The sequence below is a fragment of the Astyanax mexicanus genome, chromosome 19 (genome assembly GCF_023375975.1).
Source record: "Astyanax mexicanus isolate ESR-SI-001 chromosome 19, AstMex3_surface, whole genome shotgun sequence".
Lineage (NCBI taxonomy): Eukaryota > Metazoa > Chordata > Actinopteri > Characiformes > Acestrorhamphidae > Astyanax > Astyanax mexicanus.
This window is the reverse complement of record NC_064426.1, coordinates 9,035,279-9,107,367: the sequence shown is the minus strand read 5'-3', so window position 1 is coordinate 9,107,367 and position 72,089 is coordinate 9,035,279. Positions and strand designations below refer to the sequence as shown.

Genomic DNA, 72,089 nt, shown 5'->3' with positions numbered 1-72,089 from the left:
GACGTTCCTTATTAATTGGCATCAATAATTTTGTAGATAGAAAGTTTACCAATTATGAAATTAATTTATAATTACTGAGTCCCAGGTAATGAAATTGAGCAATGACATAATCGCAGTGCAGTAAGAACAACTTAAATGAGGATCGTGATCACAGCTTCGCGGTCACAACGTATTTTATTAATGATTTCAGAGAAAATAAAAAGTAATGAAACGCACGCGATCACCCCGATCATTTCGTACAGAACTGAGAGGCAGATCCAGGGGCGAGGGTCAAAATTAATAGCCAACAAACTATCGCCCTTGGAAATAAATACCCAAAACCGACAAACAGAGCGGCGCTCGCACCGAGCGCAGCCGAAGAAACGGCGCCGAGGAGAACAATGAGAAATACCGGACCACAACCAAGAAAGCGAGACTAGAAAAGCCACGAACGACACAGCAAACAGAGAAGACACAAAAGCACCCGAGCGAAATCGCGAACCCAGAGACAGATAATGATACAGATACATAGATATTAAATAGCCCTAAGGAAATGTAGACATCCAGCAGCAACAGCACGATTCATAAGAAATAAAGAACAGTAAGAATAAAGAAACACACTATATACGGATCAAAACACAGAAGAACAGAAAAGATATAAGAAGATTAAATAGAAAAGAAAAGGTAATAAGAAGATAAGCCGGGAAGCAGGTCAGCAGCAAACAGTTTTAAAACGCAGAGTAAGACATTTTCCTTTAAACTAAGCTTTAACAACTAAAGCATTTCACAGGTACAATAATAATAATAATTCGTAAGAGTATCAGCAGGACCATTATTATTATTATTATCATCATTATGTATGTGTTATATAAATAAATATACTTATAAATAATATACTACAGTTGGACAATTTATTGTACATCAGTTCGTATTCTAGCATTATTTCTAATTAGTACTAGCCCCACTAGCAATATTATTAACCATCACAAATTTATTTTTCGTGCTTATTCAATGTACAGCACACGATGAGCTGCATTGTAATGTATGAAGGTGCTACAAAATAAAGAGTAACATCGGCATCATTATCATCATTATCACTATTATTAGTACAAATATTACTACCATTATCACTATTAGTACTATTAAGATTATTCCATTATGATTACCGTAAACTAGGCAGAGCAGTAGATGTTGCCAACTGCCATCGAACAATTTACGGAGCAAAGTGCAAGAAGCAATGACATGGAACGCAAGAGACTGAAAGCACTGAGAAACACAAACATGCATATGATACAAAATATGTCGAAGAAGCGAATACGTGAAAACCCAATCATGAGTAACTGTACGTGACAGCAAGGGAGGCGAGGTCGGGGAAGAGACGGCGGAAAAATGAAGCAGTGAGCGGTAGAATGTTAGAATGTAGTCAAAAGTCCGGAAAATCAACAGAACAGCGAACAGAAGACAGAACAGAAAAAAGAAAAGAGGTAGAAGAGCGGCCAGCCATAAGGTCAAAAGACCGCGAAGCGGACCATCCACGCGCCGGGGGCAAACGGGCTTCGGAAGGAAGGCAAAAGAAGAACCTTACCTTGTAGGATGACAGCACGCAAGCGCGGGGAAAACCATAGCAGCATCAGCAGAAACAAACGGCCTACCAAAAGCCGGGCCAGGCACGGCAGTAGCTAAACAGGAGGAGGAAGAGGCCATGCAGCAGAGGACCCACGTGGCAGCGCAGCAGCAGATCCAGCAGAAGCGCCAGGTAGGGCAGCAGCAGCAGCAGCAGAGCTGGCAGAAGCGCCAGGTAGGCAGTAGCAGCAGCAGCAGCAGCAGATCCGGCAGAAACGCCAGGTAGGGCAGTAGCAGCAGCAGCAGCAGCAGCAGATCCGGCAGAAGCGCCAGGTAGGGCAGTAGCAGCAGCAGCAGCGGCAGATCCGACAGAAGCGCCAGGCAGGGCAGCAGCAGCAGCAGCAGCAGCAGAACCGGCAGAAGGGCACCAGCAGCGCAGGAGCAGCAGCAGCAGCAGATCCGATAGAAGCGCACCAGCAGCGCAGTAGCAGCAGCAGCAGATCCGACAGAAGCGCACCAGCAGCGCAGTAGCGGCGAACGAACCAGGAGCGCGCTAGGCAGCACAGCAACATTAGAAGATCCAGGCAGGAGCGCTCCAGTCAGCTCAGCAAAAGTCAAAGTTCCAGGGAGAGCGCGCCAGAAGGAGAAAGATACGGGCATGTCCGCGCCAGCCACAGCAGCAGCAGAGGCCAGGGGAGGCGGAGCGAAGGCAGAGGGGCCGGGTGAACCGGTGCTCAGTTACAACTTGCCACCCTTCCGAACCGTGCTACTCTAGTACACAAATAAAGTAAAAACGCTAGAAAAAGCCCCACATTCAAACATGCTTCAGCAGGAATACAATAAAGCCGAAACAAAATATCGGAGGACAGTTAAGAGTAAGGAGGGGAGACCACAACGTAACAGAAAACCACGAAATAAGAAAACAAACAAAGGCCCCGCGCATGGGCACTGGCGTTGAGAAGCACATCACGACGGGTTGCACAATACGACAGAACCCTGCGGTACAGGGAGAGGCAACCCGGAAGCAGATCCACAGCGCCCTTCGACAGCGACCAAACCAGAGTCCGAACTCCACGCCGAGACAGCGACCGCCTGAAGGACCGGGACAGCTGGGGCTTATCGCCGACAGTGGGCTGGGGCGGCGGCGGGACAGAGCAGGAGGGGGTAGAATAGCGGGCCGCCAGCCAACGGCGCTGCGCGTGGCAAGCAGATTGCGTCGTCCGTGCACAGCCGACCGGACGTGGGGAGCAGCAGCCGTCAGTAGGAGCGGGAGGCGTCCGACGACAAAGCGGCCAGCAGTAGGAGGTTAGCAACAGGAGGCCAACACGAGACGCCGGTCGGACACACCAGAAGCGAGAACGGGACATAAGCGAGAGAACTGCGGACAACGTCAGTAAGAACGACCATCAGCGTCTGAAAGGCAGCAAAGGTACTGAATGAGTGATCTTATTTAAAGGCAGAGGGAACAGCTGATTGGATAGGTAATTAGGTGACGTAGCATTGGAGTCTTTAGTAGAACTTTCGCTGCGCTTTCATTTACCTGCAACCATGACGAACGTTTGAACAGTAGAGTGATGTTATATTTATGACTGCATTTCAGACATAAAACTGGTAAAGAATCCTAAACTAATAAACTGTCAATCTTCTGAGACTTCTAATAAAAATACATGGAATTCAGAAAGGTTTCAGTCCCAGAGATCTGAGATCTTGTGTTTTAATATTAAAAAAATACCCTATAATGTAAAAAAGTGATAAGGTGGAAACAGACTGTTACATGTTTTTGCATTTTGTTTTTAAAAATGATTGAATTCTAACATTTTGCATGTACACTATAAAAAGTGTAGCCCTGCTCAAATTTAAAAAATTGATGTCCGTTTGTTGCATCTAAACTATTTGACTTCACTCAATCTAAATAAAGTAAATTGTTACAACCTGATTATTTTATTTTGACATAAACCATATTACTTCACTCGACCCAATATTAATTATTCACCTTGATCCAAGTTAAATTCTTTACATTTCAGTTTCGGAACCAAACTAATACATTTAAATTGAACCGAACTTAAAAAAAACCATGGCAGCATATTCAGAAGTTCCAGAAGTTACTGTGGCGTGGAAGAGGACGGATTACCAGCGAGATTCGTTTCAGTGCTCTCTTGCTTTTTTTATTTTGCTCTGAGAAGGACACTAATAGCTGGATTTACATGTGATTCCACTTTTGAAATTGAAACTAACTACAGCGCAGCTAACCCCACTCCCACACACAGAAAACACACAAAGGGTGAGGCACTTACACAAAACAACCACATAACTGATAACTACATGAATAATACTAGAACAGTGATAATAAAACATGACATGAAACTCTGGGATAAACAGTAACATAAACACGCAGAAAAACACCCACTTCCCCCAACAGGGTGAGCTCCCATAATTCCTTCCGCCCCCTCTCCAGTCCCGACGCCACAATACCATAAGCATGCGTTGCTATCTCGCGAGCGCGTTCAGGCACTTTCTCCCTCTCTCATTCTCTCTCTCGCGAGCGCGTTCAGGCACTTTCTCCCTCTCTCCCTCAGTGCTCTGAAGCACTTCTCTACAACTTCTCCCGTGCTCCACAGTGCGCATGCGCAATTCATGTTTGATTCAAATTAAAAATATTACATCCTTATCTCTTTTCTTCGAGTATGATTTCAGTGGAACCAAAACATTTGGTTTATTTCCTTCAGAATTGTAATTAATTTAGTCTGAATTAAAATTGACACATCAAAATTCAAAAAGGTTGAGTTTCACAATAAAGTCAATAATTGTACTATGTGTTCAATCATATTTATTAGCTTGAATGAACAGCTCCATGCTTCACTTTTTACAGTGTACATAAGAATTCAGACTCTTTGCTATGAGACATGAAACATAGCTCTGAGAGGAATTTAGCTTAAACAACTCACCTATTATGTTAATTTTCTGGGACTTGGGAGGCAGTGTTGGGCACGTTACTTTGAAAAAGTAATTAGTTACAGTTACTCGTTACTTCTCCAAAAAAGTAACTGAGTTACTAACGGAGTTACTCCACTATAAAAGTAACTAATTACCAGAAAAAAGTAACTATGGCGTTACTTTTATTATTCTCCCGTCAAAAAAAAAAGGAAATCAATTATGTATTTACTATTATTATTAGAAAAATAACAAACGAAAATAAACCCAAAATGTTGACAAAAATATAATCTAACGAATTTAAAAAATAAAAAAAAACGAAATTCTCCACACGACCCAAAAAAATTATTAAAACTTGTAATACTGAAAAAAACGGAAAAACCCGTCTGGGGATGAAATTAAACAAACCAAGCCACACTCAAAGGAAATATGTATATATAAACAAAACAAAATAATGGACAAAAACAACAATCTAATGACCGTTAAAATGGTATTTATATAACAGCTTCACCAAAAGAGCAGCACCACAATACCCGGAGCAGCTAAAAAAAGAGCTTAACGTCCTTAATTCGGAACTTTGCCTGTCCACGGAAATTACTGGATTTATTAGAGCACGCAAATCGTCACAATTGTGCCTCACTTCACCACGCCAAACCACTTAAACCTACAGGCACAGCGGTCAGAAGCTCAAGTTCACCAGAAAGAGGAGGGGTTAACAAGGGCAAAGCAAAGTTAAAACAAAAAAAAGCGGCTAAAGTAACGTGCAGTAACGGGGTGTCGGAAATGGCAACGGCGTTATAGTTACAGTCAGAGTAATTAGTTAGATTACTTGTTACTGAAAAAAGTAACGCCGTTACTCCCAACACTGTTGGGAGGACGCTGGAGCTCCTGAAGGACGCACTTAGTATTTTTGGATCTCAGTCAGAGTGAGAGATCTCCAGATCTAAATTCCCATGTTAAAGTAAAGTGTCTGAATATTTATGTTCATGCAAAATTCTATTTCTTTCTTTTTAATAATGTACAAAATATCAACTTAAATGTTCAATATCTCATTATGGGATATTAATCCAGTATTTGTTCTGTAAAAAAAGAAAATCCCTAATAATATTGTACTTACTGTTCTTGTCCTTTAATGTTTCAGCAGTTTACATTTCTCTTTACTGTGTTTTTATGGAGGGGGTTTGGATCTACATATTAAATGCTATGTATATATACCAACAAACCTGCCATTCCATCCATTTATCTACCCATTAATCTTCTTTTCAGTGAATATTATTGGTAGGAATAAACCCAACAATGGCACAATATTCCAATCTATACGTATAATAGATTAATTAATGCTTATTTTTTTCTGAAGGCTATATACCTTTATTTTTAGGAGCGCATAATGAGATCTGATATTACTCAAATACAATCAGAATTATTAGTTTTGTAAATTATATTTTTCAGATACCACAATGTCTCCAGGTATAATCTCTGTTATATGCAAATAAGAAGGTGGAGCATGCAAACTTGGCTTTTCTTTTAAAAATACTGACTGATCTAACTGCACTGTTCTCACTGTGGTTTTACTTCAGAAGCAGCAGCCATGAATCCCAGAGTGCTGTGCTGTTTAATTTTCACATTAATGACTGTAATCAGTGAGTAGATTTATCTGTGAATCTATCTTTGATATCATTTATAGATTAATGTGAGATTGTTATGTGTGGGTGTGTATCTGAAATGACTGAGTGAGTGTTATTATATTATTTAACAGGTTGTAGATGTCAGACACTGACTGAGTCAGAGCCAGCGCTCATTAAACCTGGAGGATCTCACACTCTCACCTGTACCTACTCTGGGATTGATGATAGCAATGCAGATTTATCCTGGATTAGACAGGCTGCTGGAAAAGGACTTGAATGGATCTCACACATTTCAGCACCAAGTGGCAGAGATAAATATTACTCTCAGTCAGTTCAGGGAAGATTCACCATCTCCAGAGATAACAGTAAGAAGCAGGTGTATCTGCAGATGAGCAGCCTGAAGACTGAAGACACTGCTGTTTATTATTGTGCTCGAGAAGCACACTGATACAAGACCCTGCAGCGCTGTACAAAAACCCCACCTTCACTGCAGTGTTCAGATCTACTGGAAATGTCTGATTTCAGTTTAATCCAAGCTTCATCTAGAATGAACAGATCTTATATAATAAATCAAGATACCTTTTATTTTATTCACTCCTGTCCTTCAAACAGTTTAAACAGTCTGTCACTGATCATGAGATGATCCTGCTTTTGCTTTTTTTATTATTCAGCAATAATACTGTTAATGAAGTCAGGATGTTAGATGATCTTCACCCACCTCATCCTCAACTCTCAACTCATCCTAAAAGTATTGGATGTAGCTCCATCATACCAGAGATCACAGTTCCTCTGCTCCACAGCTCAAAGCTGGGGCTTTATTACACCCCTCTAGCTCATACTGCCATCAGTTTTCTGCTCCAGAGAATCCTGTTCTATCAGCAATACTTTTCTACAGCTGCACTAGATAAACTGTATGTATGTATTTTTATAGCTGTATCACAGCAATGGGTGTAACTCTAAGTAGCTGAAAGAGTTAATTTAATCTGGTGTTCATAAACATATAAAAATATGGATATTGTATGTGTTCACAGTAAAAGCAGGAGACAACATGATAAACAGACTGATTCTGATTACAGTCTGATGAATTTAACCCATTAATGCTGTGCTATTTAGCAAGTGTTTAAAGAGGAATTACACTAAAGTTGGTGTTTATTTCAGCCTCTAGGAGGCAGTCTATGCTGCAAATGATGTGAAGGAGGTCTGTAAGATTACTGCAAACTGAACAGACCTAAGAGTTTTGGTTCAATAAACAGGAGAATAAGAATCTCTTTAGATGCTGAGAAAACTCCCGTCCTGAAGTAAAACACACTCAAATAATAAGATAAATATTATCAAATAAATATAGAATTTGTGGTGTCTGATAACAATTGCATATCACAGAGAAAATAGAGAAATTTCTGATGTTATTGTAGATTCTTAAGATTCACTTTCAAACCTTTAGTTTATTTAATACATTTTGTTTTAAATCAAACACCAAATCACAGAGAGAACTGAATGTTTATCTTTTAGCACTGAAAATCACTGTGTAAATAACTTTAAAACATTTTATAATAACTTAAAATCAGACAGTGTTTAGTTTATCATGATTAATATCCAGATCTGGTTCTCATCCTCCACATCTTATCATATCTTATCTGAAGAAAAGGCCAGAGCACAATATGGTAATAAATAAAATAAATTAACATTGAAAATGTGATCATGAATTTATACTAATAAAACATTATTCACTGCATGATGAACCTGGGTGACATTTATTATCCCAAACCAGCTGTGCCCCATCAAGTCATGACCTCCATCAGAACTCTGAAGTTTCCTGTGATATCTAGCACCAAGACATAAGTGCAGTGAGTTGTGAGTTAAAGCCTGCATAGAACTAATTAATGATGGTTCTTTTATTCAGCTCAACCTACAATAAAAATCATCTTCATTTCTTCACATCCACCCACTCTTCCTTCATATGCAAATCAGCATTATCTCCCATGATATCAGCAGCATCTCCCTCTCTCTCCATCAGCTCTCCTCTCTCTAAACGCTCCACAATCATGTTGACTTCAGCTTCACTGCTGCTGCTGCTGCTGCTGCTGGCTGCTTCCTCGTGTGAGTGTTTGAACTGAAGCTGGATTTGACTTCATCTGGTTTATTAGTGAAAATATACAAAGCTTTTCTTCTCTCTTTTCACAGATGTGTTCTGTGCTACTGAGCTCATCCAGCCAGACTCAGTGCTCATCAGACCAGCAGAGACTCTGATCATCACCTGTAGAGTATCCGGAGCTTCTATCACTGACGGCAGCAGCCACTTTGGAACAGCTTGGATCCGACAACCTGCAGGAAAAGCTCTGGAATGGATCAATCTTATTTATTATGATGGAGAAACACGTGCTAAAGATTCACTGAAAAACAAGTTCAGTGTCTCTCGAGAAACATCCAGCAACACAATAACCCTACGAGGAGAGAATCTGCAGACTGAAGACACAGCTGTGTATTACTGCGCTCGATATGAAGCACAGTGCTGTAAGATATCAGCTGAGACGTACAAAAACTTTCATGAAGGCTAAAGTTTAGCATAGAAACAAACAAACGTGATGGAATGACTGAAGAAAAGAAATAGGTTGAGAGAAAAAAAATCTTACTAATTGCCCTTCACTTTCCTCTTCTTTAAAATGTCTTAGAGTTTTTCTCAATTGGTTTGGCTCATTTCTTGAAACTGAGATGACATTCCTATAACTATAAGGTAAATTGGCCAAACAGACTTACAGTTCTTCACAACACTTCAGATAACCAGCAAAATGTCATATGTCTCCCAAAACGTTCATTCTTGCTTCTAAATGAAGTCCCTCTCCCATATAAATAGTCAGCACCATAAAAATGGTATAGATCCTTCTCAATTGCTTTGGCACATTTTCATTCATTTCGTCCTCCTGTCAAAATAAACTGGACGGTGCAGCACAACTACATGGATCCTCATCACTGCTCATATCACTCAAAAAACAGTTTACCCATGTGTCAAAACTAATTTCCTTTCTCACACAAATCATCAGTGCCCCCAAAATGCATTGTCTCTTTGGCATTGTGTAAGTACTGCAAGTCAAAATGCTTAGATGTTTTGTCTTTATGGCAGAGGTCTAGCTAAAGGAATACAATTTTCACACCACACACACTGCACTCATTCTGCTGAGGTAACTATTATTATTTACAAGTACATCTTTACACATTACTGTAGGTAGAAAAGAAAAAATACTAAGGAAAATGTATCAAATATACTATGTGTAAAAAATACAAAATCCTGCAAAAACAAAACAAACTCCCGCCTTTCTCCTGGTCATCTTCCTGGCCATCCATCCGCTGCAGTCTGTTTGGCCATAAATTCTCATGAACATCGCATCTGATGTGTTCTTTAGCAATGTACCGTGGGAAGAATGCCTGAGCCATCCTCTACACTGATCAAAGCATCAAAGAACTAGCAACAGGCCAAGATGTGGATAGAAAAAGTATACACACCCCTGTTCAAATGGCAGGTTTTTGTGATGTAAAAAAAATTACAGTAAGACAAATAATTTCACATTTTTTCTACCTAATTTTTTCTACCTAATGTGACCTATAACCTGTACAATGCAATTGAAAAACAAACATAAATCTTTCAGGGAGGTAAAGTAAAAATAAACAACTGAGATATTGAGGCTGCATAGGTGTGCACACCCTTTTATAACTAGGGGTGTTGCTGTGTTCACATTTAACCAATTACCTTCAAACTCACTTTAAATTGGAGTCAGCACACACCTGTCAACAATTAAAGTGCCTCTGATCAACTCCAAATAAAGTTTAACTGTTCTAGTAGGCTTGTCCTGATATTTTTGTAGCCACATCTTTCAGCACAAGCCATGATCCACAAAGAGATACCAGAGCATCAGAGGTATCTCATTATTTATAGATATCAGTCAGGTGAAGGCTACAAAAGTCATTAAATATACCATGGAACACTTCAACTGTCATCATCAAGTGGAGAAAACATGGCATAACAGTGACATTACCAAGAACAAGACATTTGACAAAAATTGATGATAAGACAAGAAGAAAATTGGTCAAGGAGGCTTCCATGAGGCCGACAGCAGCACTGAAGGAGCTGCAAGAATTTCTGGCAAGTACTGGCTGTGCAGTACATGTGACAGCAATCTGCCGACTTCTTCATATGTCTGTGCAAAACAAACATCCAGAAAACATCTAAGCTATACTTAATTTTTTTTCAAAAATTCATCTGATATCTACCAAATGCATGTGGGAAAATGTGTTATGGTTTAATGAAACCAAGGTTAAACGTTTTGGACATAATTCCAAAAGGTATATTAGAAGCAAAAACAACACTGCTCGTCACCAAAAGAACAGCATACCTACAGTGAAGCATGGTGGTGGCAGCATCATACTTTGGGGCTGTTTTTCTTCAGCTGGAACTGGGGCTTTATTCAGGGTGGACGGAATTTTGAACAGTTCCAAATACCAGTCAGTATTGGCAAAAACCTTCGGCCTTCTGGTAGAAAACTGAAGATGAAGAGGAACTTCATCTTTCAGCACAACAATGACACAAAGGACACATCTAAATCAACAAAAGAATGGCTTCAGCGGTATAAGATTAAGGCTTTGGAATGGCCCAGCCTGAATCCAGACCTGAATCCCATTGAACATCTGTGGAGTAATCTGAAGAGGGCTGGGCACAGGAGATGCCCTCACATTTTGTCAGATTTTGAGCAGTTATGCAAAGAAGAGTGGGCAAATTTTGCCACATCAAGATGTGTCACGCTGATAGGTTCCTACCCAAAAAGACTGAGTGCTGTAATAAATGCAAAAGATGTTGTAACAAAGTATTAGTTATATGTATTTAACCAGGTGATTTTAAGTTTTTTGTTTTATATTTTTTCGCTGTAAAGATTTATGTTTGTTTTTCAATTGCATTGTACAGGTTATAGGTCACATTAAATGTGAAAAAAGTTATGAAATTATTTGTATCTTGCTTTAATTTTTTTACAACACAAAAACCTGGCATTTGAACAGGGGTGTGTAGACTTTTTATATCCACTGTATATAGAGCAACGCCAGCATTCAAAATAATAGACAACAAACTGATGGATTGGTCACCAGTAATGTGGGACACTCATTTTCGTCAAAACCTGCTTTCACCTGTTACCTACTCACCTGATTGTAATGAATTTATGAAATGTTCCAAAATATGTGTTCTGTATTGTATTACAATTTCTTAATTCATTTTGAGAATTGAGCAGACTATTCTGCAGATGATGACTTATATGATGAAATTGTGCTGACATGTTTTGAAGAGAACAACCATTACACTGAGAACCAACCAATTGGGATAGATCAACAAGATGCATTCTTTTGGAAAATGTACTAAATGTAGGATGATTGTGTTAAGTGTAGGCTACTTGTACAAAACCATTTGCAAAGATGTACTAAGTGCTTGAGACATGTACAAAGCATTTGAAATGTGATGAAAGCAATGAGAAATGCCATTCTGTTATGAGAAACTGCAAGTTAGTTTGGGAATTTGTCCATGTTATTTTGAGAATGTCATCTCAGTTTCAAGAAATGAGCCAAACCAATGGAGAAAAACTGTAAATAAAAGCTGTGGATGAATTTAAAGTAAATTAGCTGATGGTTAGGGTTTCTGGATGCAGAGGACGTGTTCTACCATATAGTCTGCCAGATTATTGATAGGGTTGTGTTTAAAAAAATGATTCTTTGATTTAAATCTATCTTTATTTGAATTCATATAAACCTGAATTGATCTTTAGAATTAGCCTATTTTCCCCATATATGAGTACATCTTTAACCCTTGTGTGGTGTTCATAATTTTGTTATTTGTTTAAATGTTACTTGTATTTAATTCAGCAAAATTAAGCAATTGTACATTTGATGAAAAATGAAAACGGGTCCCACAGACCCGAACACCACACAAGGGTTAATGTCTTGCATTTTATCTTGCGAGACCATGCTGTACAAACGTATGTAATTTTCTTCTGTATTTCCACTCAGTGCTGCCAGAGTTTATCAAAGTAGTACATTTTACACTGTTTAAGTTGTTTTCCAGTGTTGTTTTCGCCTGTTAGCTTAGCGGGTTAGCCTTTTCACCGGTTAAGCTAATCCCCTTTAGCTGTTTTATCGAGTGCTAAGCTAACCACGCTAGCTGGCCCTAGCAGCATCAGTACAGTGTAACAGGTTTAACTGTTAGACAGAATAAATGTAGATTAACCTGTAACAGAGTGATTTAGAGTGTGTTGTAGAAAAGAAAATGAAAGGTGGGTCAACATCCACCTCTCGTCCGGGGTACAACTCCCCTGCGTGTTCGTTTGATAGAGAGAGTCAGACAGGTGGAGTGAAGTTGAAAGCAAACCAAGTATTTATTACACAGAACTGGATCCAGGAGAACATACAAAGAAACGGTTATCAGCCGTCCCAGCATAAGTTCTGACCCCCCTCTGATCTGACTCCATGTTTATACCCCAAATGACGTGAAGCCTGCTGATGAGGCGTTGCTAAAATCATCTCATGTTAGCATGCGTAATTTCACGTGTTAGTACTCAAGTTTCACAGGTCTGACCGGACCACTAGTGTTTGGCCTTGACTGTACAGCCGTACAGTGTGGTATTGTTTCAAGAATTGACTGGGTCCAGTCAGACAGTGTGATATTGTTTCAGTAATTAGACAGTGCCGTCCTCCCTATGTGTGCGCGTCCTCCTCCCGCTTTGGTAGGTGAAGAACTTTGCACGCACAGAGAGAAAGGCCGCACTGTTCGTCCCGAAGTCTCCTTTGTATCAATTCAGTTCGTACAGAGTGCACTAGCTGATGATTGATGGCCGTTAGTCAGAGACATGCAGTGAACGAAATGCTTCAAGCATGAGCTACGCAAGTCACACAATAGATTTCATGTTATATGTTAATGTGTTAGTAGCGCGTGGTTAGTCCGCCATATAATAGATCCTATGTGTTAGTAAACGCCTTATGTATCATGTGGGTTAATTTGTCACAATAGAGTCTGTGTTAGTCACATGCCTGATCAAACAATGCTTTACTATATATGTAAAGAATATATATTGTGGTTATTGGTTAATCTTCTATATAAATGCGTATAAAATACACTGTGAGTAAATGATCAAATACAATGTGAGTATTGGTTAATGCATAAAAAATACAAGGTTTCACACAATGATTATGTAATTATAGATACTAAGTTAAGTAATCATAATTGAAAGATATTTGTCAATACACTCAAGGTAAAATAAACAGTTACTCTTCAAGTGCACATAGTGAAATTATGATCATGTTCTCTATGAAGCTATGTTACTAATTCAGATTATTTTGTCCCCAGGGAATGCCAGGCTAACGTTTTCGTTAATTATTCATTTAGCTTGTTGTGTTTTTATTATCACTATCTGAACTAGTGGGTCTGGGTAAATTTCACATTTTTATTTGCAAATAAATAAGACACTTATGAAGCATGTGTTATGTCCAAAGCCGTTTTAATGTTATGAAAGCACATTAAATGTAAATGTAAATATTTGAGTAAAGTGGCCATTCCAAACCTGTATAGAGATGTGAAACATGGTGTTGCAATTAACTAAGCTACATTAAATGATATTTAAAAAACAAATTTAACTGTTGTGTTAAGTCTATATAATATAAATAATAATACATACATTTCATAATCAAACTACAATTTAATTGTAACTAAAAATTTCCCTAAATGAACTGATTTTTAATCAAATTGGGAAATCAGTGACAATATCCACCCTTATTTATTGGGTTGTAAGAAGTTTTCATTTTTTTGTCCCAGAAAAAGGTTTATGGGGTAACAGTTTGTAGGAAGTCCAAAATAACATAACATAAACCAAAGAAACAAATCATTTTTGTACCAGAATTATTGGAAAAAATTGTGTTTTCAAGGATGAACTGTCAGTAGTTTCCTAAGTAAATCTTAAAACTATATGCAGCACATGTTTTATAGTAGTGCTGTCAAGATATAATATTTCATATACAATATTTTATTAGTTCATTTGAAATAAATATTCCCATAAGGTTGGAGGTTGTAATTATGACTTGACATATGTTCGAGAGGTTTAAGTTGGGTGGAAAATTATGAAATTAGGAAAATCCTTTTGTTTATACTTTTGGTCTATTATCAGAAAAAACAGGAGCTTTATTTTGCCATACTCCTAGAAAATGAGGCGAATAAGACTCACATTGGGTGAGTGATGTTTTTATCCCATTACAACCGTGAATCTTACTATACGTTTAAGTTTTCTTAATGTATTCCAAGTGATTTTATTAGTTATCTAATAACAAACTGAAAGTGTTGAGCAGTTTACAATACAAATTGTCTGCATCAATTTATTTATTCATTTAAATACATGTCATTAATTTATTGACCTCTTTTTACTGACAGGCCCCCAACTGGAAAACTTGGGTCTTATCTAAAAAAAATAAATATGAGTTTATGGTGATATTCATGTGCTCTCATCTCGTGAATACTATATTTCCAAAACCGCATGAAGGCAGCAAAAGCCTCAGTGCTTTGTCCCAAACTTTCCAAGCTGGAATAGGAATGCAAAGAGAATTTTTTTTTTTTGTATGTTTGCGTTTAAATCAAATTTTCAAAGTTACTCAGATATTCATAACACATCAACTTCAATAACTGACTATATTCACTTGCTGATCTTATGACTGATTGGTACAACCTGATACCACCTAAATTCAATATTCAAAGCATCTCCAACAGGAAGGTTAAATCAGATCACTCTGAGCAACAGAGTGAAAATATGCCCCCTAGTTCATTTATTTCCAATAGGGGGCGCCATTCACTCACAAAATCAACCAGTATAACGTTATACATCACTGACTTCTTATGCAAAACTGTTACTGAAGCTCTTCTGTATAAATGTAGAGTAAAAGAGAGACAGTCTGGACTCTGATCTGAACAGTTTCACACACACATCATGTTCCTCAGCTCTTTACTGCTGCTGCTGATTGCAGAATGTGAGTGTGTATCTCTCTCAATAAGGAATCATATTACAGTTTTTCTCAATTGGTTTGGCTCATTTCTTGAAACTGAGATGACATTCCTATAACTAAAAGGTAAATTGGCCAAACAGACTTACAGTTCTTCACAACACTTCAGATAACCAGCAAAATGTCATATGTCTCCCAAAACGTTCATTCTTGCTTCAAAATGAAGTCTTTCTCCCATATAAATAGTCAGTACCATAAAAATGGCATAGATCCTTCTCAATTGCTTTGGCACATTTTCATTAATTTTGTCCATCTGTCAAAATAAACTGGACGGTGCAGCAAAACTACATGGATCCTCATCACTGCTCATATCGCTCCAAAAACAGTTTACCCACGTGTCAAAACTGATTTCCTTTCTCACACAAATCATCAGTGCCCCCAAAATGCATTGTCCCTTTGGCATTGTGTAAGTACTGCAAGTCAAAATGCTTAGATGTTTTGTCTTTATGGCAGAGGTCTAGCTAAAGGAATACAATGTTCACACCACACACACTGCACTCTTTCTGCTGAGGAAATTGTAACTATTTTTATTTACAAGTACATTTTTACACATTACTGTAGGTAGAAAGAAAAGAAAATACTAAGGAAAGTGTATCAAATATACTATGTATACAAATGACAAAAACCTGCAAAAACAAAACAAAATACATTACAGTAGGTAAAAAAATAGTCAAGCATCACAAATGCAATACAGTAACATTCTGACTACTCTGTGTCACTCCCCTCTCTCCATCACCTTCCTGGCCATCCATCCGCTGCAGTCTGTTTGGCCATAAATTCTCATCAACATTGCATCTGATATGTTCTTTAGCAATGCACTGTGGGAAGAATGCCTGAGCCATCCTCTACACTGATCGCCACAGGACTATATAATCATTATATCATCACAGGACTATATCATCGTTATATAATCACAGGACTAGCATCAAAGAACTAGCACCAGGCCAAGATGTATACAGTGGATAGAAAAAGTCTACACACCCCTGTTCAAATGGTAGGTTTTTGTGATGTAAAAAAAATTACAATAAGACAAATAATTTCTACCTATAATGTGACCTATAACCTGTACAATGCAATTGAAAAACAAACAGAAATCTTTCAGGGAGGTGAAGTAAAAATAAACAACTGAGATATTGAGGTTGCATAAGTGTGCACACCCTTTTATAACTAGGGGTGTTGCTGTGTTCAAATTTAACCAATAACCTTCAAACTCACTTTAAATTGGAGTCAGCACACACCTGTCAACAATTAAAGTGCCTCTGATCAACTCCAAATAAAGTTTAACTGTATCTAGTAGGCTTGTCCTGATATTTTTGTAGCCACATCTTTCAGCACAAGCCATGGTCCACAAAGAGATGCCAGAGCATCAGAGGTATCTCATTATTCATAGATATCAGTCAAGTGAAGGCTACAAAAGTCATTAAATATACCATGGAACACTTTGAAGACTGTCATCATCAAGTGGAGAAAACATGGCATAACAAGACATTACCAAGAACAAGACATTTGACAAAAATTGATGATAAGACAAGAAGAAAATTGGTCAAGGAGGCTGCCAAGAAGCCGACAGCAGCACTGAAGGAGCTGCAAGAATTTCTGGCAAGTACTGGCTGTGTAGTACATGTGACAACAATCTGCCGACTTCTTCATATGTCTGTGCAAAACAAACATCCAGAAAACATCTAAGCTCTACTTAATTTTTTCAAAAATTCATCTGATATCTACCAAACGCATGTGGGAGAATGTGTTATGGTTTAATGAAACCAAGGTTAAACGTTTTGGACATAATTCCAAAAGGTATATTAGGCGCAAAAGCAACACTGCTCGTCACCAAAAGAACAGCATACCTACAGTGAAGCATGGTGGTGGCAGCATCATACTTTGGGGCTGTTTTTCTTCAGCTGGAACTGGGGCTTTATTCAGGGTGGACGGAATTTTGAACAGTTCCAAATACCAGTCAGTATTGGCAAAAACCTTCGGCCTCTGGTAGAAAACTGAAGATGAAAAGGAACTTCATCTTTCAGCACAACAATGACACAAAGGACACATCTAAATCAACAAAAGAATGGCTTCAGCGGTATAAGATTAAGGCTTTGGAATGGCCCAGCCTGAATCCAGACCTGAATCCCATTGAACATCTGTGGGGTAATCTGAAGAGGGCAGGGCACAGGAGATGCCCTCACATTTTGTCAGATTTTGAGCAGTTATGCAAAGAAGAGTGGGCAAATTTTGCCACATCAAGATGTGTCACGCTGATAGGTTCCTACCCAAAAAGACTGAGTGCTGTAATAAATGCAAAAGATGTTGCAACAAAGTATTAGTTATATGTATTTAACCAGGTGATTTTAAGTTTTTTGCTTTATATTTTTTCGCTGTAAAGATTTATGTTTGTTTTTCAATTGCATTGTACAGGTTATAGGTCACATTAAATGTGAAAAACGTTATGACATTATTTGTCTTGCTTTAATTTTTTTACAACACAAAAACCTGGCATTTGAACAGGGGTGTGTAGACTTTTTATATCCACTGTATATACAGCAATGCCAGCATTCAAAATAATAGACAACAAACTGATGGATTGGTCACCAGTAATGTGGGACACTCATTTTCGTCAAAACCTGCTTTCACCTGTTACCTACTCACCTGATTGTAATGAATTTATGAAATGTTCCAAAATATGTGTTCTGTATTGTATTACAATTTCTTAATTCATTTTGAGAATTGAGCAGACTATTCTGCAGATGATGACTTATATGATGAAATTGTGCTGACATGTTTTGAAGAGAACAACCATTACACTGAGAACTAACCAATTAAGATAGATCAACAAGATGCATTCTTTTGGGAAATGTGCTAAATGTAGGATGATTGGGTTAAGTGTAGGCTACTTGTACAAAACCATTTGCAAAGATGTACTAAGTGCTTGAGACATGTACAAAGCATTTGAAATGTGATGAAAGCAATGAGAAATGCCATTCTGTTATGAGAAACTGCAAGTTAGTTTGGGAATTTGTCCATGTTATTTTGAGAATGTCATCTCAGTTTCAAGAAATGAGCCAAACCAATGGAGAAAAACTGTAATACAATAACTGAACTAACCATATTTAATGTGCTTTATTAATGATTTCTCTGTGTCTGTGTTCAGGTGTTCACTCTCAGGTTGTTCTCACACAGTCTGAACAGTCAGTAGCAGTGGCTCCAGGAGGATCCCACAAACTCACCTGTAGCGGCAGTGGATTCAGTGTGAGGGACTCTAACATGCAGTGGATCAGACAGGCTCCTGGTAAAGGACTGGAATGGATTATTCATTACTATTCTAATACAGATAAAAGCTCAGCCCAGGCAGTGCAGGGCAGATTCACAGCATCCAAGGACAGCTCCAACTTCTACCTGCACATGACTCAACTGAAGCCTGAAGATACTGCAGTGTATTACTGTGCTACATACTCACACTGTGGTGGAACTCATACAGACAGCTGTACAAAAACTAGAGGCTGATGATAAACAGAGGGAGGGTGGAGTCCAGCAGATTAAATTAAACTAGAAAATCTCTCATTTACTGGGTAAAATGAAACTTCTTATAATAACTTAATAATAATAATAATAATAATAATAATAATAATAATAATAATAATAATAATAATAATAATAATAATCAGTGAAGCATGGCAATGCAACAATGATCAGCTATTAAATAAACAGCAGGCAGTAAAATGTGGAAATGTACCAAACACAGGAAAAAAAACAGATTTCTAGTTATAGAACGTAATGAGCTAAATAAAATCAATTCATGTACATAAGTATTTTATTTGTGTTAAATATATGACCTTTTTATCTCCACCACATTTCAAAGTCAAATATCCTACTTTTTACTCCATTACAATATGTAAAATCTCTCATTCCTTTGGTTCATGTGTGCAAAAAATATAACATGAAACACACCAATCAAAGAACAGCAGGCACTTATATTTGAGCTTGTTTTGACCTTTTGGACATACAGTAGCCAACAATACCATTCAACATCAGTTTAAAAGCCTAAAAAATAAATACATTACAAGTCTAAAGTTTCGAAACACCTTTTAATTCAATATTTCTTATTTTTTTCCTACATTGTAAATGAATACTGAAGTCATCCAAACTATAAACACAAGGAATCATGTAATAAATTAAAGTGTTAAACAAACCAAAATACTCTGTGGTTGTGGTTTCTGAGGCTGGAGACTCTGATTAACTCATCCTGTGCAACAGAGAAAACTCTTGCTCTTCCTTTCATAGAGTGGTCCTGATGAGAGCAAGTTTCATCGTAACATTTCTGATGGTTGTTTTTGATTTGCAACTGAACTTGATACTTTCAAAGTTTTTGAAATTTGTTAGAACAACTCATCTAAATTTTTTTAAGTAATTTTTCTTTACTTAGTTGAGTATTTCTTGCCATAATCTGGATAAGAACATTACTAAAATAGAGCTATTATTCACTGTATACCTGTAACTCTACCTCTTCACTACTGTAGAATTGATGCTCTCAAACACATTAAGACACAAGGAATTCAAGTAATTAACTCTTGAAGAGTTCAGCACAGCTGTTAACTGAAAGCTGAATATTCCAAGTGACTCTACCTCATAAAGCTGACTGAGAACATCCAGCCAAGATGTGCAAAACTGTCTAATCTAAGCAAAAACAGCTCCTTTGAAAAAATCTAAATTCTAAAATATATTCTGGTTTGTTTAACACTTTCCGCTTGTTTACTAAATAATGTTGTATGTTTTCCCACGTAGTTTAGATGACTTTAGTATTAATATGCAATGTAGAATATAATAAATAATAGACAAACTGAATTTAACGTGTGTCCAAACTTCAGAAATCGTTTGCCTTCAGTGTTTTGTTTTTATGATTATTTTCATAGATAAAATAATGAAATTATATTAAACAATTGACAGTCCAAGAGTCATGTGACACCTTAAATGAGTCTAACACATAAAATGAGTTAATTAATCAATAATCTCATTACAAAAAAAAAATCATAGTAGGATATTATTGTCAAGGATCTAGAAATTGGACCCAAAAGCAGAGAGAAATCGGGAGAGTGCTGATTTATTAGGTCAAACAAAGAATACAACACAAACTTCCTCTTCTCAGGACAAAAACTTTTTCCCAAAAAATACAAAAATACAAAACTAAAAATCCACTGGTAGGAGCAAAAATCCCTACAAAAATATCCCTTTAAGCAGGTCAAAAAATATCTAACAAAACGACCCACAAAAACAGTCCATGAATTGTCCAAACAAAAACAGATTCCCAAAAACCCCACTTAATCAATTGTCCAACAAAATCCCACAAAAAACAGTCCATCAATTGTCCAAACAAAAACAGATTCCCAAAAATCCCACTTAATCAATTGTCCAACAAAAACCCACAAAAACAGTCCATCAATTGTCCAAACAAAAACAGGTTCAAAAAATCCCACTTAAATCCTTTCAGAGAGAAAAAACACAACAGAACAGCACGAAGGATAAAGTCAGGAATAACTCACAAAACGTTGGCAGGGCACGGCACGACAATCCGAGACAGATTACTCAAAATCCAGGGTTTAAATAAGGCAGGAGGGGGGGAAAGAACCAATGAGAGGCAAGGAAACAACAAGGTCAAACAGTCACAGGTGGATGGCATCACAGACAATCAAGGTTCAGAGTTCAGATCAAAAAGGCAGGTCAATACCCACAAATGTCCACCAGATGGAGACAAAGGGACCCGCAGATAGAACCCTTACAGTACCCCCCCATCAACGAACGCCTCCCGGCGTAACAGTGGATTGGGCAAGATGCCGACGGTGAAAGTCCCTGATGAGAGAGGGATCGAGGATCTGGCGCGCAGGGACCCAGCTCCTCTCCTCCGGGCCGTAACCCTCCCAGTCAACAAGATACTGCCAGCCACGGCCCCGTCGACGGGCCTGCAGCAGCCGACGCACTGTATAGGCATCAGAGCCATCAATGAGTCGGGGGGGAGGAGGGGGTACAGGGGCAGGGTGCATGGGGCTACAAATGAATGGCTTGATGCGGGAGACGTGGAAAGTGGGGTGGATGCGGCGAAGGTTGAGGGGCAACTTCAGCCTAACAGCAGACCGGTTGATAAGTTTACAAATCGGGAAGGGGCCGATGAAGCGGGGTGCCAGCTTGCGGGAGTCCACCTTAAGTGGAAGGTCCTGGGTGGACAACCAAACACGCTGGCCCACCCGGTAACGAGGGGCCACGGTGCGATGCCTGTCCGCCTGTTCCTTGATCCTGGCCGAGGCACGTCGGAGAGCAGAGCGTGCTTGGCGCCATGTCCGACGGCAGCGACGAACGAAGGCTTGGGCAGAGGGAACCCCAACCTCCACTTCTTGGTCGGGGAACAGGGGCGGTTGGTAACCCAGGCAGCATTCAAAGGGTGACAGACCAGACGAAGAGGAGGTGAGCGAGTTGATAGAGTACTCGGCCCAGGGCAACTGCTGACTCCAGGTGGAGGGGTTCTGGGAGGCCAGGCAGCGTAGAACCGTCTCCAGAAGCTGGTTCGCCCTCTCCGTCTGGCCATTAGACTGCGGGTGAAAACCAGAAGAGAGAGAGACTGAAGCACCAAGCATCTTACAAAAGGCTTGCCAGAACCTAGATGTAAACTGTGGACCCCTGTCCGAGACCACCTCTACGGGGAGCCCATGCAGTCTAAAAACATGATTTATCAGCAAATTAGCAGTCTCTCTAGCAGATGGTAATTTGGGCAAAGGGATAAAATGAACAGATTTAGAAAACCGGTCAACCACAGTTAAAATGGTAGTGTTGCCGTTAGATTCGGGCAGGCCGGTAATAAAATCAAGGGCAATGTGGGACCAGGGTCTCTTGGGTATAGATAAAGGCTGTAATAGACCTGATGGAGGTTGAGTAGGCCTCTTGTTCTGGGCGCATACTGGACAGGCAGAGACGAATCGGCGGACCTCTCTCCCCATGGACGGCCACCAGAACCGTCTCTTGATAAAGGACTGGGTTCGTCTGGTTCCAGGGTGGCAGGACAGGCGGGAGGAGTGGCCCCATTGCAGCACCTGTGGACGGACAGAGACTGGGACAAACAAACAATTAGTCGGACACTGACTGGGGGTGGATTCAGAGTCTTGAGCATTCTGTACCAGTGACTCAATGTCCATAATGGCAGCGCCGACAAGGCAGCGTTCAGGGAGAATAGTGGTGGGGGAAGGGGTACTGTCCGAACTGCTGAATGAACGGGAAAGGGCATCAGGTTTTCCATTCTTCGACCCAGGGCGATAGGAGAGGGTAAAATTAAATCTGGAGAAGAAGAGGGACCAGCGGGCTTGACGGGGATTCAGGCGTTTGGCAGAGCGCAGATATTCCAGATTTTTATGGTCAGTCCAGACCAGGAATGGCAATGTGCTCCCCTCCAACCAATGCCTCCACTCCTCCAAGGCCAATTTCACCGCCAGGAGCTCTCGGTCACCGATGTCATAGTTGCGTTCACTGGGGGAGAGCCGGTGGGAGTAAAAGGCACATGGATGTACCTTCTGATCCTTAGTAGAGCGCTGGGAGAGGACAGCCCCCACACCCACATCTGAGGCATCTACCTCCACAATGAATTGTTGGTCAGGGTCAGGCTGTACGAGGATGGGGGCAGAGGTGAAACAAGATTTCAAGGCTTGGAAGACCTTATTGGCAGATGGGGACCAGTGGAAGGCCACAGCGGAAGATGTGAGAGAAGTCAGGGGGGCTGCCAGGGTGCTATAGTTCCTGATAAACCGGCGGTAAAAATTAGCAAAACCAAGGAACCGCTGTAGTTCCTTGCGTGTAGATGGTTCGGGCCACTCCACCACAGCCCGCACTTTGCTAGGATCCATTTGTAGGGTTCCCGTGGAGACCACAAAGCCCAGGAAGGAGATGGTGTCTTGATGGAACTCACTTTTTTCTGCCTTCACATAGAGCCGATTCTCCAGGAGGCGTTGAAGGACTGTTCGGACATGAGCAATATGCTCTGGTAAGGACTTTGAAAAAATGAGGATGTCGTCCAAATAAACAAAAACAAACTTATTAAGCATGTCCCTGAGGACATCGTTAACAAGAGCCTGAAAGACGGCAGGAGCGTTGGTCAGTCCAAATGGGAGGACAAGATATTCATAATGGCCAGAGGGGGTATTGAAAGCGGTCTTCCACTCGTCTCCCTCCTTAATCCGGACCAAGTGGTAGGCATTACGGAGATCCAATTTGCTGAACACCGTGGCACCTTGAAGCATTTCAAAGGCAGAGGACATAAGAGGAAGGGGATAGCGGTTTCGGACAGTTATTTCATTTAGTCCTCGATAGTCAATGCAGGGCCGAAGTGAGCCATCCTTCTTGCCCACGAAGAAGAAACCGGCACCTGCTGGTGAGGAAGAGGGGCGAATGATACCCGCAGCTAGGGACTCTGATATATATTTATTCATAGCCTCAGTCTCAGGCTGAGAGAGCGAATATAGACCACCTCTGGGGGGGAATGTGCCAGGTAGAAGCTCTATGGCACAGTCATAGGGCCGGTGCGGGGGTAGGGATATGGCTCGGGACTTGCTAAACACCGCCTTTAGATCCAGGTATTCTAGGGGAATTTCAGACAGGTCAGGGAACTCTTCATGGGGTTCCGGGCTAGGGGACTCTGAAAGCATAGCAGAGCGCAGGCATTGGGAATGGCAGGACTGATTCCAACCAACAATCTTGTTTTTAGACCAGTCAATGAGAGGGTTGTGCTTGGCTAGCCAGGGGGTGCCCAGGACGAGGGGGGCTTGAGGGGAATCAACAAGGCATAGGGTAATCGACTCACGGTGGTTGCCAGACAGAGTGAGACTGACTGGAGAGGTGATGTGAGTGACCTCTCCCAGAGATGCTCCATTCAGAGCCCTTGCCAATAAGGGTGTTTGAAGGGGAGATGTGGGTATGGCCAACTTGGAGGCTAGAGAAGCATCAATGAAGCTCTCGTCAGCTCCTGAGTCAATAAGCACCTGAAAGGTTTGACGTTGCTGGCCCCATTCTAAAACTGCAGGGAACAGGTTGCAAGGAATGGAAGAGGGTGGGTTAACAGGAGTCACGCTCACCAGTACTCCTCGCTTTACTGGCGAGCGTTGGCTTTTAGCGGGCAGGTGGCAGCCAGATGTCCCAACTGACCACAATAGAGGCAGGAACCGGACTGAATTCTTCTTTGCCTCTCTGTAGGTGACAGCCGGGTACGATCTACCTGCATGGGCTCGACATTGCTTGGTGTGGGAGGTGGGGGTGGGGTCAGGCCTAGTGTAGACCGATGTGTGGATACAGTGCAGCCTGGTACACTCTGAAGCCTGGTGAAGAACCCCCCTCCTTGGCGTTGTCGCAGGCGATTATCGATACGAATGGCACGGTCCACAAGGTCGTCTAAAGTCTTAGGGGGGTCTTGGGCTATTAGTTGGTCTTTTACTGCCTCTGATAGACCCTGGAGGAAGGTGTCGTGCTGGGCCTCGGAGTTCCAGCCACTCGAGGTGGCCAGGGTGCGGAACTGGATAGCAAAATCAGAAACTGACCTGTTGCCTTGGCGGATGACCAACATCTCTCTGGCAGCCTCTCTCCCATACTTCGACCTGTCAAAGACCTTCTTCATTTCCTCCACAAAATCTTTGTAGATCATGCAGAATGGCTGCTTTGTCTCCCAGACTGATGTTCCCCACTCTTTGGCTTTCCCCGAAAGTTGCGTTATGATATACGCCACCTTGGCTGGATCAGACGGAAAGGTCATAGGCTGGAGTTGAAAGACTAAGTCACACTGGGTGAGGAAAGCGCGGCAGGTGCCAGGTTCACCTGAGTACCGTTCTGGAGGGGGCAAACGGGGTTCGGGAGTATGGAAGGTTGACAGTGTCATAGGGGTCGGTTCGGCTTGGGTGGCAGGTGTAGCCTCAGCCGTGGCAGCTGTCCGGGAGAGGTGGAGGTGCTGGATCTGGGCCGCCAGGTCAGCTAGTCTTGTTGTCATGTTCTCCATAGTTTTGGACATTGAGTCTAGTTGGTTGTGGTGCCTCCCAAGAACAGCTCCTTGTTGTTCCAAGGCAGAGCGAAGGAAGTCGGGGAACGCTTGGTCTTGGGATGGTTGGTCTGCTGGGTCCATGTTGCTCGGATTGTACTGTCAAGGATCTAGAAATTGGACCCAAAAGCAGAGAGAAATCGGGAGAGTGCTGATTTATTAGGTCAAACAAAGAATACAACACAAACTTCCTCTTCTCAGGACAAAAACTTTTTCCCAAAAAATACAAAAATACAAAACTAAAAATCCACTGGTAGGAGCAAAAATCCCTACAAAAATATCCCTTTAAGCAGGTCAAAAAATATCTAACAAAACGACCCACAAAAACAGTCCATGAATTGTCCAAACAAAAACAGATTCCCAAAAACCCCACTTAATCAATTGTCCAACAAAATCCCACAAAAAACAGTCCATCAATTGTCCAAACAAAAACAGATTCCCAAAAATCCCACTTAATCAATTGTCCAACAAAAACCCACAAAAACAGTCCATCAATTGTCCAAACAAAAACAGGTTCAAAAAATCCCACTTAAATCCTTTCAGAGAGAAAAAACACAACAGAACAGCACGAAGGATAAAGTCAGGAATAACTCACAAAACGTTGGCAGGGCACGGCACGACAATCCGAGACAGATTACTCAAAATCCAGGGTTTAAATAAGGCAGGAGGGGGGGAAAGAACCAATGAGAGGCAAGGAAACAACAAGGTCAAACAGTCACAGGTGGATGGCATCACAGACAATCAAGGTTCAGAGTTCAGATCAAAAAGGCAGGTCAATACCCACAAATGTCCACCAGATGGAGACAAAGGGACCCGCAGATAGAACCCTTACAATTATATTCAAGTTTGAATAGTTTTATTGATTTGTCTACAGTAAAAGAGACAGTTATACAGTAGAATAAAATTTTAACTTCATCAATTCTCCACTAACAGACAAGCTATTAAGCAACTGAAAATGAAAAACAATAAAAATATAAGAAATATACATAAAAATGTAGCCTAGAACATATTGGTATTGGTGCAAATGAATCTGACGGTAAAATTGTGTGTGCAATATTACAGAAACAGCATTGATATAAAGTGCACTGTGCATTATTACAACAGCAATAAATTAAAGCCATAATAAACCATGGTCCTTTACTTTTAATATCTAAATATATGTGGAAACAGTAATATTAATGTGAACATAGCTTATTATATACTTTATGTAAACTTAAATAAAAATTTAATTAACATTTCTGGTACAAACACTTGCAAACAACATTATAAACATAGCGTTTATAATATTATAAGCATAACATATAAGCATGAAGATACACTTGGATTTGGAAGTTTTTTATTTCATTAAAACACATTGTTAAAAAAGTCTTAAAAATAATTGAACATTTAAATACTGAAGTTTCTTCATATGCATTTGGTTGATTGAAGTTTGAAACAATGTTTTACAAGGGAACTAAAAGTGGTTTCTTTAAAGCATCACTCCCAATGACCCCCTTTTAACATCTTTATGAGTCTGAAACAGTGAAAGATATTTTTCTAGTAGTGTGAACTCTGAACAATAGGGGGCGATCACTGGCCACATTCTTTACTCATGCAAAATACACCACTGCATCTTACAGTTTTTCTCAATTGGTTTGGCTCATTTCTTGAAACTGAGATGACATTCCTATAACTAAAAGGTAAATTGGCCAAACAGACTTACAGTTCTTCACAACACTTCAGATAACCAGCAAAATGTCATATGTCTCACAAAACGTTCATTCTTGCTTCAAAATGAAGTCCCTCTCCCATATAAATAGTCAGTACCATAAAAATGGCATAGATCCTTCACAATTTCTTAACTCATTTTGACATTTGAGCAGACTATTCTGCAGATGATGACTTATACGATGAAATTGTGCTGACATGTTTTGAAGAGAACGACCATTACACTGAGAACCAACCAAATGGGATAGATCAACAAGATGCATTCTTTTGGAAAATGTGCTAAATGTAGGATGATTGTGTTAAGTGTAGGCTACTTGTATATAACCATTTGCAAAGATGTACTAAGTACTTGAGACATGTACAAAGCATTTGAAATGTGATGAAAGCAATGAGAAATGCCATTCTGTTATGAGAAACTGCAAGTTAGTTTGGGGATTTGTCCATGTTATTTTGAGAATGTCATCTCAGTTTCAAGAAATGAGCCAAACCAATGGAGAAAAACTGTAACTGCAAAATATTTGCTTTGTCAAATCGTTTATAAACAGTCATGTAAAATATTCTTGCCTTGCTGCTTCCCACAGCTCTTCTCCTATTGGTTGTTGACATTGTTCACGTCACTATTTGCATGAGACAAGTCTCAAGACTTACGATAATATTAAATATGGTTGATTTTATCTGAACACCAAGATGAGAAACTAAAAGGACTAAAACTTTCAGTTTTAACCTCCTTAAACTGACTCTAGCCAGACTCTCGTGATTTTATCCTGACTCTGGAAATTGGTTAGGTGTATGATCGGTGTAAAAATGCTGTGTAAGAAAAAAGAATCACTAAAAGCTGAACAAAGGTTGCAGTTTACCACACAGATAAAGAATAGTCTTCTTGGAGAAAATTTGTCTGATCAGATTTTTAGCGCACTGATCCAGGTACAGGAGTAACTAGAACATGACCAAAGGTGACATCGTACAAAACTGCATTCCACACCATGACAGCAGGCCTTCTGAACACGTGACAAAAAATCAATGATTTTAGTTTTGATCACAATGTCTCTCCACAAACGGACGTGTTGGTCGGCTCCACCGAGTCAAAAGAAAAAGTTTTCACTGAAAATGTCGCACTGAAATTCACACAGTCACACAGTCACTCCAGGACAGTCTGGAATCCCTATGTGTTAAACACAGTGTTACTCCTGTCTGCTGAATCCTCCTGGGTGTTATATTTTTGTACATTCTTTATTTGCATAATGTATCAAACAATTAAAGAAATACAAATTGTGGTAAATTGTGTGCAAAACTAATGGCACATAAAACTAATTTTATAATCTACAGAAAATACTTTTAACTTTATTTTCCTTTAGAAATGTAACAAACTGTGTAATTTAACCCAAAGTGCACAATTTTTTGAATAAGAATATATGTATACATAAAAATTTAAATATGCATAATGTCAACACACTACACATTTGCATCCTATAGTTCTTTACATAAGTAAATACAAGCCCCCAGCTCCCCTCACCACTCCCACCAACTGCCCTCTATTTAGGAGATACACTCTCTATTACACTCTGAGAACTGAGAGAAGATCCCACAGATCCAACTCCAACACCAACCATGTTCTCTACAGCTCTACTGATCCTGTGGGTTTCTGTATCCTGTGAGTTATTTATTAAGCAACAGATTTTACTTTATATTATTGTTATGTTTCATCTCAAATTGTAATATTTTAATGTATAAATGTATTTGTGATCTACAGATGTTCACAGTTATGAATTGACTCAGCCTGGTTCTATGGTGGTTCGTCCAGGTCAGAGTCTGACCATCAACTGTCAAGTTTCTTATTCAGTTACAAGTGAGCATACAGGCTGGATCAGACAACCTGCAGGAAAAGCTCTGGAGTGGATTGGAAATATCTATAGTTTTGATAGCACACTTTACAGTGATAAACTGAAAAACAAGTTCAGCATCTCCAGAGACACTGGAACTAACACAATAACATTACAAGGACAGAATCTGCAGACTGAAGATACAGCTGTGTATTACTGTGCAAGATACACACAGTGATACACACTAATGCACCCATCATACAAAAACCCAGAAGCCTTCATTTCAAGCTAATTTTAAATGACTTTTAAGATCACACAAGTTGTTATTTATATATCGTTTGGAATAAATATAGCATGTCATTTTAATCATTTATGAAAGTGTTAAGACTAGATCTGTTTATCCTTAAATAGAAAAAAGCAAATAATACATATATAACAACACTGGGAAATTAAATATTGCAAGTATATGCAGCACATGTTTTCTTACATTTACTGTGCTGCCACTGATGGGTATTTAGAAAAGCTCCAGTGGTCCTACAGCATAAATACCTAAAAATCAACCAATTCTTCACCACCTAATTCTTTTGTTCTTCTGACAAGAAATGCTTCAATAGTTCTAAAATTTATAAAGCAGGATAGTTAATGGTTAGTTTAACTGCTTGGCTAGACACTACCACACTATTGCCAGCCTTACTCCAAGTGCATGATGGGAAATAATCTCAAATAATCCCAAAGGCCTGTTTAAGGTCTTCTACTGTAAAAAGTAATGCTACAACCTTCATAATTCATAATTATTATGTTTTATTAATATGTTTTAAGTTATTAAACTATCTATAAATAATAAAAACAACTACCAGTCATCCTCTAAGACTGATATGTTATGAGTAATTATTATGAGTTATTATCTGGTTGTGTTTTTGTCAGAAGTCAGTGGATGGGGCAAAGCTTATTTTAGTAAGATTAGTAAAAATCATAGTTTGTGACTAAAAGTAATTTTAGGGCCTTTTTTAGGGTGTTCTACTCTAAAATGTAATATTATAACTGATTTTTCATAATTAATATGTTTTATTCATATTTTTAAAGTGATTAAACCATCAATACATAATAAAAACACCTACTTAATATTCAATAGGTCCCTCTATTGATAACAAAACACATCTGACCCATTGAGGCATAAACTCATTAAAACCTGAAGGTGTTTTTTTGTATGTTGCATCAAGACACTTTATAGCAGCAGATCTGATCTTTTAAGTCTTAATAGTAGATGATAGAGGATTCTCTATTAAATGCACCAATAAGCTCATGGATGCACAGGTCCCTGTCGTTAGTTCACCAACTTTCAGTCTTTTTTTTAATACCAGGAACCTTCCCAAAAAACCTGCTTATTTTTTTTAGATATTTTGTCCCAGTCATCCAGCCTACTACCTACAATTTGAGCCTTATTAATGCCACTCAAATTTCACTTGTGTTGCTTTATACTGTATAACAAACCTCTTTACAGATGTCATTTTAATCATATAATATAATTTATGTTATTTAATTCACCTATAAGTGGATTTAATCCTATGGTCAGTGTATCCTGACACCAACTGAACTCAATGTGCAAAGTCTCTCCAACAGCAGAGTTTAATACTCATCAATAGAGAGAAAATTCCCATTAGTTTAACTTATTCTCCAGTAGGGGGAACCATTCACTCACAAAATCAACCAGTCTAATTCACTCAAAGCTTAAAGTCACTGCAGAAAATACAACACAATACATCACTGACTTCTTATGCAAAACTGTTACTGAAGCTCTTCTGTATAAATGTAGAGTAAAAGAGAGACAGTCTGGACTCTGATCTGAACAGTTTCACACACACATCATGTTCCTCAGCTCTTTACTGCTGCTGCTGATTGCAGAATGTGAGTGTGTATCTCTCTCAATAAGGAATCTTATTAATACAATAACTGAACTAACCATATTTAATGTGCTTTATTAATGATTTCTCTGTGTCTGTGTTCAGGTGTTCACTCTCAGGTTGTTCTCACACAGTCTGAACAGTCAGTAGCAGTGGCTCCAGGAGGATCCCACAAACTCACCTGTAGCTGCAGTGGATTCAGTGTGGGGGACTATTACATGCATTGGATCAGACAGGCTCCTGGTAAAGGACTGGAATGGATTATTTATTATTATACTGATTCTTATAAAAGCTCAGCCCAGGCAGTGCAGGGCAGATTCACAGCATCCAAGGACAGCTCCAACTTCTACCTGCACATGACTCAACTGAAGCCTGAAGATACTGCAGTGTATTACTGTGCTAGAGAAGCACTGTGGTGGAACTCATACAGACAGCTGTACAAAAACTAGAGGCTGATGATACACAGAGGGAGGGTGGAGTCCAGCAGCACAAATTAAACTAGAAAATCTCTCATTTACTGGGCATGACAAACTCATCATACACTCACTGATGTAAAATGAAACTTATAATAAGTTCATAATAAAAAAATAATAATCAGTGAAGCATGGCAATGCAACAATGCAGCATTAATGCAACAATGCATTAAAGAAAATAGCAGGCAGTAAATGTGGAAATGTAGCAAACACAGGAAAAAACTGATTTCTAGTTATAGAATGTAATGAGCTAAATAAAATCAATGCATGTACATAAGTATTTTATTTGTGTTAAATATATGTACACACCTTTTCATGCAATGTGTTTATTTTTTTTCTACATTGTAAATGGACACTAAAGATATCCAGACTACAACAACAAAAGGAATCATGTAATGAAATAAGGTGCTAAACAAACCAAAAAACTCTGTGAAGTATTTAGATGCTCTTATCTGGGGTTCTGTTAACTAGCTCTTTCTGAGGCTGGTAACTCTTTTGAACTCATCCTGTGCAACAGAGGAAACTTTGGTTCTTTCTTTCCTAAAGAGGTCCTGATGAGAGCCAGTTTCATCACAGCGTTTTTGATGGTCGTTTTTGATTTGCGACTGAACTTGATGTTATTTTCAAAGTTTTTGAAATGTGTCAGATCGAGTATTTTTTTCTTGGCATAATCTGGATTAGAACATTATTCAAATATTCACTATTCACTGTATACCTGTAACTCTACCTCTTCACTACTTTACAACTGATGCTCTCAAACACATTAAGAGACAAGAAATTCAAGTAATTAACTCTTGATGAGTTCAGCACAGCTGTTAACTGAAAGCCTGAATTCCAGGTGACTCTACCTCATAAAGCTGACTCAGAAAATCCAGCAGAGATGTGCAAAACTGTCTCTATCTAAGCAAGAGGAGCTACTTTAAAAAATCTAAAATCTAAAACATATTCTGGTTTGTTTAACACTGTTTGTTTACTAAATAAATCCATTTATGTTTTCTTCAAAGTTTGTATTACTTTAATATTAATGTACAATGCAGAACATTTTGATAATGAAAAAATACTGGGTTTAACGTGTTTCCAAACTTATCAGAAATCGTTTGCCTTCAGTGTTTTGTTTTTATTATCATTTTAATATATAAAATAACAACATTATATTAAACAACTGACAAACCAAGAATCATGTGACACCTTAAGTGAGTCTACCACATAAAAAAAGTTAATTTAATCAAGAGTGTTATCAGAAAAATCATCAGGATATTACATTTAAGAATCACGAGTTTTACTGATATATCCACATTAAAAGAGGCAGTTTATACAGAAGAATGAAGTTCTTTCTTTTTAAATCCTCTACTAACAGACAAGCTATTAAGCTATTAAACTAGACAAAAATGAAACTAAACCCGAAGAAAAATAAACATATAATAAATATACTTAAAAATCTGCAATATTACACAAACAGCATTGATATAAAGTGCACTGTACATTTTACTTTTAATACTTAAATACATTTGTAAACATTAATATTAATAATAATAATTGAATATAGCATATTATATACATTATGTAAACTGCATTGAAAATTTTACTAAGAATTCTTATACAATGTTTATAATATTATAAGCATAATGATATATATATTTTATATAAATGTCAAACCCGCTCTAATGCCCTTAATCCCAAGTTTAAAGTAAACTACCTTCATCTTCAATCAGGATAGTTTGCAACAGTAGTTTGGACTGCAGTGCTATAAGTTACTATAAGGTTACTATAAGGTTTCCAGAACAATAAATGAATAAAATTTAAAAACACTTGATCATATTTAATGAGCTACATATATAAAATTAGTGTACAGTGCAACAATAATCCATCCCATTCAGCTTAAAGATTCATACAGTTTCTGCAGACTGCGGTAGAGTGGAGTGTTGATAAAGCACTTCCTATAGATTTACCTTTAAATAACCATTTCAATTTGACGATGAGTGCACAATATGTTTTTGCATAATATATCAAACAAAATAAAAAAGTACTAATTGTGGCTCTAAAATGTACAGAACATTGCATATATCTCTATTTTCCATAGAAATTCAGCAATTATACATTTGCATTTTTTGGTCCTCCACAGAAGCAAATACAAGCCCCCACCACTCCCACCAACTGCCCTCTATTTAGGAGATGATACACTCTCTATTACACTCTGAGAACTGAGAGAAGATCCCACAGATCCAACTCCAACACCAACCATGTTCTCTACAGCTCTACTGATCCTGTGGGTTTCTGTATCATGTGAGTTATTTATTAATCAACAGATTTTACTTTATAGACCATGTTTATATTTAATATCAAACTGTAATAATTTAATGTGTCTAATTACTATGATTATTTGTGATCTACAGATGTTCACAGTTATGAACTGACTCAGCCTGGTTCTATGATGGTTCGTCCAGGTCAGAGTCTGACCATCAACTGTAAAGTTTCTTATTCAGTTACAAGCTGGAGCACAGGTTATATCAGACAACCTGCAGGAAAAGCTCTGGAGTGGATTGGATACATCAGCTGGGGTGGTGACACATATTACAGTGATAAACTGAAAAACAAGTTCAGCATCTCCAGAGACACTGGAACTAACACAATAACATTACAAGGACAGAACCTGCAGACTGAAGATACAGCTGTGTATTACTGTGCGAGACTCTCACAGTGATACACACTAATGCACCCATCATACAAAAACCCAGAAGCTTTCATTTTAAGCAGATTTTAAAAACTTTCATAAGATCACACAAGTCATTATTTATATTTGTTTTTGAATGAACATACCATGTCGTTTTAATCCTTTATGAAAATGTTAAGACTAGATTTGTTTATCCTTAAATAGAAATAAGCAAATAATATATAATAACACTGGGAAATAAAATATTGAAACTATATGCAACACATGTTTTCTTGCATTTTGAAAAGCTCCAGTGGTCCCATAGCATAAATACCTAAAAAAAAATATATTTTATGAATAAATGAGGCATTAAATGTACTAAAACTTTATACAGGAACATTTTTAATCATCAGCCAGTTCTTCACCATCTTATTCTTTGTTTTATTAAACGTAAAGAATATTTATAAAGTGTAATGTTTTAGATAGCTATTCTTCTGACAATAAATGCTCCAATAGCTCTAATATTTATAAAGCAGGATAGTTAATGGTTAATTTAACTGCTTGGTTAGACACTACCACACTAATGCCAGCCTTAAAGTGGTTCTGATGAGAGCCAGTTTCATCATAACTCTTTTAATGGTCTTTGCAACTGAACTTAATGATATTTTTAAATTTCTTCAAATTTGTAGGATCAACTCCCCTTATTTGTAAAAGTACTTTTTTTTCTTTATTTAGTTGAATATTTCTTGCTATAATCTGGATTAGAACATTATTAAAATAGGACTATTCACTGTATACCTGTAACTCTACCTCTTCACTACTGTAGAATTGATGCTCTCAAACACATTAAAAGACAAGAAATTCAAGTAATTAACTCCTGATGCTCTCAGCACGGCTGTTAACTGAAAGCCTACATTTCAGGTGACTCTACCTCATAAAACTGATTGAAAACAAAAACAACCAATATGTGCAAAACATTGTTTTTCTAAGTAGTTTGGATGAGCTTAATATTACTCTACAATGTAGAATACATTAAATAATGAACAAACTGAATTTATAGTGTGTCCAAACGTATTAGAAATCGCTTGCCTTCAGTGTTTTGTTTTTATGATTATTTTCATAGATAAAATAATGTATTTATAATAAATAATTAACAGTCCAAGAGTCATGTGACTCCCTAAATGAGTCTAACACAAAAAATAAGTTAATTAATTAAGAGTTAATTAAGGGTTTTGTTTTTATGTCCACAGTAAAAGAGGCAGTTATACAGTAGAACAAAAATTTTACTTTATTGATCCTCCACTAACAGACAAGCGATTAAGCAGTTAGATTTAAACTAGATAATAATCAAAATATTACACAAACAGCATTGATATAAAGTGCACTTTACATTTTACTTTTAAGATTCAAGATTCAAAGAGTTTATTGTCATGTGCAGTAAGAAACAAGTTTCCTCACCAAGTATGCCACATAAAGATAAAAGTAGAAACACAATAAGATAATAATAATACAATAAGATAGAAATAAACTAACTAAATATAAATATTAAATTGGTGTTAAATTTACATCCAGGATGGAAATATATACATAAAAACAGTAATGTGCTATGGATATTATTTACAAGTAAGTACATGTTATCTACAGCAGTGGAATATGAAAAAAGTGCAAAAAGTTCAGTAGTGCAATTATAAAATTGCAGTAAAGTGAGCATGTGCCTCTGAAAAATGTCCTTGACATGTAAACATGTAGCGAGTAAGGTGCAGGGTTATTTCTGAGGTAGGTTCAAGAGTCTGGTAGCAGTGGGGAAGAACCTGTTCTTTAGCCTGGTGGTTTTGCATTTCACACTTCTGTACCTCCGGCCTGAAGGCAGAAGAGTGAACAGTCCATGCTGGGGGTGGGAAGAGTCTTTGAGGATGGAGGCAGCTCTCCTGAGGACTCTCTGGTATCGTGTAATACTTAAATACATTTGTAAACATTAATATTAATATGAATATAGCTTATTATAAACATTATGCAAACTGCAATAAAAAAAATCATTAAGATTTCTGATATAAAAACTTTTAAATATCATTATAAACATAACACTTATAACATTATAAGCAGGATATATATGAAGTATGATGCTTTACTGAGATTTAGTAGTTCTTTTTTTATTTCATTAAAGCACATTGTTAAAAATCTCCTAATTTAACAGTTATCCATTTAAAGACTTAAGTTTCTTCATATGCATTTGGTTGATTGAAGTTAGAAACAATTAAAATGTTGGGGGCCAAAACTAGTGGCACATAAAACAAATTTTATAATCTACAGAAAATACCATATTTAACTTTAGTTTCCCTTAGAAATGTAACAAAATGTGTAATTTAACCCGAAGTGCCCAATTTTTTGAATAAGAATATATGTATACAAAAAAATGTAAATATGCGTAATGTCAACACACTACACATTTGCATCCTATAGTTCTTTACATAAATAAATACAAGCCCCCAGCTCCACTCACCACTCCCACCAACTGCCCTCTATTTAGGAGATGATACACTCTCTATTACACTCTGAGAACTGAGAGAAGATCCCACAGATCCAACTCCAACACCAACCATGTTCTCTACAGCTCTACTGATCCTGTGGGTTTCTGTATCCTGTGAGTTATTTATTAATCAACAGATTTTACTTTATAGACCATGTTTATATTTAATATCAAACTATAATTTAATGTGTCTAATTACTATGATTATTTGTGATCTACAGATGTTCACAGTTATGAACTGACTCAACCTGGTTCTATGATGGTTCGTCCAGGTCAGAGTCTGACCATCAACTGTAAAGTTTCATATTCAGTTACAAGTGAGCATACAGGCTGGATCAGACAACCTGCAGGAAAAGCTCTGGAGTGGATTGGAAATATCTATCATAATGGTAACACAGCTTACAGTGATAAACTGAAAAACAAGTTCAGCATCTCCAGAGACACTGGAACTAACACAATAACATTACAAGGACAGAATCTGCAGACTGAAGATACAGCTGTGTATTACTGCGCACGATACACACACAGTGATACACACTAATGCACCCATCATACAAAAACCCAGAAGCTTTAATTTTAAGCAGATTTTAAAAACTTTCATAAGATCTTTAAGTCTTTATTTATATTTGTTTTTGAATGAACATACCATGTTGTTTTAATCCTTTATGAAAATGTTAAGACTAGATCTGTTTATCCTTAAATAGAAATAAGCAAATAATATATAATAACACTGGGAAATTAAATATTGAAACTATATGCAACACATGTTTTCTTGCATTTTGAAAAGCTCCAGTGGTCCCATAGCATAAATACCTAAAATAGTTTTATTTTATGAATAAAATGAGGCATTAAAGGTACTAAAACTTTATACAGGAACATTTTTAATCATCAGCCAGTTCTTCACCATCTTATTCTTTGTTTTATTAAACCTAAAGAATATTTATGAAGTGTAATGTTTTAGATAGCTATTCTTCTGAGAATAAATGCTCCAATAGCTCTGATATTTATAAAGCAGGATAGTTAATGGTTAATTTAACTGCTTGGTTAGACACTACCACACTAATGCCAGCCTTAAAGTGATTCTGATGAGAGCCAGTTTCATCATAATTCTTTTAATGGTCTTTGCAACTGAACTTAATGATATTTTTAAAGTTCTTCAAATTTGTAGGATCAACTCCCCTTATTTGTAAAAGTACTTTTTTTCTTTATTTAGTTGAATATTTCTTGCCATAATCTGGATTAGAACATTATTAAAATAGGACTATTCACTGTATACCTGTAACTCAACCTCTTCACTACTGTAGAATTGATGCTCTCAAACACATTAAAAGACAAGAAATTCAATTAATTAACTCCTGATGAGTTCAGCACAGCTGTTAACTGAAAGCCTGAATTCCAGGTGACTCTACCTCATAAAGCTGACTGAGAAAATCCAGTCAAGATGTGCAAAACTGTCTCTATCTAAGCAAGAGGAGCTACTATGAAAAATCTAAAATCTAAATTAAAATATAAACATATTATGGTTTACCACTTTTTTGTTTACTAAATAAATCCATATGTTTTTCTTAATAGTTTGAATAAGTTTGGTATTAATCTACAATGCAGAACATATTTAATAATAAAAAGCACTGAATTTAGCATGTGTCCAAACTTTTGACTGGTACAGTATTTATACAAACTTCACTCTTCCTATCAGAAACGGTTTGCCTTCAGAGTTTTGTTTTTATTATCATTTGAATAGATAAAATAATGAAATTATATTAATTGATTGACAAACGAGTCATGTGACACCTAAAATAAGTATTTAACCTAAAATGAATTAATTAATCAAGAGTCCCATAAAAATCTATAAGAGTGTATTACATTCAAGTTTAAAGTGTTAATTTTTTCATGTCCACATTAAAAGAGACAGTTTATACAGTAGAATGAAAATTTTACTTTATTGATCCTCCACTAACAGACAAACTATTAAACTATTAGAATAAAACTAGATAATAACAAAAAAACTAAACATGAAGAACAATAAACATATAAAAAATATACATAAAAATGTAGCCTAGTACCAATAGGTTTTGGTGCAAAGGAGCCTGGGATTTGGAAAGGGATTTAGAAGTTCTTTTTTATTTCATTAAAACACGTTGTTAAAACGTCTCCTAATTTAACAGTTATCCATTTAAAGAATGAAGTTTCTTTATATGCATTTGGTTGTTTGAAGTTTGAAATAACTGAAATGTTTTACAGAGGAAATTAAAGTGCTTTCTTTATGGCATCACTCCCACTGACCCCCTTTTAACATCTTTATGAGTCTGAAACAGTGAAAGATATTTTTCTAGTAGTGTGAACTCTGAACAATAGGGGGCGATCACTGGCCACATTCTTTATTCATGCAAAATACACCACTGGATGTAATATTAATATACTAACACTATTGGACAGAGGAAAAGGGCATGTAAATAATATATATTTTCATTCTGAGCTTCAAATAAAAAGCAGGACATTTCTTCTCTTATGATTATTTTACTTTTTTCATCATACAGAACTGAATTTACAAACTTTAATCCCATTAAAGAGTTATGGAGCTGATGATAGCTAAATGCTGCATCTTTATACTGATACTAACACAAGGTAAGATAGATTTATTAATAAATTGTTATGTGAGAGTGTTTTAATACATTTATCATTGAGTTTTATTGGTAAATGTTTTATTTTACAGATATTATAAATGCTGAGATCAGACTTGAGCAGTCTTCTGCTGTGGTGAAGAAACCTGGAGAAACTGTGAAGATCTCCTGTAAAATAAGTGGATACAGCATGACCAGCAACTACCTGCACTGGATACGACAGAAACCAGGACAAGCTCTGGAGTGGATTGGTCGGATGAATACTGGTAGAAATTCAGCAGATTATGCAGATTCTATGAAAGATCACTTCATACTGACTGAAGACGTTCCCTCAAGCACACAGTTCTTACAGTCCAAGAGTCTGAGAGCAGAAGATACTGCTGTTTATTACTGCGCTCGAGAACACCACAGTGACTGAAGCTGATGAAGCAGCTGTACAAAAACCACACACACACACACACACACCCACCAGAAACATTATAGTATTAAACCCTGCAGAAATGATGTGTTGTAATTAATCTGTTATTTTACTAAAAAATAATAATCTTTGATTGTTAAAATTTTAATCAAATTTAAAATGTGGATCTAACTTTATATAGTATAAGTGTCTGTATTCACTATGTATTGAATAAAGTAGTACAGCTTGTGTAAATATATACACTCTATCAATTACACAAATATATTTAAATACTCTCTATAAGAACTTCTGCTTTTTCTAAATATCTTTATATCAGATACAGACCTGATCTGATTTTTGTGTTTAAATATTTTTTTGTAGTTTATATAAAGTAGACATTCTGTACTGATTTATACACCATGGCTAAAACCATTTTTAGGGGGTTCCTCTGTGTATTATTATACAGAGAGAACAGGTGTGTTACTTTTATTTTAAGCAACCCAATATCCACGGTTGAATGTCTGACAACACACACACAAAAAATCTACATAGTAAATGTAAGTGGAGTTATGAATATAACTTAATTTTGGAAGATTGATCCACGCCCTAACTCCTCCCACTCTCCTCCCTATATAAACCCTAACTTCACTTAAAATACCAGTAAATTACAGGTTATTGAGATTTATTGCTAATGAAAGAATATAAAATATATGTAAATTCTCACTATCACACCTTTTAATATCACACCTTTCACTCTCAGAGAAGTCGTGGAGTTCAATGCTGTCCATACACTACACGACTTTGAAAAGACTCAGAAAAAACCTTTAACAGATTAAAGTCTGACACCCTCTCACATCTATAGACCAGTCACAGACTTTTTACTCACAGGATAAGATATTACAAAGACTGGGGATCTTATAGGATCACTATTTGCAAGACTGCATCTAGATTCTTTCTGAGATTATTTCCCATCATGCCTTTGGGTGGATAATAGGTACATATTTCCTATTTATTTACAAATAATGTGTACATCAATACTGTGATTTATCAGACTCACAACTTTTGTCTCCATCATCAGTTTATTTTTCTGCCACACTGTTAGCTCTTTTTTTTAAATAATACATTTTGTGTTCAACTCTGTCTATAAGCTTCCTCCCCTTTTTTCTACAACCTTGTACAGCAAAGAATCACAGTTTCACTGTTATGTATTTGCCTTTCTTTTATATAGAATTAATGCAATTAAAAACATCATTCTTCAAAATGTGTATTTATTAAACTTGTTTGTATCATAAATAACTCTGCACAATAAGACAAAGTAGTGCAAAATAAAATAACTTTAATTATAATGACTTTAAAGTACTACCTTTGTTCATAATAATTGTACATATTAAAGTAAAAACCAATATAAGGCATATTAACTGCAAAATGTGTTCGTTTTAAAATCGTTTGCGAATAGACACGTAAATAATTCCTGCCTTGCTGCTTCCTGTAGCTTTTCTATTGGCTGTTGACTTTGATTACATCACTATTTTTGCGTGAGCCAAGTCTGAAGACTTATGATAATATTAAACACGGTTGATTTTATCTGAACACCAGGACGAGAAAAAAACTAAAACTTTCAGTTCTAACCTCCTTAAACTGAACCATCGAGAAGACGTGACTGCAGCTCGACTGCAGCTCGACTCTAGCCAGACTCTCGTGATTTTATCCTGACTCTGGAAATTGATTAGGTGTATGATCAGCATAACACTGCTGTTCAAGAAAAAAGAATCACTAAAAGCTGGACTAAAAGCTGAACAAAGGTTGCAGTTCACCACATTGATAAAGAATAGTCTACTTGAAGAAAATTTGTCTGATCAGATTTTTAGCGCACTGATCCAGAAACAGGAGTAACTAGAACATGACCAAAGGTGACATCGTACAAAACTGCATTCCACACCATGACAGCAGGCCTTCTGAACACGTGACAAAAAATCAATGATTTTAGTTCTGACCACAATGTCTCTTCACAAACGGATATTTTGGTCGGCTCCACCGAGTCAAAAGGGAAAGTTTTTTCACTGAAAATTAAATGTCCCACTGAAATTCACGCAGTCACACAGTCACTCCATGACAGTCTGGAATCCCTATGTGTTAAACACAGTGTTACTCCTGTCTGCTGAATCCTCCTGGGTGTATTATTTTTGTACATTCTTTATTTGCATAATATATCAAATAAATAAAGAAATACAAATTGTGGTAAATTGTGTGCAAAACTAATGGCACATAAAACAATTGTTATAATTGTTGTAAGAAAATACCATATTTAACTTTATTTTCCCTTAGAAATGTAACAAAATGTGTAATTTAACCCAAAGTGCCCAATTTTTTAAATAAGTATATATATACATAAAAATTCAAATATGCGTAATGTCAACACACTACACATTTGCATCCTATAGTTCTTTACATAAGTAAATACAAGCCCCCAGCTCCCCTCACCACTCCCACCAACTGCCCTCTATTTAGGAGATGATACACTCTCTATTACACTCTGAGAACTGAGAGAAGATCCCACAGATCCAACTCCAACACCAACCATGTTCTCTACAGCTCTACTGATCCTGTGGGTTTCTGTATCCTGTGAGTTATTTATCAAACAGATTTTTACATTATATTATTTTTATGTTTCATCTCAAATTGTAATATTTTAATGTATAAATGTATTTATGATCTACAGATGTACACAGTTATGAACTGACTCAGCCTGGTTCTATGATGGTTCGTCCAGGTCAGAGTCTGACCATCAACTGTAAAGTTTCATATTCAGTTACAAGTGAGCATACAGCCTGGATCAGACAACCTGCAGGAAAAGCTCTGGAGTGGATTGGATTCATTGGTAGCAGTGGGGGCACACGTTACAGTGATAAACTGAAAAACAAGTTCAGCTTCTCCAGAGACACTGGAACTAACACAATAACATTACAAGGACAGAATCTGCAGACTGAAGATACAGCTGTGTATTACTGTGCAAAAGGCTCTCACAGTGATACAAACTAATGCACCCATCATACAAAAACCCAGAAGCCTTGTTTTGGAACATAGCATGTCATTTTAGTCCTTTATGAAAACAGTTTACCAGTTAAATAAAGTTAAGGCTAGATCTGTTTATCCTTAAATAAAACAGCAAGAAATGTGTACGAAAGAAAAATCTTGACTATTTTTATACACTGTAAATAAATATTTTAAATTAATTATTGGAACTATACAGAGCACATGTTTTCTTACATCTACTGTGGTGTCATTGATGGGCTCCAGGATTCTATAGCATAATATTTTTCAACATCCTTAAAATTAAACACATTCAAGGTACTTAAAATTTATACAGGTATGTTTTTAATCAGCCAATTAGATAGTTCTTTTTCTGTCAATAAATGCTCCAATAGTTCTAAAATTTATAGAGCAGGATAGTTAATGGTTAATTTAACTGCTTGGTTAGACACTACCACACTATTGCCAGCCTTACTCCAAATGCATGATGGGAAATAATCTCAAATAATCCCGAAGGCCCTTTTAAGGTCTTCTACTGTAAAAAGTAATGTTACAACCTATAATTCATAATTCTTATTTTTAATTCATATTTTTCAAGTTATTAAACTATCTATAAATGACAATAACACCTACCAGTCATCTCCTAAGACTAAGACTGAGTTATTATCTGGTTGTGTGTTTGTCAAAAGATGTCAGTGCATGGGGCAGAGCTTATTTTAGTAAGCTTCGTAAAAATCATAGGTAATTTTTAGGGCCTTTTTTAAAGGTATTTTACTGTAAAATGTAATGTTATAACTGATTATTTATAATTAATATGTTTCATTTATATTTTTAAAGTGATCAAACCATCAATACATAATAATAAAAACACCTGATTAATATGTAATTCGTCCCTCTATTGATAACAAAACACATCTGACCCATTGAGGCATAAACTCATTAAAACCTGAAGGTGTTTTTTGTATGTTGCATCAAAACACTTTATAGCAGCAGATCTGATCTTTTAAGTTCTGATAGATGTGAGGAGGATTCTCTATGAAATGCACCAATAAGCTCATGGATGCACATGACCTTGTCATTAGTTCACCAACTTTCAGTCTTTTTTTAATACCAGAAACCTCCCCAAAAAACCTGCTGATGTTTTGTAAATATTTTGACCAGTCATCCAGCCTGCTACCAACAATTTAAGCCTTATTAATGCCACTCATACTTTTATATTAGAGTATTTTTTCTGCCTCCATCACATCAGCTTCAATAACTGACTGTTCACTTGTGCTGCTTTATACTGTATATCTCACTTCTATACAGATGTCATTTTAATCAAATCATTAATGTTCTTTAATTCACCTATGAGTGATATATAATCATATGGTTAATAAGTGTATCCTGACACCAACTGAACTCAATGTGCAAAGTGTTTCCAATAGAAGAGTTAAATACTCATCACTCTGAGAAATAGAGAGAACATTTCCATTAGTTTAACTTATTCTCCAGTAGGGGGAACCATTCACTCACAAAATCAACCAGTCTAATTCACTCAAAGCTTAAAGTCACTGCAGAAAATACAACACAATACATCACTGACTTCTTATGCAAAACTGTTACTGAAGCTCTTCTGTATAAATGTAGAGTAAAAGAGAGACAGTCTGGACTCTGATCTGAACAGTTTCACACACACATCATGTTCCTCAGCTCTTTACTGCTGCTGCTGATTGCAGAATGTGAGTGTGTATCTCTCTCAATAAGGAATCATATTAATACAATAACTGAACTAACCATATTTAACGTGCTTTATTAATGATTTCTCTGTGTCTGTGTTCAGGTGTTCACTCTCAGGTTGTTCTCACACAGTCTGAACAGTCAGTAGCAGTGGCTCCAGGAGGATCCCACAAACTCACCTGTAGCTGCAGTGGATTCAGTGTGAGGAGCACTAACATGTACTGGATCAGACAGGCTCCTGGTAAAGGACTGGAATGGATTATTTATTATTATTCTAATACAGATAAAAGCTCAGCCCAGGCAGTGCAGGGCAGATTCACAGCATCCAAGGATAGCTCCAACTTCTACCTGCACATGACTCAACTGAAGCCTGAAGATACTGCAGTGTATTACTGTGCTAGAGAAGCACTGTGGTGGAACTCATACAGACAGCTGTACAAAAACTAGAGGCTGATGATAAACAGAGGGAGGGTGGAGTCTAGCAGCATAAATTAAACTAGAAAATCTCTCATTTACTGTGTATGAAAAACTCACAACACACTCATTGATGTAATAAATAAAACTTTTTATAATAATTTAATAACAAATAATAATAATAATAATAATAATAATAATAATAATAATAATAATAATAAATGAAGCATGGCAATACAACAATGATCAGCTTTTAAAAAGAAAATAGCAGGCAGTAAAATGTGGAAATGTACCAAACACAGGAAAAAACAGATTTCTAGTTATAGAATGTAATGAGCTAAATAAAATCAATTCATGTACATAAGTATTTTATTTGTGTTAAATATATGACCTTTTTATCTCCACTACATTTCAAAGTCAAATATCCTACTTTTTACTTCACTACAATATTTATACAATATGTCATTCCCTTTGGTTCATGTGTGCAAAAAATATAATATGAAACACACCAATCAGAGAACAGCATGGATTTACATATTTGAGATTGTGTTGACCTGTTGGATATAAAGTATATATATATATATATATATATATATATATATATATATATATATATATATATATATATATATATATATGCAGTACCAGTCATAAAAATACTCTGTGAAATATTTAGATGCTCTTATCTGGGGTTAAGCTGTTAACTTGTGGTTTCTGAGGCTGGTAACTCTGATGAACTTATCCTGTGCAACAGAGGAAACTCTGGCTCTTCCTTTCATAAAGCGGTCCTGATTAGAGACAGTTTAATCATAATATTTCTGATGGTTGTTTTTGATTTGCGTTTTTGATGATACTTTTGAAGTTTTTGAAAATTGTCAGATCAACTCACCTTCATTTCAAGTATTTTTTCTTGTCATAATCTGGATTAGAACAATATTCAAATATTCACTATTCACTGTATACCTGTAACTCAACCTCTTCACTACTTTACAACTGATGCTCTCAAACACATTAAGAGACAAAAAATTCAAGTAATTAACTCTTGATGAGTTCAGCACAGCTGTTAACTGAAAGCCTGAATTCCAGGTGACTCTACCTCATAAATCTGACTGAGAAAATCCAGCCAAGATGTGCAAAACTGTCTCTATATAAGCAAGAGGAGCTACTTTAAAAAATCTAAAATATAAAACATATTCTGGTTTGTTTAACACTTTTTTGTTTACTAAATAAATCCATTTATGTTTTCTTCATATGTATAACTTTAATATTAATCTACAATGCAGAACATTTTGATAATGAAAAAATACTGGGTTTAACGTGTTTCCAAACTTATCAGAAATCGTTTGCCTTCAGTGTTTTGTTTTTATTATCATTTATATATATAAAATAACAACATTATATTAAACAACTGACAAACCAAGAGTCATGTGACACCTTAAGTGAGTCTACCACATAAAATAAGTTAATTTACTCAAGAGTCTTATCAGAAAAATCATCAGGATATTACATTTAAGATTCACGAGTTTTACTGATATATCCACATTAAAAGAGGCAGTTTATACAGAAGAAGGAAAGTCTTTCTTTTTAAATCCTCTACTAACAGACAAGCTATTAAGCTATTAAACTAGACAAAAATGAAACTAAACACGAAGAACAATAAATATATAATAAATATACCTAAAAATCTGCAATATTACACAAACAGCATTGATATAAAGTGCACTGTACATTTTACTTTTAATACTTAAATACATTTGTAAACATTAATATTAATAATAATAATTTAATATAGCATATTATATACATTATGTAAACTGCATTGAACATTTTACTAAGAATTCTGATACAATGTTTATATAATTATAAGCATAATGATATATATATATTTTATATAAATGTCAAACCCGCTCTAATGCCCTTAATCCCAAGTTTAAAGTAAACTACCTTCATCTTCAATCAGGATAGTTTGCAACAGTAGTTTGGACTGCAGTGCTATAAGTTACTATAAGGTTACTATAAGGTTTCCAGAACAATAAATGAATAAAATTTAAAAACACTTGATCATATTTAATGAGCTACATATATAAAATTAGTGTACAGTGCAACAATAATCCATCCCATTCAGCTTAAAGATTCATACAGTTTCTGCAGACTGCGGTAGAGTGGAGTGTTGATAAAGCACTTCCTATAGATTTACCTTTAAATAACCATTTCAATTTGACGATGAGTGCACAATATGTTTTTGCATAATATATCAAACAAAATAAAAAAGTACTAATTGTGGCTCTAAAATGTACAGAAAATTGCATATATCTCTTTTTTCCATAGAAATTCAGCAATTACACATTTGCATTTTTTGGTCCTCCACAGAAGCAAATACAAGCCCCCACCACTCCCACCAACTGCCCTCTATTTAGGAGATGATACACTCTCTATTACACTCTGAGAACTGAGAGAAGATCCCACAGATCCAACTCCAACACCAACCATGTTCTCTACAGCTCTACTGATCCTGTGGGTTTCTGTATCCTGTGAGTTATTTATTAATCAACAGATTTTACTTTATAGACCATGTTCATTTTTAATATCAAACTGTAATATTTTAATGTGTCTAATTACTATGATTATTTATGATCTACAGATGTTCACAGTTATGAACTGACTCAGCCTGGTTCTATGATGGTTCGTCCAGGTCAGAGTCTGACCATCAACTGTAAAGTTTCTTATTCAGTTACAAGCTGGAGCACAGGTTATATCAGACAACCTGCAGGAAAAGCTCTGGAGTGGATTGGAAATATCTATAGAGATGGTAGCACAGACTACAGTGACAAACTGAAAAACAAGTTCAGCTTCTCCAGAGACACTGGAACTAACACAATAACATTACAAGGACAGAATCTGCAGACTGAAGATACAGCTGTGTATTACTGCGCAAGATACACACAGTGATACACACTAATGCACCCATCATACAAAAACCCAGAAGCTTTAATTTTAAGCAGATTTTAAAAACTTTCATAAGATCACATAAGTCATTATTTATATTTGTTTTTGAATGAACATACCATGTCTTTTTAATCCTTTATGAAAATGTTAAGACTAGATTTGTTTATCCTTAAATAGAAAAAAGCAAATAATATATATAATAACACTGGGAAATAAAATATTAGAACTAAATGCAGCACATGTTTTCTTTACTGTGCTGCCACTAATAGGCCTTTTGAAAAGCTGTAGGAGTTCTATGGCATAAATACCTAAAATATTTTTTTGACATCATAAATAAGGCATCAAAGGTACTAACAATTTATACAGGAATGTTTTTTAATCAGCCAATTCTTCATCAGCTCATTATTAAATGTTTCATAAAAAGATTAACAATATTTATAAACCCTATCGTTTCAGATAGCTCTTCTTCTGACAAGAAATGTTCCAAATAATCCCAAAGGCCTTTTTAAGGTCTTCTACCGTAAAAAGTAATGTTACAAACTATAATTCATAATTCTTATATTTCATTCATATTTTTAAAGTAATTAAACTATCTATAAATAATAAAAACACCTACCAGTCATCTCCTAAGACTGATATGGTATAGGTAATTATGCTATTATCTGGTTGTGTTTTTGCCAGAAGATGTGAATAAAAGTAATTTTTAGGTCCTTTTTTAAAGGTGTTCTAATGTAAAATGTAATCTTACAACTGATTTATCATAATTATTATGTTTCATTGATATTTGTAAAGTGATTAAATCATCTATACATGATAAAACACCTGCTTGATATTTAATTGTTCGCTCTATTGATGCCAAAACACATCTGACCCATTGAGGCATGGACGTCTTAAAAGCTCTGAAGGGTTTTTTTGTTCTGATAGTTATGAGGAGGATTCTTTATGAATTGCACCAATAAGCTCATGCCCCTGTCAGCAGTTCACCAACATTCTGTCTTTTTTGAATACCAGGAACCTCCCCACAAGACCTGCAGAAGTTATAGGTATTTTGTAGATATTTTGACCCGGTCGTCCAGCCAGCAACCTACAATTTGATCCTTATTAATGCCACTCATATCTTTATATTAGAGTATTCTTTCCTGCTTCCATCACATCAGCTTCAATAACTGACTGTTCACTTGTACTTCTTTATACTGTATATCTCACTTCTATACAGATGCAATTTTACTCATATAATTAAAGTCAATTACTTCACCTATAAGTGATTTTAATCCCATGGTTGATCAGTGTACTCTGACACCATCTGAACTCAAATGTGCAAAATGTCTCCAACATCAGAGTTAAATTCTCATCACTGAGCAATAGAGAGAAAATTCACTTTAATTTAATTGATTCTCCAGTAGGGGGAACCATTCACTCACAAAATCAACCAGTCTAATTCACTCAAAGCTTAAAGTCACTGCAGAAAATACAACACAATACATCACTGACTTCTTATGCAAAACTGTTACTGAAGCTCTTGTGTATAAATGTAGAGTAAAAGAGAGACAGTCTGGACTCTGATCTGAACAGTTTCACACACACATCATGTTCCTCAGCTCTTTACTGCTGCTGCTGATTGCAGAATGTGAGTGTGTATCTCTCTCAATAAGAAATCATATTAATACAATAGATAAATTAACCATATTTAATGTGCTTTATTAATGATTTCTCTGTGTCTGTGTTCAGGTGTTCACTCTCAGGTTGTTCTCACACAGTCTGAACAGTCAGTAGCAGTGGCTCCAGGAGGATCCCACAAACTCACCTGCAGCTGCAGTGGATTCACTGTGAGCAGCACTTACATGCACTGGATCAGACAGGCTCCTGGTAAAGGACTGGAATGGATTATTTATTATTATTCTAATACAGATAAAAGCTCAGCCCAGGCAGTGCAGGGCAGATTCACAGCATCCAAGGACAGCTCCAACTTCTACCTGCACATGACTCAACTGAAGCCTGAAGATACTGCAGTGTATTACTGTGCTGCAGGCTCACTGTGGTGGAACTCATACAGACAGCTGTACAAAAACTAGAGGCTGATGATAAACAGAGGGAGGGTGGAGTCCAGCAGCATAAATCAAACTAGAAGATCTCTCATTTACTGTGTATAAAAAATCACAACACACTCATTGATGTAAATTGAAACTTCTTAAAATCATTTAATAATAAAAAATAATAATCAGTGAAGCATGGCAATGCAACTATAATCAGATGGTAAAGAAATTAGAAGGCAGTAAAATGTGGAAATGTACCAAATACAGACAAAACCAGGGAGTAAACCAAAAACTTAAACATAGATTTTTAGTTATAGACCTTAATAAGCTAAATAAAATCAATTAATGTTTTTACTTTTAACTTTTTACTTCACTACAATATTTAAAATCTCTCATCCCCTTTGGTTCATGTGTACAAAACATATAAAATAAAAACTCCAATCAGAGAACAGCATGCACTTATATTTGAGCTTGTTTTGACCTTTTGGATATACAGTAGCTACCCACTGCAACAACACCATTCAACATCAGCTCAAAAGATAAAAAAATTAAATACAGTACAAGTCATAAGTTTAGACAAACATTTTCATTTAATATTTTTATTTTTTTCCTACATTGTAAATGAATACTGAAGTCATCCACACTATAAACACAAGGAATCATGTAATAAATGAAAGTGTTAAACAAACCAAAATACTCTGTGAAATATTTAGATGCTCTTATCTGGGGTTAAGCTGTTAACTTGTGGTTTCTGAGGCTGGTAACTCTGATGAACCTATCCTGTGCAACAGAGGAAACTCTGGCTCTTCCTTTCATAAAGCGGTCCTGATTAGAGACAGTTTAATCATTATATTTCTGATGGTTGTTTTTGATTTGCGTTTTTGATGATACTTTTAAAGTTTTTGAAAATTGTCAGATCAACTCACCTTCACTTCAAATATTTTTTCTTGCCGTAATCTGGATTAGAACATTATTCAAATATTCACTATTCACTGTATACCTGTAGCTCTACCTCTTCACTACTTTACAACTGATGCTCTTAAACACATTAAGAGACAAGAAATTCAATTAATTAACTCTTGATGAGTTCAGCACAGCTGTTAACTGAAAGCCTGAATTCCGGGTGACTCTACCTCATAAAGCTGACTGAGAAAATCCAGCACAGCAAATTCACCTGAGTTAAAAATCTGGTGTTGATGAAATATTTGAGAGTAGAGAGTCAATCTGACTATTGCAAGAGTAAATCCAACTCTGGATAGAGTCGTATAGGTTTCTATTCACTCCCAGTAGAAAAACAAGCAGTGTAAAAACAGAGTGTTAAACATACTCTCCTTAAAATGAACTCTGAGAGTGTTAACACAAATATTATTCAATTCTAGGACTTAGGTTAACTCCCAGAGTGTTACCCTTATTGACTAACCGCACCCACAGTTTTTTTTAAACTTATGGAAGCCATTTTACAGAACACACAAACGCAGCAGGAACAAAGCAACATCAACTCAAGGAAGAGCATATAAGGTAACATTAAAATTAACCAGTAAGTTATAACTGTTAGGTTACAAATTACATTGGTAAATGCTGTAACAGGTTACATTTCTGTAGAATCTGTTTGAATATAACGTTAGATAGGTTACACTTTTGTTAATTAAGTTAATTAGCTAGGTTATTTTTGTGTATGGTGTTTAAGTAAAGGACAGGCGTTGAACTTGGTGAACTTAGGTCTGTCGTGTGCTTTGTAGGTTAAAGCTATTAATTAACATTTAAGTACTTCTTAGCTAACACTTGAACTTAATGTAAAAATAAACTTGGCGAGTGAACTCGGGGCTGGGGCTGGTAGTTAGCAGTGTTAGTGTGCTGAATGCTAGCGAGGTAACTCGGGGTGTGGGGCTGGTAATTAGCTGTATTGGCGGGCTGAATGCTAGCGAGGGAACTCGGGGTGTGGGGCTGGTAATTAGCTGTATTGGCGGGCTGAATGCTAGCGAGGTAACTCGGGGTGTGGGGCTGGTAGTTAGCTGTATTGGCGGGCTGAATGCTAGCGAGGGAACTCGGGGTGTGGGGCTGGTAGTTAGCAGTGTTAGTGTGCTGAATGCTAGCGAGGGAACTCGGGGCTGGGGCTGGTAGTTAGCAGTGTTAGTGTGCTGAATGCTAGCGAGGTAACTCGGGGTGTGGGGCTGGTAGTTAGCTGTATTGGCGGGCTGAATGCTAGCGAGGGAACTCGGGGTGTGGGGCTGGTAGTTAGCAGTGTTAGTGTGCTGAATGCTAGCGAGGGAACTCGGGGCTGGGGCTGGTAGTTAGCAGTGTTAGTTTGCTGAATGCTAGCGAGGTAACTCGGGGTGTGGGGCTGGTAGTTAGCTGTATTGGCGGGCTGAATGCTAGCGAGGGAACTCGGGGTGTGGGGCTGGTAGTTAGCTGTATTGGCGGGCTGAATGCTAGCGAGGGAACTCGGGGTGTGGGGCTGGTAGTTAGCAGTGTTAGTGTGCTGAATGCTAGCGAGGGAACTCGGGGCTGGGGCTGGTAGTTAGCAGTGTTAGTTTGCTGAATGCTAGCGAGGTAACTCGGGGTGTGGGGCTGGTAGTTAGCAGTGTTAGTGTGCTGAATGCTAGCGAGGTAACTCGGGGTGTGGGGCTGGTAGTTAGCTGTATTGGCGGGCTGAATGCTAGCGAGGGAACTCGGGGTGTGGGGCTGGTAATTATCTGTATTGGCGGGCTGAATGCTAGCGAGGGAACTCGGGGTGTGGGGCTGGTAGTTAGCTGTATTGGCGGGCTGAATGCTAGCGAGGGAACTCGGGGTGTGGGGCTGGTAGTTAGCAGTGTTAGTGTGCTGAATGCTAGCGAGGGAACTCGGGGCTGGGGCTGGTAGTTAGCAGTGTTAGTTTGCTGAATGCTAGCGAGGTAACTCGGGGTGTGGGGCTGGTAGTTAGCTGTATTGGCGGGCTGAATGCTAGCGAGGGAACTCGGGGTGTGGGGCTGGTAGTTAGCTGTATTGGCGGGCTGAATGCTAGCGAGGGAACTCGGGGTGTGGGGCTGGTAACTTAGTTAGCTGTGTCAGTGTGCCGAATGCTAGCGAGGGAAATCGGGATGTGTAATCATTAACTTAATCATAATTGTAATGATGTAGTTGTGTGTGCAGCATCCCCTGGTAAATCCCACATCAAACCCCCCCAAAACCAGAACCACGGCAACCGGCGCCCAGCCCTACCAACCTGCTGGGGCCAAAACCTTTCAGAACAGTTGGCTTGGTGACAAAGTATTATATCACTTTGTAAAAAGCAAAAAATTTAACTGTGTATTAACATATTGGCATGTTTCAACAAATAACGTTACTTGAATGTTTGTGCAGATCGTTATATCAAGATGTGAATATACTTAATGTTACAAACATTTATTTATTACCATATTCAGGAGAGATTTTGAACCCAATTTTATGCCATATCTCACATGTGGTGGTTTTGCTGATAAGACAGAGTGATAATTTATTAGTAAATGTTCACAACCTTGACTTTCTTCCCTGTAGGATATGCTAGCTAAAGTTGAGTATGGAGGAAAACAAAAATACATCAAGATTCCACAGTCTGAGGAAACCTTGGAATACCAAAGATTTCTTCAAGACAGTCAGTATATATTTTTTTACTTTGCAAAAATACACAAAGGCAAGAAAATAAGTTTTTTGCCTACTAACAACTAACAAAATCATGATCTGAACACATTTTTTTTTTCAATTTATAAAACTGTTACTATTCCAAAATATTTTTGTTCTAGTTGCCACAAAATTTGGTCTGCAACCTGAAAACCTGAAAGAAGATCAGCTCGTCTTAACTGATGAATCAGGAACAGAAGTAGATGAAGATATCTTCGAGGACCTTGTGAAGTCAGGTGTACTGAACTTCAAATTTTCCTTTAGACAACCAGTTCTAGGTAAGCCTATTTGGTCATTGGAATTTTGCTGATAATAGAAAAACATAACACAAAAAGAGCACATTGGTTGTTGGTTTATAGATTTCCTTAAATTTATTAATTTGTTCATTCATTAATTGTCTGTAATTGCTTATCTAATTTAGAGTTATGGTGTGCTTGGGGCCAACTCCGAATCACAGGTTGCAAGTGGAAAACTTAATTTTACTACTAATTAGTACTTTTTTTATTTCCTAGATCTGGAAGTCCAAATTGTTAGTCAGGAATCATCTTCTTCTGTAGTGTCAGACACTCCATTATCCCCATTGTCATCCAGTTCATCCGACTCCACAGTCATCCTTGAATCAACAAAGAGAAGGAGGGTAGCAGAATTGATGGATCGGGATCAAGCAAAACATGTAAAATTCAGTGAAGATATTTTGATTTTAATATTGCCAAGTATTAAGTTTTTGTATTTATATTCTTTTGAAGTCTTGGGGTATTCTTATTTAGGAAATGTAATATTGCTTTCAATTATGTTTTTGAAGATGGTTGAAGATGTCCTCAAGGCCAATCCAAAGGGTGAAGAAATCTTCATGGAGTATAACAAGACCAAAACTCTTACAGATGGAAAACGGAAACAAATGGTGAACATCCTGGTGGCTGATATGATCGAGACACATGGGTAAGACATTCAAGTACATTTAAAGAATAAGTCCATAAAATTTAAGGATGTTATTTATTTATATTCTTTTTTTATTCTTTTCTCTTTTTTTTTTTAGGAGGATTCCACCATCAAGTGCACGAACTAATTATGCGCTGGGAATTGTGACTCTGTTTCCATACCTCCAAGATCCATACTCTGAAAATGGATATGTAAGTTAACGTTAATGTTAAACAGAGGACCCAAACTGCTGTTTCCCAGTAATTGGTATTTATCAGTTTCTTTTTTGCCTGTGATTTTTTTTCTGTCCAAAACAGGAACACTACTACGATCCTGTGGGTAACACTGGCTACCTAGCATGGAGGATTAAGACTGTTCAGCGGAACTCCTCTGTTGGCTCCCAGAGTTATTCAAGGCCATCTTATCAAGATAGTCCAAGAAGCAGACGAGAAGCTCTACCAGATGTTGAACAGCTGTTTGGTGATGAGTGCAGGGAGGCTTTATCTACAATGAGGCACTCAACAGATGAATCTGTGGTCAAAGAGAGAATGAGGGCAACTTTCCAGTATAGACAAAAGCTGGTTCGTGATAAAGATGCGTCAATGTCTGTTCTGGACAACTTTCCTCGTTTCCTTGACATTCCTGGATTGGTAAGAAAAATCAACTAAAATATAAGACAGGTCTTCACATGTTTTTGGACAACCTTTGTACAATTAATCATGTATGGAAATTGTGTGTCTACTTTTTAAAAGATTGACCAGGACTTTGCCATGATGTTTGGAGATGAGGTGTCCAGTAGGTTTCTAGCGAAGTGGCCTACTTTTTTCAAGCCCAGAGTCATAAGCGACTGCAGGACACTCGCCCCAAATCAGTATGCTGAGGAACTGCTGTCAGCAATTGAACCCCAACCTGAGGATATCTATGGTAAATGGAATTTTTTAATCCCCAAAATAATTCTAAAGATTTTTCAATTAATTTGGCAATTAAATACTGTTTCTTAAACCTTTGTTCTCTAGGTTGGGACAGTGACATGTCAGCAATTCTCCTGCTTCTACATCTACTTCCCCCAACTGCGAGAGGCCAGAAAAAAAACAGCGAAGATCAGTTCAGCCCAGGCAGCTAACCATCTTGTGCGATACATTCCAGTATGTACTGTTTAACTTTTTTTTTTTTAACATATTTTTTGGTGTGTCTTGTCATTAGAAACCTTTGATTGGTAACAAAAGCGGCACAGTGGTCTGTCATACATAGCTCAAGGATTCTGGGGGAGTGGGTTAAATCCCTGGCTCGGATCACTATTAAAACACCAATGTTAGTGTGTCAGCAATTGAAATATATTGCATTTCAAGGTTTGTATTTGCCCGTGATGGGCTTGCACCCTGTCCATAGTGTATTCCTTCTTTGTGCCTAATGATTCCAGTTAGGCTCCAAACCCACCTCGGCCCTAAAAAAGTATGAGTTGATGACAGAATATGAATGAGTAAATAAATTAATGAAAGAATGATTCAGAGAACATTTAGAATAATATTTTTCACTTCTGGTCCAGATGGGCCTCTGCCCTGCATGCTGTAATTTTCTATTCACTCAATCACACCCACTTTAACCTGGGGTTAACTTTGTCATTACATTAGGTTTGTGGGCAGCAGAAGAATCTCTTTAAATGTGCAGATTTGAGAACCACTGATTTAGACATAACAGAATATATATATTTTTCTAATGCATTTTCATGTCTAATTATGTAATGGCAGTGCCAAACATCCTCAAGGAGAAAATAGTATTGTGATCATTGCTTGCCCTGACTTGTAATATGTCCAATATTTCTATTCTATAGGAAGGAGCCAGTCTCACTACCTTCCTTGAAAGAGCTGAAACGAAACAGCCCTTCCTCCTCTGCATTGGTGAGCAAAAGAACAAAATCTTAAAGTTCTACATCATCATTGACCAGAAGGCTGTTCCATGCAAGGCTCAGACATCGGTGGCTGCTTTTGATGAGCTATTTAAAGCTCACTATGTCTTCAGTCTCTCCTATGATGAAGCTCTGAGCAATTTTTATACATTTGTGCAGACCACAGTGTATAATATTGATATTGGAGTTACCAAGGAGAGCCCTCGGGTTAAGGAGCTTAGAGCAAGACTGCTACAGCACAACATCTGAACAGTTTGTTGGAATTGCCAAGGAGATCCCCTGTGTTCAGGAACTTGGAGCAGCAAGACTGCTTCAACATAACAGCTGAACAAACAGTTTGTTGAAAATGTTCACATGTTTTGTTTGTAAAGTGCACCACCGTAGTTGTTTGCTCCTTTGTCAGCATTTGAAATTTCACCATGGCTTATATCCTGGCAAAAGTTTACGTTTGAAATGTGGAGAGCGAGGATGTTCTTTATCATTTTGTACTTACAGTGGTTTTAGGAAGCACCTGAACAATATACATAGGGACACCACCCTTCCCCACGTGGACACTACCCAGGATTTCACTACACAAAGTGAAGATGAGGTGCAGTTTTCAAGTAATCAACCACAAAGTTCAACTTCTGTTGCTATTTCGGAAGCATTTCATGTACATTCACAGAGTTCTGATGGTACGTCCCAGCTGTCATCTATGTGTGGTTCAATTGTTGCACATTTACAAGCAGCAGGTATTTGTGAAAGCACTGTTCAAACAATTGTTAGCTCAATGGAAGAAGTTGTTAATGACATTCACAACCAAACACGAGAGGCAGTTCGTAAAACCTTTTCTCCTGAAGAAACAAATTCAGATGTTTTAAAAACGAAAATAGAGCACTGTTTTGATCAACTTGATAACCCTTTTTCTGCATTGAACACAGAGGCTAAGAGACAAAAACATTTTAATGAAAGATGGGAAATAGTTCAACCTGAAGAACATGTCCTTGGGGTACGAATGGATGTACGAAGAGATAGAACTACAGGAATATACAGTGAGTTCCCTGTAACAGACAAGTATATGTATGTGCCAATTCTTGGTACTCTCAAATCCATTTTCAAAAATGAGGAAATAAGAAAAAGCTTTTTGCAAGAAAAATTGAGTGAAAAGGGCATTTACAAAGACATTAATGATGGTTCGTATTTCCATAATCATTCCCTGTTCTCACAAGAGAGGCATGCTTTACAGATTTTGCTCTATTATGACGATTTTGAAACCGCCAACCCTTTAGGTTCCAAGAAGGGGGTACACAAAATAGGTGGTGTCTATTTTACTCTGAAAAATCTACCACCTAAATGTAACTCTGTGCTAATGAATATACATCTTGCAACTCTTTTTTACAGTAGCGACCTGAAGACATATGGTTTTGATGAAATATTGAAGCCTCTTATTGATGATCTAAAAATTTTGGAAACCCAAGGAATACACCTTCCTTATTTTGAAAAACCATTGTTTGGCTCAGTAATTCAAATTACAGGAGATAACCTTGCATTAAATGGCTTGTTAGGTTTTGTGGAATCATTCAGTGGAACACATTTCTGTAGGTTTTGTTTGACTTGTAAGGAGGATATACAGTCTGTATTTACTGAGGATGATCCTGGTGTAATTTTCCGTTCAAAAGAACTTCACACTGAACATTGTAAGGTACTTAGTGAAAATCCTGCTCAACATTCAGTAAGTGGTGTTAAAAAGAATTGTGCATTCAATTCTCTACAGTATTTCCATAGCTCTGACAACTATGCTGTTGACATAATGCACGATTTGTTAGAGGGTGTCGTACAGTATGAACTTAAGCTGCTTTTTCTTTACCTTATTAAACAGGGTTATGTTTCTGTGAACACATTGTCTGACAGGATACAAAGCTTTAATTATGGTTACCCAGAACGCAAAAACAAACCAAGTGGCTTACAATTGGATGACAATAGCAAACACCTAGGTTTGAATGCTGTACAGTCATGGTGTGTTCTACGCAACACACCCCTTATATTTGGTGATGTAATTGAAAGGGGTAACAGTCACTGGAAACTACTTCTCCTTTTAATACAGATAGTCAACATAGTGTTCTCCCCAATCATTACTGATGGCATGATTTGTTACTTGAAACATTTGATCTGTGATCACCATAATATGTTCAAATTACTGTATCCTGATAGGAAATTGATTCCGAAACACCACCTGATGATACACTATCCACGGTGTATTAAACAAATTGGCCCTCTTCTACATATTTGGTGTATGAGGTTTGAGGCTAAACACCGTGTTTTTAAAAGATCTCAAAAAAATTTCAAAAATCTCATAAAATCTTTAGTAAAGCAGCATCAGCGTCAAATGGCATGTCAGTATGAGAACTATAACTTCAAAAGATTTGAGTTTGGTCCTACAAGAACACAAGCACTCTCTAGCTTAGAGGGTGGAGAAGTACTTAGACAGACATTACAGTTGGAGGCATTTTCTGTTGTTTCAACTACTAACTGGGTCAGAAATTTTGGTACTGAGTATGAGGTTGGTTTGTTCATTTGCACTGGATCATATGACCTTCCAGAGTTCAAAAAAATCTGTTGTATAATAATACATGAAGAACATGCATTCATACTAGCTGGTAGTACAAACACACTGTACTTTGATGAACACTTTAATGGATACTCTATTGAGGAGAGCTGTGATGTTTTTTCTGTTGTTTGTATAGACCAGCTTACTTATTTCAGGCCTTTTGATAAGCAGTATTCCAATGAAGATGGTAGCAGGGCTTTCATTGTACCATATTGTTATATGGTGGAAACATGTTTTTGAATGTTTTTTTGAAAGTGGTGCACATGTTCAAAAATAAATGTTAAACATGTCAAACAAGTCAAGTATGTCATTCTCTTTTTCAAGCTAAAGTAAACTAATTGCAGACTCTCAAACCTGCAGTATGCAAATCAATATCAACATAAAGGTAACTCCTGTAGAGTAAAAATTGACAACATAACATAGTCAGTTTATAACACTGCACTCAGGTGTTAAAAAAACTAAACACTAAGTAGTGTTGGACAGTGTTCAGTTTTAACTCTCCAAAGAGTCTCTTCATAACACTGCACTCTGGTGTTGAAAAAGCTCAACACTAAATAGTGTTGAACAGTGTTCAGTTTTAACTCTCCACGGTGTCAAAACTAACAATATCACAGTGTTAACATTCCAACACTTTGAAAAGTGTTAAAAGAACACCCTGGGGAGTGGACCCATATAGACACTTTTAAAGTGTTGAAATTAACTCTCTAAGAGTTGTTTTGTGCTTGCTGATTTTGCTGTGAGCCAAGATCTAAGCAAGCGGAGCTACTGTGAAAAATCTAAAATATAAAACATATTATGGTTTACCACTTTTTTGTTTACTAAATAAATCCATATGTTTTTCTTAATAGTTTGAATGAGTTTGGTATTAATCTACAATGCAGAACATATTTAATAATAAAAAGCACTGAATTTAGCATGTGTCCAAACTTTTGACTGGTACAGTATTTATACAAACTTCACTCTTCCTATCAGAAACGGTTTGCCTTCAGAGTTTTGTTTTTATTATCATTTGAATTGATAAAATAATGAAATTATATTAATTGATTGACAAACGAGTCATGTGGCACCTAAAATAAGTATTTAACCTAAAATGAATTAATTAATCAAGAGTCCCATAAAAATCTATAAGAGTGTATTACATTCAAGTTTAAAGTGTTAATTTTTTCATGTCCACATTAAAAGAGACAGTTTATACAGTAGAATGAAAATTTTACTTTATTGATCCTCCACTAACAGACAAACTATTAAACTATTAGAATAAAACTAGATAATAACAAAAAAACTAAACATGAAGAACAATAAACATATAAAAAATATACATAAAAATGTAGCCTAGTACCAATAGGTTTTGGTGCAAAGGAGCCTGGGATTTGGAAAGGGATTTGGAAGTTCTTTTTTATTTCATTAAAACACATTGTTAAAACGTCTCCTAATTTAACAGTTATTTCCATTTAAAGACTTAAGTTTATTTATATGCATTTGGTTGTTTAAAGTTTGAAATAACTGAAATGTTTTACAGAGGAAATTAAAGTGCTTTCTTTATGGCATCACTCCCAATGACCCCCTTTTAACATCTTTATGAGTCTGAAACAGTGAAAGATATTTTTCTAGTAGTGTGAACTCTGAACAATAGGGGGCGATCACTGACCACATTTTTTACTCATGCAAAATACACCACTGGATGTTAATATTAATATACTAACACTATTGGACAGAGGAAAAGGGCATGTAAATAATATATATTTTCATTCTGAGCTTCAAATAAAAAGCAGGACATTTCTTCTCTTATGATTATTTTACTTTTTTCATCATACAGAACTGAATTTACAAACTTTAATCCCATTAAAGAGTTATGGAGCTGATGATAGCTAAATGCTGCATTCTTATACTGATGCTAACACAAGGTAGGATAGATTTATTAATAAATTGTTATGTGAGAGTGTTTTAATACATTTATCATTGAGTTTTATTGGTAAATGTTTTATTTTACAGATATTATAAATGCTGAGATCAGACTTGAGCAGTCTTCTGCTGTGGTGAAGAAACCTGGAGAAACTGTGAAGATCTCCTGTATAATAAGTGGATACAGCATGACCAGCAACTACCTGCACTGGATACGACAGAAACCAGGACAAGCTCTGGAGTGGATTGGTCGGATGGATACTGGCTCAAATTCAGCGATTTATTCAGATTCCATGAAAGATCACTTCATACTGACTGAGGACGTTCCCTCAAGCACACAGTTCTTACAGTCCAAGAGTCTGAGAGCAGAAGATACTGCTGTTTATTACTGCGCTCGAACAGACACAGTGACTAAAACTGATGAAGCAGCTGTACAAAAACCACACACACACACACACACACACACACACACATTGAATAAAGTAATACAGCTTGTGTAAATATATACACACTCTCAATTACACAAATATATTTAAATACTCTCTATAAGAACTTCTGCTTTTTCTAAATATCTTAATAGCAGATACAGACTTTTGATTTATGCAATATGGGTAAAACAAAAATGTAGTACTGAATTTAGTTTTTTAAAAAGCCAGTACCCAGGTGCACCTCTAGCCCTTTCTTAGAGGGGGATCCTCTGTGTATTATTATACAGAGAGAACAGGTGTGTTACTTTCATTTTAAACAACCCAATATTCATGGTTGAATGTCTGGCAACACACACACACACACACACACACACAAACATTGAAACAGTAAATGTAAGTGGAGTTATAAATATAACTTAATTTTGGAAGGTTGATCCACACCCTACTCTCCTTGCTAAATTTTCTTTCAGGATCAATAAAGTATCTATCTATCAAAGCTGCCCCGAGCTCCTGCCCAAAACCTTCCAGTTCGAGGGTGTGGAAAATACTAGCAAATTACAGGTTATTGACATTTATTGTTAGTGAAAGAGTCTATAATCTACGCAAATTATCACTATTAGAATTTTCACTATTACAATCTTCATTTTCAGAGAAAATTGGTCTTGATAAAGTCATGGAGTTCAATGCTGTTCATACACTACAGCACTTAAAAAAAGACTCTGAAAATACTTTTAACAGACTAAAGTCTGACACTCTCTCACATCTCACCAAGGGCGTAGGAGCGGGCTTGATATTGGGGGGGACAAATTTGCCAATATGAACCCAAGCCCACCCAATAGTTTCCTAGAACAACATTTGTGGAAATTACTTTTAATTAAAAGTAAATTATTATTATAAGGTGATTTTACAACCTAAACATGTTACTCCACATTACAGCTACTGTTGTTAGAAAAATTATGCAAGCAATGTCTGAGTTATCACCTAATATTTAAAATAATATAACAGATTATTATTATTATTATTATTATTATTATTATTATTATTATTATTATTATTATTATTATTATGTATTGGCATGTCAATTCTGTTGTATATTTACATTTTCTCCTGCACTTTTATTTTTTTCTACTGAGAGCTCTTCTTAAGATGGTGTCCTTTTATGTAAAAGAATGTAACTTTACGTTTCATAGAGACTTTTATAAACGTCAGGATATGTGGTCTTACTGTGAAATACAAATGAACAGAAGTCACGTTACAGCAGTGTTTCTCAACCCAGTTCTTATATATTCTACTGCATATTAAAACTGTTCTGCATATTCTAGAGCTTCCTCTGGTGGATATACATGATTAATTTAGGCTCCATAGGGGGCTAAAGGATTTTAACAGGTAAACTCAGTAAATGACTGTTTATTAGCTGATCAGGTGGAAAACACTAGTTTAGGGCAGTGATCGGGGTTAAGTAACTGCTTTAAACTACCAACTTAAAGTACTGTACGAAATTCTGGCGATCATCTACATCCAGCTTCTAGATAACTAGTTAGTTAAATCAATTTTCGTTCATTATAGCTCACAGTAAGTCCTGTAATCCTAAATGAATAAACAGTTTGAAAATTAAAGTGATTAGCTGATCAGGTACAGGGAAACATTACATATATATTTTATTTTTTTCCTTTAACCCTGACTCCCAATCTAGCTAATTCCAAAGATAAGCTTACACACTAACACAGCTGCAGTTTATTAATCACAGTGGGTTTAAACTGTGTGCTGCTTCAGAGACGTGTATTTTTAACCAGCTATCAGAAACATATCATCACAGTTGAAGTGGTTAGCCTATCGTTACCTTTCTTTTAGAAAAATCTCCGTATATCCATCTCTCTTTTAAAATCAGCTGAAGCTGCTGCGTCCCGATCCCGCTGCTAAATCTCACAGCGAGGGGGCGGGGCTTCCCCAACAGCAAACTGCCTCTGCTCCGCGCGCCGCAAAACCAGCAAGCTGATTGGCTGTTTCTACGGAGAGGCGTGACTTAATACCTGAACCGGCTCCGTGATTGGTCCGGTCTGTCTCCTCATTAATAGTACAGCTGACCTGAGCGAACTGATATCATTTTTGGGGGGGACAAATGCACCTGTTTCTAATATTCCCCCCGGTTCCTACGCCTATGCATCTCACTATTTGCAAGACTGCAACTAGATTCCTTCTGAGATTATTTCAATATATATTACATATTAAGCTACAAAAAAAATTAGTATATCAATACTGTGATTTATCAGACTCACAACTTTTGTTCCCATCATCAGTTTATTTTTCTGCCACATTGTTAGTTCTTGATATTTTTTCTATAGAATTTGGTTCAACTCCCCAACCTACAACCTTGTATAGCAAAAAAAATCACAGTTTTTGTATGTGTTTTTATTAAACTTGTTTGTATCGTAAACACACAATAAGACAAATACTGTACATATTAAAGTAAGAACCAATATAAGGCATATTAACTGCAAAATATTTGCTTTTTCAAATCGTTTGTAAACAGTCATGTAAAATATTCTTGCCTTGCTGCTTCCCACAGCTCTTCTCCTATTGGTTGTTGACATTGTTCACGTCACTATTTGCATGAGACAAGTCTCAAGACTTACGATAATATTAAATATGGTTGATTTTATCTGAACACCAAGATGAGAAACTAAAAGGACTAAAACTTTCAGTTCTAACCTCCTTAAACTGACTCTAGCCAGACTCTCGTGATTTTATCCTGACTCTGGAAATTGGTTAGGTGTATGATCAGCGTAACACTGCTGTTCAAGAAAAAAGAATCACTAAAAGCTGGACTAAAAGCTGAACAAAGGTTGCAGTTCACCACATTGATAAAGAATAGTCTACTTGAAGAAAATTTGTCTGATCAGAATTTTAGCGCACTGATCCAGGTACAGGAGTAACTAGAACATGACCAAAGGTGACATCGTACAAAACTGCATTCCACACCATGACACCTGGCCTTCTGAACATGTGACAAAAAATCAATGATTTTAGTTCTGACCACAATGTCTCTCCACAAACGGATGTGTTGGTCGGCTCCACCGAGTCAAATGTGGAAGTTTTCACTGAAAATGTCGCACTGAAATTCACACAGTCACACAGTCACTCCATGACAGTTTGAAATCCCTATGTGTTAAACACAGTGTTACTCCTGTCTGCTGAATCCTCCTGGTGTGCAAAACTAATGGAACACATTTTATAATCTACAGAAAATACCATACTTAACTTTGTTTTCCCTTAGAAATGTAATAAAACGTGTAATTTAACCCAAATTTAAAAAAAAAAGAATATATGTATACATGAAAAATTCAAATATGCGTAATGTCAACACACATTTGCATCCTATAGTTCTTTACATAATTAAATACAAGCCCCCAGCTCCCCCTCACCACTCCCACCAACTGCCCTCTATTTAGGAGATGATACACTCTCTATTACACTCTGAGAACTGAGAGAAGATCCCACAGATCCAACTCCAACACCAACCATGTTCTCTACAGCTCTACTGATCCTGTGGGTTTCTGTATCCTGTGAGTTATTTATTAAACAGATTTTTACATTATATTATTTTTATGTTTCATCTCAAATTGTAATATTTTAATGTATAAATGTATTTATGATCTACAGATGTTCACAGTGTTGAACTGATTCAGCCTGGTTCTATGATGGTTCGTCCAGGTCAGAGTCTGACCATCAACTGTAAAGTTTCTTATTCAGTTACAAGTGAGCATACAGCCTGGATCAGACAACCTGCAGGAAAAGCTCTGGAGTGGATTGGAAATATCTATAGTTGGGGTAGCACAGCTTACAGTGACAAACTGAAAAACAAGTTCAGCATCTCCAGAGACACTGGAACTAACACAATAACATTACAAGGACAGAACCTGCAGACTGAAGATACAGCTGTGTATTACTGCGCAAGATACACACAGTGATACACACTAATGCACCCATCATACAAAAACCCAGAAGCCTTAATTTTAAGCAGATTTTAAAAACTTTCATAAGATCACACAAGTCATTATTTATATTTGTTTTTGAATGAACATACCATGTTGTTTTAATCCTTTATGAAAATGTTAAGACTAGATCTGTTTATCCTTAAATAGAAAAAAGCAAATAATATATAATAACACTGGGAAATTAAATATTGAAACTATATGCAACACATGTTTTCTTGCATTTTGAAAAGCTCCAGTGGTCCCATAGCATAAATACCTAAAATAGTTTTATTTTATGAATAAAATGAGGCATTAAAGGTACTAAAACTTTATACAGGAACATTTTTAATCATCAGCCAGTTCTTCACCATCTTATTCTTTGTTTTATTAAACGTAAAGAATATTTATAAACTGTAATGTTTTAGATAGCTATTCTTCTGACAATAAATGCTCCAATAGCTCTAATATTTATAAAGCAGGATAGTTAATGGTTAATTTAACTGCTTGGTTAGACACTACCACACTAATGCCAGCCTTAAAGTGGTTCTGATGAGAGCCAGTTTCATCATAACGCTTTTAATGGTCTTTGCAACTGAACTTAATGATATTTTTAAAGTTCTTTAAATTTGTAGGATCAACTCCCCTTATTTGTACTTTTGTACTTATAAGTACTTTTTTCTTTATTTAGTTGAGTATTTCTTGCCATAATCTGGATTAGAACCTTATTAAAATATAACTATTCACTGTATACCTGTAACTCTACTCACTACTTTACAACTGATGCTCTCAAACACATTAAAAGACAAGAAATTCAAGTAATTAACTCTTGATGAGTTCAGCACAGCTGTTAACTGAAAGCCTGAATTCCAGGTGACTCTACCTCATAAAACTGACTGAGAAAATCCAGTCAAGATGTGCAAAACTGTCTTTATCTAAGCAAAAGGAGCTACTATGAAAAATCTAAAATCTAAATTAAAATATAAACATTTTATGGTTTACCACTTTTTTGTTTACTAAATAAATCCATATGTTTTTCTTAATAGTTTGAATAAGTTTGGTATTAATCTACAATGCAGAACATATTTAATAATAAAAAGCACTGAATTTAGCATGTGTCCAAACTTTTGACTGGTACAGTATTTATACAAACTTCACTCTTCCTATCAGAAACGGTTTGCCTTCAGAGTTTTGTTTTTATTATCATTTGAATAGATAAAATAATGAAATTATATTAATTGCTTGACAAACGAGTCATGTGACACCTAAAATAAGTATTTAACCTAAAATGAATTAATTAATGAAGAGTCCCATAAAAAATGATAAGAATGTATTAAATTCAAGTTTAAAGTGTTAATTTTTTCATGTCCACATTAAAAGAGACAGTTTATACAGTAGAATGAAAATTTTACTTTATTGATCCTCCACTAACAGACAAACTATTAAACTATTAGAATAAAACTAGATAATAACAAAAAAACTAAACATGAAGAACAATAAACATATAAAAAATATACATAAAAATGTAGCCTAGTACCAATAGGTTTTGGTGCAAAGGAGCCTGGGATTTGGAAAGGGATTTAGAAGTTCTTTTTTATTTCATTAAAACACGTTGTTAAAACGTCTCCTAATTTAACAGTTATCCATTTAAAGAATGAAGTTTCTTTATATGCATTTGGTTGTTTGAAGTTTGAAATAACTGAAATGTTTTACAGAGGAAATTAAAGTGTTTTTTTGCGGCATTACTCCCACTGACCCCCTTTTAACATCTTTATGAGTCTGAAACAGTGAAAGATATTTTTCTAGTAGTGTGAACTCTGAACAATAGGGGGCGATCACTGGCCACATTCTTTATTCATGCAAAATACACCACTGGATGTTAATATTAATATACTAACACTATTGGACAGAGGAAAAGGGCATGTAAATAATATATATTTTCATTCTGAGCTTCAAATAAAAAGCAGGACATTTCTTCTCTTATGATTAATTAACTTTTTTCATCATACAGAGCTGAATTTACAAACTTTAATCCCATTAAAGTGTTGGATTATGGAGCTGATGATAGCTAAATGCTGCATCTTTATACTGATACTAACACAAGGTAGGATAGATTTATTAATAAATTGTTATGTGACAGTGTTTTAATACATTCATCATTGAGTTTTATTGGTAAATGTTTTATTTTGTAGATATTATAAATGCTGAGATCAGACTTGAGCAGTCTTCTGCTGTGGTGAAGAAACCTGGAGAAACTGTGAAGATCTCCTGTATAATAAGTGGATACAGCATGACCAGCAACTACCTGCACTGGATACGACAGAAACCAGGACAAGCTCTGGAGTGGATTGGTCAGATGGATACTGGTAGAAATTCAGCAGAATATGCAGATTCTATGAAAGATCACTTCATACTGACTGAAGACGTTCCCTCAAGCACACAGTTCTTACAGTCCAAGAGTCTGAGAGCAGAAGATACTGCTGTTTATTACTGCGCTCGAAGAGACAAAGTGACTAAAACTGATGAAGCAGCTGTACAAAAACCACACACACACACACACACACACACACACACCAGAAACATTATAGTATTAAACCCTGCAGAAATTATGTGTTGTAATTAATCTGTTATTTTACTAAAAAATAATAATCTTTGATTGTTAAACTTTTAATCAAATTTAAAATGTGGATCTAACTTTATATAGTATAAGTGTCTGTATTCACTATGTATTGAATAAAGTAGTACAGCTTGTGTAAATATATACACTCTATCAATTACACAAATATATTTAAATACTCTCTATAAGAACTTCTGATTTTTCTACATCTTTTAATAGCAGATACAGACCTGATCTGATTTTTGTGTTTAAATATTTTTTTGTAGTTTATATAAAATAGACATTCTGTACTGATTTATACACCATGGCTAAAACCATTTTTAGGGGGTTCCTCTGTGTATTATTATACAGAGAGAACAGGTGTGTTACTTTTATTTTAAACAACCCAATATCCACGGTTGAATGTCTGACAACACACACACAAAAAATCTACATAGTAAATGTAAGTGGAGTTATGAATATAACTTAATTTTGGAAGATTGATCCACACCCTAACTCCTCCCACTCTCCTCCCTTTATAAACCCTCACTTCACTTAAAATACTAGTAAATTACAGGTTATTGAGATTTATTGCTAATGAAAGAATATAAAATATATGTAAATTCTCACTATACACTACACGAGTTTGAAAAGACTCAGAAAAAACTTTTAACAGATTAAAGTCTGACACCCTCTCACATCTATAGACCAGTCACAGACTTTTTACTCACAGGATAAGATATTACAAAGACTGGGGATCTTATAGGATCACTATTTGCAAGACTGCAACTAGATTCTTTCTGAGATTATTTCCCATCATGCCTTTGGGTGGATAATAGGTACATATTTCCTATTTATTTACAAATAATGTGTACATCAATACTGTGATTTATCAGAGACTCACAACTTTTGTCTCCATCATCAGCTTATTTTTCTGCCACACTGTTAGCTCTTTTTTTTTAAATAATACATTTTGTGTTCAACTCTGTCTATAAGCTTCCTCCCCTTTTTTCTACAACCTTGTACAGCAAAGAATCACAGTTTCACTGTTATGTATTTGCCTTTGTTTTATATAGAATTAATGCAATTAAAAACATCATTCTTCAAAATGTGTATTTATTAAACTTGTTTGTATCATAAATAACTCTGCACAATAAGACAAAGTAGTGCAAAATAAAATAATTTTAATTATAATGACTTTAAAGTACTACCTTTGTTCATAATAATTGTACATAATAAAGTAATAACCAATGTAAGGCATATTAACTGCAAAATGTGTTCGTTTTAAAATCGTTTGCGAATAGACACGTAAATAATTCCTGCCTTGCTGCTTCCTGTAGCTTTTCTATTGGCTGTTGACTTTGATTACATCCCTATTTTTGCGTGAGCCAAGTCTGAAGACTTATGATAATATTAAACACGGTTGATTTTATCTGAACACCAAGATGAGAAACTAAAAGGACTAAAACTTTCAGTTCTAATCTCCTTAAACTGAACCATTGAGAAGACGTGACCGCAGCTCGACTGCAGCTCGACTCTAGCCAGACTCTCGTGATTTCATCCTGACTCTGGAAATTGATTAGGTGTATGATCAGCGTAACACTGCTGTTCAAGAAAAAAGAATCACTAAAAGCTGGACTAAAAGCTGAACAAAGGTTGCAGTTCACCACATTGATAAAGAATAGTCTACTTGAAGAAAATTTGTCTGATCAGAATTTTAGCGCACTGATCCAGAAACAGGAGTAACTAGAACATGACCAAAGGTGACATCGTACAAAACTGCATTCCACAACATGACACCAGGCCTTCTGAACACGTGACAAAAAATCAATGATTTTAGTTCTGACCACAATGTCTCTCCACAAACGGATATTTTGGTCGGCTCCACCGAGTCAAAAGGGAAAGTTTTTTCACTGAAAATGAAATGTCCCACTGAAATTCACACAGTCACACAGTCACTCCATGACAGTCTGGAATCACTATGTGTTAAACACAGTGTTACTCCTGTCTGCTGAATCCTCCTGGGTGTATTATTTCTGTTCATTCTTTATTTGCATAATATATCAAATAAATAAAGAAATACAAATTGTGGTAAATTGTGTGCAAAACTAATGGCACATAAAACAATTGTTATAATTGTTGTAAGAAAATACCATATTTAACTTTATTTTCCCTTAGAAATGTAACAAAATGTGTAATTTAACCCAAAGTGCCCAATTTTTTGAATAAGTATATATTTACATAAAAATTCAAATATGCGTAATGTCAACACACATTTGCATCCTATAGTTCTTTACATAAGTAAATACAAGCCCCCAGCTCCCCTCACCACTCCCACCAACTGCCCTCTATTTAGGAGATACACTCTCTATTACACTCTGAGAACTGAGAGAAGATCCCACAGATCCAACTCCAACACCAACCATGTTCTCTACAGCTCTACTGATCCTGTGGGTTTCTGTATCCTGTGAGTTATTTATCAAGCAGATTTTTACATTATAATATTTTTATGTTTCATCTCAAATTGTAATATTTTAATGTATAAATGTATTTATGATCTACAGATGTTCACAGTATTGAACTGACTCAGCCTGGTTCTATGATGGTTCGTCCAGGTCAGAGTCTGACCATCAACTGTAAAGTTTCATATTCAGTTACGGGCTCTGCTACAGCCTGGATCAGACAACCTGCAGGAAAAGCTCTGGAGTGGATTGGACACATCTATAGCAGTGGGAGCACAGCTTACAGTGATAAACTGAAAAACAAGTTCAGCATCTCCAGAGACACTGGAACTAACACAATAACATTACAAGGACAGAACCTGCAGACTGAAGATACAGCTGTGTATTACTGTGCGAGACTCTCACAGTGATACACACTAGTGCACCCATCATACAAAAACCCAGAAGCTTTAATTTCAAGCAAACTTTAAATGACGTCCATAAGATCACACAAGTTATTGTTTATATTTGTTTTGGAATAAACATAGCATGTTGTTTTAATCCTTTTTGAAAATGTTAAGACTAGATCTGTTAATGCTTAAATAGAAAAAAAAGCAAATAATGTATATTATAACACTGGGAAATTTAATATTAGAACTAAATGCAGCACATGTTTTCTTTACTGTGCTGCCACTGATGGGCCTTTTGAAAAGCTGTAGGAGTTCTATAGCATAAATACTTAAAATAATGTTTTGACATCATAAATAAGGCATCAAAGGTACTTAACATTTATATAGGAATGTTTTTAATCAGCCAATTCTTCATCAGCACATTATTAATTGTTTCATAAAAAGCTCAACAATATTTATAAACCCTATCGTTTTAGACAAGAAATGTTCCAAAAACTCAAATATTTATAAAGCAGGAAAGTTAATGGTTAGATTAATCACTTGGTTAGACACTACCACACTAATGCCAGCCTTACTACAAATGCATGATGGGAAATAATCTCAAATAATCCCAAAGGCCCTTTTAAGACCTTCTACCGTAAAAAATATGTTACAAACTATAATTCATAATTCTTATGTTTCATTCATATTTTTAAAGTTATTAAACTATCTATAAATAATAAAAACACCTACCAGTCATCTCCTAAGACTGATATGGTATAGGTAATTATGCTATTATCTGGTTGTGTTTTTGCCAGAAGATGTGAATAAAAGTTATATTTAGGTCCTTTTTTTAAGGTGTTCTAATGTAAAATGTAATGTTACAACTGATTTATCATAATTATTATGTTTCATTGATATGTTTAAAGTGATTAAATCATCTATACATGATAAAAACACCTGCTTGATATTTAATTGGTCCTTCTATTGATGCCAAAACACATCTGACCCATTGAGGCATGGACGTCTTAAAACCTCTGAAGGGTTTTTTTGTTCTGATAGTTATGAGGAGGATTCTTTATGAAATGCACCAATAAGCTCATGCCCCTGTCAGCAGTTCACCAACATTCTGTCTTTTTTGAATACCAGGAACCTCCCCACAAGACCTGCAGAAGTTATAGATATTTTGTAGATATTTTGACCCAGTCGTCCAGCCAGCAACCTACAATTTGATCCTTATTAAAGCAACTCATATTCTTATATTAGAGTATTCTTTCCTGCTTCCATCACATCAGCTTCAATAACTGACTGTTCACTTGTACTTCTTTATACTGTATATCTCACATCTATACAGTTGCAATTTTACTCATATAATTAAAGTCAATTACTTCACCTACAAGTGGTTTTAATCCCATGATTGATCAGTGTACTCTGACACCATCTGAACTCAAATATGCAAAATGTCTCCAATATCAGAGTTAAATACTCATCACTGAGCAATAGCGAGAAAATTCACTTTAATTTAATTTATTCTCCAGTAGGGGGAACCATTCACTCAGTAAACCATTCACTCAAAGCTTAAAGTCAACGCAGAAAATACAATACATCACTGACTTCTTATGCAAAACTGTTACTGAAGCTCTTCTGTATAAATGTAGAGTAAAAGAGAGACAGTCTGGACTCTGATCTGAACAGTTTCACACACACATCATGTTCCTCAGCTCTTTACTGCTGCTGCTGATTGCAGAATGTGAGTGTGTATCTCTCTCAATAAGGAATCATATTAATACAATAACTGAACTAACCATATTTAATGTGCTTTATTAATGATTTCTCTGTGTCTGTGTTCAGGTGTTCACTCT

General features: G+C 36.5%; 2 protein-coding genes and 6 gene segments (V, D, J or C); all 8 read left to right on the top strand.

Annotated features, from left to right (window-relative positions):
• Positions 1–8,140: 8,140 nt before the first annotated feature.
• Positions 8,141–8,653, top strand: LOC125784508 (immunoglobulin heavy variable 4-61-like). The segment is given in 2 exon segments: positions 8,141–8,195; positions 8,280–8,653. Coding segments are annotated over 2 exon segments (429 nt in total).
• A 6,407-nt stretch (positions 8,654–15,060) lies between these two features.
• Positions 15,061–18,665, top strand: LOC125784507 (Ig heavy chain V region-like). The segment is given in 2 exon segments: positions 15,061–15,134; positions 18,313–18,665. Coding segments are annotated over 2 exon segments (393 nt in total).
• Positions 18,666–30,533: 11,868 nt separating this feature from the next.
• Positions 30,534–31,099, top strand: LOC125784358 (Ig heavy chain V region-like). The segment is given in 2 exon segments: positions 30,534–30,647; positions 30,749–31,099. Coding segments are annotated over 2 exon segments (384 nt in total).
• Positions 31,100–43,988: 12,889 nt separating this feature from the next.
• On the top strand, positions 43,989–44,538 carry LOC125780450 (Ig heavy chain V region-like). The segment is given in 2 exon segments: positions 43,989–44,062; positions 44,164–44,538. Coding segments are annotated over 2 exon segments (384 nt in total).
• Positions 44,539–46,941: 2,403 nt separating this feature from the next.
• Positions 46,942–49,492, top strand: LOC125784506 (Ig heavy chain V region-like). The segment is given in 2 exon segments: positions 46,942–47,005; positions 49,149–49,492. Coding segments are annotated over 2 exon segments (387 nt in total).
• Positions 49,493–50,619: 1,127 nt separating this feature from the next.
• On the top strand, positions 50,620–58,797 carry LOC125784356 (uncharacterized). 2 transcript variants are annotated; one of them, XM_049467715.1, is made up of 10 exons: positions 50,620–50,971; positions 52,967–53,063; positions 53,212–53,367; positions 53,602–53,762; positions 53,892–54,028; positions 54,126–54,219; positions 54,325–54,657; positions 54,760–54,931; positions 55,024–55,152; positions 55,839–58,797. In XM_049467715.1, exons 2-9 carry the CDS (start codon positions 52,970–52,972, stop codon positions 55,128–55,130), a joined length of 1,254 nt encoding a protein of 417 aa, XP_049323672.1. In that variant the 5' UTR covers positions 50,620–50,971; positions 52,967–52,969; the 3' UTR covers positions 55,131–55,152; positions 55,839–58,797. The 2 variants fall into 2 exon arrangements, with proteins under 2 accessions (XP_049323672.1, XP_049323671.1); XM_049467714.1 differs by lacking the exon at positions 50,620–50,971 and adding an exon at positions 51,904–52,003 and having other exon boundaries at positions 52,061–53,063.
• A 1,512-nt stretch (positions 58,798–60,309) lies between these two features.
• On the top strand, positions 60,310–70,269 carry LOC125784505 (Ig heavy chain Mem5-like). Its single transcript, XM_049468266.1, has 4 exons — positions 60,310–60,404; positions 60,493–60,833; positions 67,044–67,167; positions 69,962–70,269. The coding sequence occupies exons 1-4, from the start codon at positions 60,353–60,355 to the stop codon at positions 70,267–70,269; spliced, it is 825 nt and encodes a 274-aa protein (XP_049324223.1). The 5' UTR covers positions 60,310–60,352.
• A 1,613-nt stretch (positions 70,270–71,882) lies between these two features.
• Positions 71,883–72,089, top strand: part of LOC125784504 (Ig heavy chain V region-like) — a 540-nt gene continuing 333 nt past the window's right edge. The window contains 2 exon segments of the V gene segment in view: positions 71,883–71,977; positions 72,079–72,089. The exon segment at positions 72,079–72,089 is cut by the window's right edge and continues 333 nt beyond it. Of these exon segments, the coding sequence occupies positions 71,938–71,977; positions 72,079–72,089 (51 nt within the window).

Coding starts and splice junctions, on each gene's coding strand:
- LOC125784356 (XM_049467715.1), top strand. CDS start 52,970: ATGCTAGCTAAAGTTGAGTATGGAGGAAAACAAAAATACATCAAGATT. Junction 53,064..53,211: donor CCAAAGATTTCTTCAAGACA/GTCAGTATATAT, acceptor TTTTTGTTCTAG/TTGCCACAAAATTTGGTCTG. Junction 53,763..53,891: donor ATCGGGATCAAGCAAAACAT/GTAAAATTCAGT, acceptor ATGTTTTTGAAG/ATGGTTGAAGATGTCCTCAA.
- LOC125784505 (XM_049468266.1), top strand. CDS start 60,353: ATGGAGCTGATGATAGCTAAATGCTGCATTCTTATACTGATGCTAACA. Junction 60,405..60,492: donor TATACTGATGCTAACACAAG/GTAGGATAGATT, acceptor TTTATTTTACAG/ATATTATAAATGCTGAGATC. Junction 67,168..69,961: donor GATTGGTCAGATGGATACTG/GTAGAAATTCAG, acceptor TATGATCTACAG/ATGTTCACAGTATTGAACTG.